The 72,089-nt window shown below is 43.2% G+C and overlaps 3 long non-coding RNA genes across 3 annotated transcripts; 1 reads left to right on the top strand and 2 right to left on the bottom strand.

The window, feature by feature from the left end:
- Positions 1-15,635: 15,635 nt before the first annotated feature.
- LOC139362161 (uncharacterized) lies at positions 15,636-37,910 on the bottom strand. Its single transcript, XR_011620512.1, has 2 exons — positions 37,514-37,910; positions 15,636-16,262 (listed from the first exon to the last, which is right to left on the bottom strand). It is a non-coding gene; the product is annotated as an uncharacterized lncRNA (long non-coding RNA).
- LOC105463479 (uncharacterized) lies at positions 22,539-61,922 on the top strand. Its single transcript, XR_011620511.1, has 5 exons — positions 22,539-22,594; positions 25,690-25,782; positions 33,502-33,639; positions 42,778-42,888; positions 61,647-61,922. It is a non-coding gene; the product is annotated as an uncharacterized lncRNA (long non-coding RNA).
- On the bottom strand, positions 24,857-30,505 carry LOC139362162 (uncharacterized). Its single transcript, XR_011620513.1, has 3 exons — positions 30,345-30,505; positions 25,956-26,045; positions 24,857-25,235 (listed from the first exon to the last, which is right to left on the bottom strand). It is a non-coding gene; the product is annotated as an uncharacterized lncRNA (long non-coding RNA).
- Positions 61,923-72,089: the final 10,167 nt, after the last annotated feature.

The raw sequence follows: 72,089 nt of genomic DNA, 5'->3' as shown, positions 1-72,089 counted from the left end.
GGGCTGGTTAAGTCCTGTGGACCCTGGATAAGCTTTCATTAAAGCAACGGTATTTAAAATAGTGAATTTAAATTCATCCATCGAACAGAATAGAGCACCAGGAATGGAGAAGAAAAGCTAAATGACGAGAGTGCTGTTAGGAAGCAACTCTTGAGAGCAGAAGTGCAATTCCTTAAGCCCCGCTTAGGGACAAGATGATAATAATATTAGAACAACCATAGTGGTATCAGCAGTCCTGGTTCCTTCCCTTTCCTCTGCCTTTCCCAGCTTCTCACAGCCAAATCCATGGGCTGTCTGCACCCCCAGGCTCAGATCTATTTTAGTTCCTGAGCAAGCAAGACCCAAGGAAGTAGCCGCTTCTCATTCTCAGGCCAATGGGCCAGAGGGCCAGTTAAGGGGCTCCTCCTGTCCTTACCCCATCCCTGGTTGCCCTCCCCACAGGTGACATGCTCTATCCTAGGTCCTGGGTGAACTTCTTTGGAGTCTCTTAATTTCTTCACTGTCTATATTCTTCTAGGGCTGTATGTCTAAGGCTTTGATACCATCCATCGTTCGGGCCAATTTCCTCCCCTAAGGGCTGAATTCTGCCCTTGAGCCCCAGGCTAGAGTCCTGTCCAATACGGACAGATTTTCTGGAAGTAAGCCCATAGCTTGCCTGAGTATTTGATTGGCATCTAACTTCCTTGCTGCTGTGCAAGGAATCCTTTTGGGATGCACAGGATAACTGGGAGTGCGATGCCACCTGAGATGCCTGCTGTCCTCTCTGGAGCTGATCTTTGTGGCCCCATCATTTCCCCACACTCTTTCTTGCCCACGCCTGTCTTCCTCTTGTGCCCTCTTGCCCTGTTGTTGAGAGTCTAGCCTACCTCTCACCTGGCCCATTCAACCAGCAACTTGGGACAGTCTGTGGAACCCTGTGCAAGATCTCAATGGAAGAACAATTACTTTGCAAGCACAATGGAGGCTACACAAAGTGTACAGATAAATCTAGACCTTAGATTTAGTGTTTAGGATGGATTAGATTCATTATTCAATAAAAAAGATTATTGAGGGCTTATGTACCAGGCACTGTTCTAAGTGCTAGGGTTATAGCAGTAAACACAAAAATACTTGTTCTTATGAATATTATGATCTGGTAGGGAGAAGATAGACAATAAAAAAGATGAAGTGAGAAAAAGATGTAAATGTTATGGAAATAAATAAAGCAGAGGAGAGGGCAGGCAATGTGAGGTAACTGTTGTGATTTTAAACAAAGTGAGGGAAACTTTTACAGAGAAGGTGACATTGAGGAAAGACCAGGGGGATGTTAAGGAGTGAGCCAGGTCGTATGAGTACCTGGAAGAGAGCATTCTAGGTAAAGGGGCAGTCAGTGCAAAGGCCCTGAAGTAGACATATGCCTGGTCAGTAGGCTAGAACAGAGAAAATGAGGGGGAGGTGAAGTAGGGAGAGAATTCAGAACCTGTAGGTGGGTTTAGGCCTCCAGAATGGCCGAATGAAATAGGGACTATTTTAGTCAGCTCAAGCTGCCGTGACAAAATGCCATAGTCTGGGTGGCTTAAACAACAGGCATTTTTTTTTCTAGTTCTGGAGGCCAGGAAGTCTGAGATCAGGGTGACCACATGGTCAGGTGCTGGTGAGGAGCCTCTTCCTGGCTTTGTAGTCAGCTGCCCTCTTGCTGTGTCCTCACATGGCAAAGAGAAGCAGCTCTGGTGTCTCCTCTTCTTCCAAGGGTGCTAACTCCATCACAAGGGCCTCACCGTCCTGACCTCATCTAAGTCTAATCACCTCCCAAAGTCCCCAGCTCCTAATACCATCCCCTTGGGGGTTAGGGTTTCAACATACAAATTTTGGGGACACAGACATTCCATTCACAACGGGGAGCTAGTGCAGGATTTTAAGCACTGAGAAAATCAATTCCGAAGTCTTTTACCCTCCATCGAATCATCAATTATCTGCCTCAGTTTTCCCAAATTCCATCCTGGGCTCTAACTCTAGAAGCTTTTTAGGAAATCAGAATGAGTCTTGCTTAGGAAAACTCGGGGTTTCTCTGCATGCTGCTTTGGTAGTTCATGAAAATCTTCATTTTCTCCATTCAGCAGAGACAGGTGATTTTCAGTTTATAAAGTTCAATGATATCAGCTTTAAAGTTTTCCTTTGGTCCTACTTGTGCGATTTTAAAAAACTAAGCAGTGATCCACATGAAAGATGTTTGGTTACCCCTATGACTATAGATTAGACCAAGACGTTATGGCTTCAGACAATGTTAATCTTAACCTAGGCCTGGATTTATTAGGCTGCCCGGCATCCGAGATCTCAGATAAGCACATTTTCTACTCTAGCCTTTGCTGTATTAAGCCTCACATGGAAAATTTTCTAAGGGTTCAGAAAAGAAATACTTCAAACTGTAAACCACATAAGCCTTTCTTTTCAGTCTTGTCTTTTTTCCCCCACCTTCTCTTTCTTTATGTATAATAGTGAAACTATCTTCAGTGCTTAACTGAATCATCTGGAAGCCTGATCAGTGAGTTGAATTATCCTCACTTTTTTAGAAGAAGATGAATTATTTGCCTAGAACAAGAAACTGTGCACTGAGATGACTTGGTATAATGCCCTGAGAGGCAATAACAGCACAGTGACCCAGCCACGCTGGGCAGGTGAATGTCGTGGGATTGAGGGGAATGGCCTTCACTCTTCACTCAGCGTCTCCACTCCATCCCAGGCCACCGGCTGCAGAGATGAAAAGTAATGAGGGCATTACCCAGCTCCACGGTTTCTGTAGGATTCTGGACATGCCTCTGGTGCATACACCCAAATGGGACCCATCAGATCTGAACTTGCTCCAGTTGATCCGCTTGTGATCAGGATCCAGGCCTAAGCCCCAAGTCAGCTGCAGAACTTCATTTCCCCACACTCCTTTTTGCCTAGGCCTGGCTTCCTCTTGTGCCCTCTTGCCCTGTTGTTGAGAGTCTAGCCTGCCTCTCACCTGGCCCATTCAACCAGCAACTTGGGACAGTCTGTGGAACCCCGTGCAAGATCTCAATGGAAGAGAACAATTATTTTGCAGGCACAATGGAGACTACACAAAGTGTACAGATAAATCTAGACTTTAGATTTGTCATTCATCTGACAAATATTTATGTGCTTTTGTGTGACAGCATTGTTCCAGGCACTGGGGCTACAGTAGGGAATTAAACAGACAAGATTCCCTGCTTTCATGGAGCTTACATTCTAGGAGGTAACAGACAAGATACAAGTTTTGATCCCAGAGTCTCCAGGGCTGCGGTGGATCAGGGAAGAGAGCAGAACATTTCTCCAGACCTACCTCCTCAGGGCGGAGCTGGACTGGGCCAGGATCCAGGGCCCAGGAACAGGGGTGGGTCAGCCAGGCCTGGCCTCTGCCGGAACTCCTTATGTGGTCTCCAAAGGGCCTTTGCCTCCGTGAAGGCCTCTGGCCAAGCATGCTTTGTAGAATCAGTCCCTCCTGGTACTACCTAGGCCTCCTAGGCAAGGCTGCAAATGTTGCTCACTTGTGGAACTCAGGATGAAAACAAGCCAAATTGCCATGGTAGTTGAAGAATGAAAGTCTGAGCTTAAGGGAATGATCTGCCCCTGGAGGAAGTTGGGGGAAGTAACAGCAAATAGGATGAAAGAGGAAGCCTGCAGATGCAGGAGTTTTGATGATGAGAAGACTCCTTGAGATTCTTCTATCTTTTCTCTTAGCTTCACCCAGCACTTACACATACACCCCAGTTCCCTCTCGAAGCTCCCAAAGCCCCTGTGCATTAAATAAAATTCAGAATGTAAGAAAAAATAAACTAGGCATTTTATCTGTGACATGGATTACAGCATCTCCTCGGGTATGACTTACTACCCCAAAGCTTTTTAAAAGGATAGAAGCAATGAGGCTCGAAGCCCAACAACTGTTTCAAACCCATTAACTGGACTTGAGCTTCGCCACGCAGCTTCCCTCTGGTTTGAGGTAGCTGGGATGTACGTTTATGGCTGATGCATCTGTAGTTATAAATACTGGTGAAAAAAATAATGGGGCTTGAAGGTCAGAACAGTCCATTAACCCTAAAACTGCACCATCAGGGAGGTGAGGGAGCATCTTTTGTGGGGAGCAGACGGGTGTGAAAAAGTCCACACGGAGTATAATAGGGCATGTTTGGGAGACAAGGGGAATTTTCTGGTCACTCCAGAGTTTCATCTAAAGCCTAAGACTAGGAATAAAAGGCTCTAAATTGATGCCAAACTAAGTTCAGGAAACCACCGGCGACTGTAACTGGTTGTAGTCACAGTCCTACCATCCAGCCCTCTGGTAATCTGTGAGAACTTGGGTTGAAGGCAGGTTCCTTGATGGGGAAGTGCAGTGCTGGTGAGAGGAGAGTGATTCCTGAATGGGCCCCTCATAAAGATCGGGCTACCCCAATTATCCCGCTTCATGAAGTTGTTTGCAAACCACCGACCTCCAGAAGGGCCGGGTACCTGGCACTGCAGGGAGACTTGGAGGAAGAGGCAGGCAAGAGAGGGCTGGAATTGCACGATGGCCAGGCAGACAGGGGGCGAGGGCACGCTCTGTGGTTTCTGGTGTCCGAGGAGGACTAAGGGTAGATCCCGCACATACCACACACACCAGTAGATTCTGGAGGTGGGGGTGGAAGAGGGTGGATGAACTTGATGGTTACAATTTTGCAAGAGGTATGGCCAGCAGAGTGCGTGAGGTCACGTGCTGGTGGTTCACTGGATAATGTGACTGAATCTTGCAAGGAACCATATGGCAAAGATGGTGTGTTATGTACTGAACAGCCACTCTCACCTTCTACTTTATGAAGAGAAGTCCAATTCTATTGGAGAAAACATTGCTGGCTAAAATGCCTGGCTAAAAATCACATTGCCTAGTTGCAGCTCAGGTTGTTCGAGTAAAATAGGTCAACGAGGGGAGGCCTGCTGGGGATATCTCAGAAGGTTTGTTTTCCTGTGATGGACAATATTCTTTCCTCCTTTAGCTCTTTTTGCTCTTCCTTATTTCCTTATTTCTTGTAACTTGGATGCGATAGCTGGAGTTCTGGCAGCTATTTTGTGAGAATGAGGATGAGAGGGCTACCCTAGGATGACAGAGCAATAAGCTAGAACGAGCTTAAGTCAATGACAACATTGTGAAGGCACGGTATAGCTCCAGACTTCTCATTACCTCTTTCTTACTTAAGCCATGATTGTTTAGATTTTCTGCTACTTATAACAGCATTTTATCCCTAATCATACATACCACCACTGCCTATAAGAGCTAGAGCCACCACCACCTATCTCCGTGAAGCCCACAGGCAGTGAGCCAGATGAGCAGCTAGTGACTGGCCCCAAAGGAGGGCCACAGCTTCTCCATAGCAACAACAGAAGGAGAAAGTCCCCCCTCCCTGTCCCCGTTCTTACCCCAACACTGAAGGGAAAGGCGGAGAGTGTGAGTACAGACACCCCACCCTTGCCACCCAATGACTGCTCCACGCCAAGCCTCAAGAGACTTAAATCCGGCCCATGGGACAGTGTGTGGAATAAGTGTTTAAACCACTTTTCAATAACTGAAAATGACCTTTTTAATAAACAGAAATAATTGTCAAGTTTTGGAGTCAGGTTGAAATGGTAAGGGAGCCACTACCCAGTGCAAAAAAGGGCTTGGATTCAGCAGAATTAGAGACAGTTTGGAAAACAACATTATTTCAATTCTGTACCCCTATAGAGTTAAAGTATCTCAATAAACTGCTTATAACATACATCTGCTTAATTTCAGTTCTCTTAGACCCACCCCCACATCTCCATGTACTGATACGGAAAGATTTCTAGATCCAAGTTAAAGATCCTAATTTAGATTCTTAGATCCTAAGTTAAAGGAAAAAGGAGGAAAGTACAACACAGCATGCACAACAGGCTACCTTTGGAAAATAAAAGGGGGCAAACAGGAACTGCCCTGGAAACACGTACCGGGTTATCTACAGGGTGGATGGCAATGGAGAAAGAGCAAGATTTCTTAGGAGATATTTCCTTATGTGGATTTGATTCTTGAATCGCGAATGTGTTCCCTACTAAAAATTTAAAATTCAAAATGTTAGTGTCACAGAGTATTCAACTTTCTTACAGAAAATACATTTAGTTCAACAGATGACAAAAAATAGCAGACTGCAAAATTCTCCCTTCCATCCACTTCCAATAATGAAATCAGTGTCTGTTTGCTGCTTTTTTTAGACAAATCTCCCAGTTTTGTAAAACAAGGGAGTATTTTTTGTTTTACGAAACTGAGAGATTTAGGTGAGCTGTGAGTTAGTAGAAACATCCGGAACCATGTAAGGGAGCTTTAGGTTTTGTGTGAAGGAAAGAAAACAGTTTGTGACTTTAGCTGAAACAAATTATAATTAATATATTACTGTATATAATTTATTACTATAGTGTATATTATATTAATATAAAATATATTAGCATATTTATATATTAATTTAATTTGTTAGTATAGCCATATATTAATTTAATACATGTAGTATAATATATTAATACATATATCACATGTTATATATTAATATAAAATAGTATATTATGATAACATATACTAATATGTTACATATACATATGACTGTATATAATTTTATGTTAGTTTATTTTTCAAACTTCTTGTGACCAGATTTTCTGTACCTAAGAGAAATTTTCTGTAACTAAGAGAACTTTAGCTGCAGAAATATAACACTAGTGAGAAATCTAACAAGTTTGTTTATTTGAGGCAAGGGTTGGCAAACTATAGCCCATGGGCCCAATCCAGCCAGCTGCCTACTTTTTTACAGCCAGTAAGCTAAGAATGGTTTTGACATTTTTGAGTGGTTATGTTTTAAATGGTTATATAAATATCTACATAATGTCCTTGCTATGGCCTCTTGGCCTCCAAGTCTGAAGATGGGAAAACATTGCTCTGGGTTGGGTGTTTCTATTGTGCTAATGCCTCATTTGGTACCCAAAGCCCTGAAGCAACAAGATTGAGTTGGGTCTCATTCCAGCTGCCAGACGCGGAGAAGGCCTAGCATGCATACATAGCTCAGTATGTCACCGGCCCATGAATGTGACTCTTAAATACAGAAAAAGTGACACGTCAGCTCATTGCAGTGGGGTTCTGCGGCTTGAAAAAGACCTCTGTATTGTATATGTATCTTAGTAATTGGAACTTGGACTCATTACGTCTTTTTTAGCAATGACATTGTAACAGCATGGACCCATCCATCATTGTGTCATCCTTATGAAAATGGTCTCCACTGGTCAGCTTGTCATAGTTAATTAGTCTTCCAATGTATGAATAGTCAGAAGCAAAGCGACTTTGAGGTTTTTTTTGACAATTTTAACAGTGAACTCCAGAGATATCTCATCTTTCCTGCCTTTTAATTAGAGCCTTTTCATTTGAGAAGGAGAGTGTCCTTGTGGTTAGAAGTACAGCCAGTCTAGTTCTGCTTCCCATTTTCAGTTCTGTAGGCGACTCATAGCAACCACAGGCAAGTCGGTGACTCTCTGAGTCCTCAAATATGTGCAGTCCAGGAAGTTCTAGAATAAAATGCGGTTAACTGATTGCTACTCAAATGTAGATATTGTTGAGATCTTAGTGAGACAGGGGTAGTGTGTTAGATACCACTATGAAATCTCTAAACTTAGTAGTTTTAAAAAGATGAACAACCATTTGTTTAGCTCAAGATTCTGTAAGTCATCAATTTAGTGTGGGCACAGCTTGCTCCGTCAGGCACCTGCAGTCAGTGGTGTTGGTGTGTTGGGTGGGTGGGTGGTTGTGTTCATCTTGGCTGGGCTCTCTTATGTCTCGGGCCTTGGTTGGGACAATAGGCTATGCCTCTCTGGTCCATATAGCTTCTTCTCCTCCAGCAGGCTAGCCCAAGCAGAGACAGGGGTCTCGAAAGAGAGTGAATGTGTGTAAGAACTCTTAAAGCCTAGGTTTGGAACTGGCAAAATATCACTCCACCATATTTTAGTGGTCAAAGCAGGTCACAAGGCCAGCCTGGAACCAAAGGGGAGGGAAACAGAGTCTACCTCTCAATGGAAGGGGCTTCAGAGTCATGTTTCAAGGGCATGATTGCAGGAAGAAGAAGGGTTGTGGTTATTTTGCCATCTACCTCTGGGAGCTAATATATGAAGGAACACATGCAAGGTGTGAACTGGCCCTGCTACCATACCAGGTGGGGGGAAGAGGCCATGACCGTGAAGTCTAGATGCTAAGCTGTGAGAGAGGGACTGATCAGGGGAATTCAGTGACCTCAACTACAGCAGAGATATCGATGATGCTGCTGTTTGTCCCTGGGTCTCCTCTGTGGCAGAAGAGAGTGAGGGAGCCTCCAGGAGAGAAGTTAGACCTGCAGAGGATGAGTAGGTCTGTGAGCAGCACCATGGGGGGTTTTGGCTAATGCAGTGAAGAAAGAGGGTATTTTTCCACATACGTTGGGAAACCAAGAGCGAACACAGGCTCTGAGTTCGACAGGCTAGTGGAGAGGAAAGAAAACTTCTGCACGCAGGAAGGAAATCCCCTGAACCAACAGGCTGAGGTTTGATGCTGTGAGCACAGCCTTCCAAGGCAGACACACTTGACTTCTAGTTGTGGTGTGACACCTTATTAACTGTGTGACTTTGGGCAAATCACTTAACCTCGCTAAGGCTCAATCTCCATATCTGTAAGATAAGGATAATAATATATGCCTCAGAGGACTGTAGGGGTGACTAAAGGAGATAATCCATGTAACTTGTCTAAAGAGATACCTGGCAGGGTAACAGCTATCCATGAGTGTCCATTGTTATTAACCTTCTTACCTTTTGTTGCTATTGATTTGTCATGCATGGCCCACAATTCTACTTTGCAGTACTGGTCACACTGATGAGCTCTCCTAGTATTTTAGATGAACAGTTTCATGTGGATGTACCACTATCAATTCAAAACTAACACACATGAAGATAAATGAATTGTCGCTTCATACCATGTTCCTTTCCCAAATGTTTGTATCTGTTCATTCAGCACCACCATTTATCCACCCAAAGAATCTGTGTTTCCTTCCTTCCTTCAGACCTCATATCCGGTCATCAAACTATGAAATATCTCTCACCCTGTACTTCCCATTCCATTCCCCCACTACCTGCAGAATCTGAGTTCTCACTTGACGCTCTGAGTACCACTTCAGAGTTCTTACAAGTTTCCCTGCCTCTGGGCTCTCTATGCGTTCATCCATTCTGCATCTTGTTGCAAAATTGATCTTCCAAAAAACAATCTCTTGCTCAAAGCCATCAATGGTGCCTCAGTGCTTACCAGCTGACATCCAAACATGAAGTCTGACATTCAAAGCTCTCTACAACCTGACCCAGGCCTTATTACTAACCAATCTTCCAAGACTCCAGGCAAAGTCATTTGGCTTTACAAATTTTTCATATCTCTATTTTGTGTTCCCAATAACAGTGTGAGCCTGTAGAGCAGAGGTTGGCAAACCATAGCCTGAGGACCAATTCTGTATGATCCACAAAGCCTAAAATGTTTGCTACCTGACACTTCATGGAAAAGTTTATTGACTCTTGCTCTTGGGGGTAGAAGCATGTCATAAATGACTTTGTTCTTCCTACAGAACCCTGTACCCTTCAATGAACATTTATCGACCTCTAACCATCCTATTACTCATTCCTGTACATTTGTTTCCTTCATAAAGGGCCTTCGTCTCTTCTGCCTACCTGGGTGAACCTTTTCAATCTTCTGGGGCCCACATCAAATCCTCTGGAAATTCTGACTCTTGCTCAATTCTGAATCCCAACAGCACTAAACCACACATCCTTTGCTCATCTTCTGCTTCCAGTTAGTTCTTTGCATCAGAGTAGGTCATGAACCTAATTGATACCTGTTGCTTAGCTACCAACTGGTTATCATCCACCCTTCAGTACTCGGTAGATATTGTCTGGCCTGGGAAGTGTTCTCTGATTCTGTCATTCTTCTCCCCTACAACTGAGTTAGGAACCCTTCTTTGTACTCCTCCAGCTGCCTGGACTTTCCGTCATGGCCCTTGTCTTTGTGTACTGTGATTGTTGATTTACTTCTAGGATTCTCCAATTGGATTGTGACCTCCTTGAGGACAGGCTGGTGTCTAATTCACCGATATATTCCCAGCACCTGGCATGGTGCTAAAGACACTCAGTTCACATTTTTGAAAAAAATAATAGATCGATGTAATCAAGAGTTGCTGATTAGCTACATGCCTGATTAAAATATTGGTACTATTCCTCATGGCACCCTATTTACATGCTTCAGTTCTCCAACTAGTCTATTATGTATAGTCTAGTTATACACAGTAACTAGACTTAGTTATAATAACAACCTTTCCTTAGTTATATATCTATGGCTAGTTTGTATCTCTCAGTATTAGTCAATGCCTATCAACTTTTATATGACTGAGGTTATTCGGCAAAACTGGGGGCAACCTGGGAGAAACCAAGCTAGGAGATCCAGGTCTCTGGCAAGAGAGACATGTGCCTTTTTTCAATCCCAATTTCTCTCCTGGACTGTGGGCTACTAAAACAAATAGCAGCTCTCCCTCTTTATGAATTAAGCATTTCAAGGACAGCCTGGCTGTGAAATAAAACGATCCAGACAAATTATTGCACACTCATAGCCAGATTTCTGAATCAAGCCTGAGCCTGCCTAGAGCTCCACGTTCACCTAGCATAAAATAATACCAAATGTTTGGACTTGGAAACCATTTGCCAAATGTTGGGATAATATAACAAAACACACACACACATTATCAGAGACAGAAAATGGCATCCTGGAAACAGCTTAACCCACTGCAAATGAGAAGTAAGAGCCTTATTCAGCAGAAAAGTTCTTTCCCACTCTCGGGTTTGCCCTGGAGCTGTTTGCTGCTTGAACCTCTCTCATCTACTCGCGGTTTTTCCTGGGAGCACATCATATGTTGCAATTGCATGTCACTTAGCTGTCCATGATCAGTTTCTCAAACGTGAATATATTAGAGAAAGGTTGTGAATTAGCCAGCCACGTTAGCCCCGATCTCCTCGCAGTAAAATGGATGAAGAATGACCACATTTTTCCCTTCTCTCTATGTACTGGTGGCTTCCACAGGAACCCTCTGGAAATGAAGCATAGAAAGAAGTTCACCTGACCAGACAGAGAATAGACATTTGGCATTTTAAAAAGCCTTTTAAATGTCTAGGTAGATGGTATACTACCCCGTAGCCTTTTCAAAATCTGTAAGACATGCTGTGAATGCCGTTGTCTAAAAGCACCAGCCCTGGAAAACCCTCTGGGTGTCCGGGTGAGGAAGGCAGCAACCTCACCACTTCTGGAAAGAAAAGGTTCCCACTTGCTTCAGGAAAAATCTCTTTCTACCAGATGACAGGACAAGGAAAAGCTAGCAGAATGTTTTGCTCATAATTTTTATCCGATCAATCATGTGTAATAAGCAATGCAGTTTGGCCACAAAAACAATATGCAAGATGGGAGATTGACTGCTTCAAGGGCTGGCAGGAAAGGGCACATTTCTTCAGGACGACATCAAAAGTCACTTGTTGCCTTGAGTGAGTGGTCAGAATTGCAAGTTCAGTGCCAATGGATACTTTCATGTAAAGCCCCATGGCCTGAAGACAGCTCTCAAGTTGATGCTCAATTGCCACGTGCACCTGAGACATCCCAAGGGGCCCAGCAAAGCAAGAGAGCAGTCCAGTATTCTCTGGGGCTATGGCGCCTAAGTCCAGAGGAGAAGGGTCGTGAGGAATGTGGTGGTTGGGCACATAGAGGTCTGAAAAGTTTGCTTTTGCTTTCCCTTCCCGAAGTTTATACCCAAGTTGCACTTATTACTACTCTCTTTGGAGGAAAGGCAATCCAGAGCCCGCAAGCCACGGAGAAGAGTCAGAGAAAAAGAATGTGCCCACCCAAGCTGGCAGGCACCTGGGCCTCTTCAGCAACTTGAGGTCTGACCTTCCCTCTCAGCTGGGGAAAGCAGGGGAGATAAGATAGGGCTGACCCTAAGGCCTCATCAGCATCCTTGACCTTGGTAGAGGGCAGACATGCAGACGTGGTCCTTGTCCGCATGGGGGTGAGGAGTGGGAGGAACAGGGGGAGTGGAGGAGAGCAGCCTTGCTTTGCTGCTAGAGACCAGCAAGGGCCATTCAGTAAACAAAGCAAAGTAAAGCAAATGACAACAGCAAAGCAAGATGTGAAAGGGAGAAGGGCGGATTTCTGTGGAGTCTCTGGCAGGTTGAGGTGCTGCCTTGCCCAGAGAAAGGCTGTAAGGTGCTGGCATTTCCATGATGCTAAACAGGTGGGGACTGTCACAGGAGAGGCCGCAGACTGCCCTGAGCCTTGGGCGATTGGCCCTTCTCATCACGGTCCTCTTCAGTCATTACCACTGCCTCGTTAGCTTCAGCAGACCTCTGGCTTCAAAAGTGGGAGTTAACTTGAATCACGGATGTTGGAGAGAACAGAAGATGGGCAGTGTGGAGAAACACCTAGGGAAATACACCTGAGAATCCCACTGCCATCCTCCCCAAGCCTGAATCTGTCTCCTTGCTCAATCATGTAAGGGAATGTTCCACCTACTTCATCGTTTGGCTTTGAGAACTTCCTGTCTTGCTTTCTTTGAGAACACTCCAGGCTTCCTCTTGTTCTTTTGTTCTTTGTATCTCCCCTAATTTCCCAGGCATTCCCATACCTCAATGCTTCTCAGAACATGGTTCCCCAGCCCTAAGCTGCCCTGAGAATCCTGACTGGAAGCTTCCTGCTCATCCGTTTGAGGACCCGTTACTTCAGTGGACTGTTCTGAAGAAAAAAGAGAAAGCAACAGGGTTTACTGCCCATCAGTGTAGAGTTACAGAGCAATTCCAATCAGCCTGTGGTGTGGCACAGTTCTTCCTATGGGTGGCTGTGCAGCAAAGCAAGACTCTCCATGGAGACAACTGCAAGGGATGAGGAGGAGGCCAAGGGAATCCAAGACCTTCCTGACTTCCTTTGCCTTTTTTTAGCTTCTCAGAGGCTTTTAGGGAGAAGTCCTGTCCCTGCTTTTCAGATAATTCAGTAGCTGTTCTTAGATGGCCACCTTAAAATAAAAAAGAAAGGTGATGGTTCTCCACATTTATGTAGTGTTTTACAGTTCTGAGAGCACTTTTTATCTCCCTACCTAAACTGTATCACTTTAGGCCTAGGATGGAAATTAACAGGAGGAATCACAAAACTTAGTTATTCCAATCACAAATTTCAGGTGAGAATGTTTGTCTTGTCCTGGTCGGAGCTAATGTTGACCTCTCTGTTAGCATATTTTGGATCAGATTCCAGTGCACCTTTTTGCCTGTAGAACTGAATGAATTCTGTGCTATTAGCCTGATGCAACCATTGGCTTGCTCCCCACACCAACCCTAACCCCTGTCAGTTCCCACTGAAGCTGGTGATTTCACAGAATTCTGCACCCAAATGTGACATGCACTTCTTTCTTCTCTCTCTTTCCTGTTGCCCCCTTAGCTCTCTTCTCTTTCTTTCCCTCCTTTTTCTTCTCTTCACTTTCCTTTCCATTTCCTTCCCTTTCTCTCTCTGTTTCTGTCTGTCTTCCTCTCTGCTAGATATTGTTTCCTGTCAATCAGCATTCATCAGCAATTGCACGTATACCCTTCTTCGTATCTCAGGGGCTGGAAACCTGTAGTTCATATTTCTCAGGCTTCCTTGATTCCAGGAAGGTAGAGAATAGGATCTTCTTCCTCTGGCAGGAAGAGGTATGGCAAAGATATGGGCTGTACTGGATATGAGTTTTTGTAGCAGACTCCATATTCTACTGCCAGTCACAACTTCAGGGCCAAGAGGCAGCTATGAAGCCAGCAGAGTTTTCCTGCAGTTTTCTGACCCTGAGATATTAGTATATCCCAACTTCATAATCTCTGGATCATGAGATTACAGGTTACAGGTTTCAGGTTACAGTGGTGTAACCTGAAAACTAGTGGCACCTCCTCTAAATTACCTTCCTGTAGCACAGCCAATAATTTTGCTGACATTTTATCCTCTTCCTGCATTGCTTAAAAGTCAGCCTTTATGCATAAAATACTTAGAGTAATGGTTCTCAAAGACTGGCCCTGGACCAGCATTATCATCATCATCATCATCATCATCATCATCCGGGAACCTGTTAGAAATGCACATTATTGGGCCCCATACCAGACCTACTGAATCAAAAGCCCTAGGGATGGTGCCAAGCAATCCAGGTTAACAAACCCTACAGGCGATTCTGATGTAAACTAGAGTTTGAGAACCACTGACCTATTGAGATGTTTATTTTCTTATCATAAACCGTGACTGATATACACACACCTTCTCAATGTGTGCTGCTTTTTGTGTGATTATAAAATACTATGTTTCATGTAGAAAATTTAGAAAACTACAAAAAGTGTGAACAAGAAACCAACCCCCACAAAATCTCACACTGAAAGTTAACTGGGCCAAGCATGATGGCTCACGCCTGTAATCCCAGCACTTTGGGAGGCCGAGGCAGGTGGATCACGAGGTCAGGAGTTCAAGACCAGCCTGGTCAAGATGGTGAAACCCCGTCTCTACTAAAACTACAAAAATGAGCCTGGTGCAGTGGCAGGTGTCTGTATTCCCAGCTACTTAGGAGGCTGAGGCAAGAGAATTGCTTGAACCTGGGCAACAGAGGTTGTAGTGAGCCAAGATTGCGCCACTGCACTCCAGCCTGGGCAACAGAGTAAGACTCTGTCTCAAAAAAAAGAAAGTTAACTATTATTACCCTTATTTTGCTTCTAGCCATTTCTCCATGTATACACATTTATACATATAGTTACATAACTGGTTCATCAGTTTTTATCTGATTTTTTCCCCCACATAACATTATATTAGGAGCATTTCTCTGTGCCATTATATACTCTTATTTAAAATTTACTTAATGTTCCATGTTATGTAAGTACCATAATTAATTACCTACTTTTCCAATGATAAATATTCATGTTATTTCTGGGGTTTGCTGGTATAAGTGAATGCTACACTAGATATCCTTATATAAAATATTTCTCCAATCCTGATTGCTCCATTAGCATCAAAGGATAAATGAGGATATGGAAGAGAAGAGAGATTTAGGCAGGACAGTGCTGGACCCTTTCAGAGCAGTGGCTCCTTGTGTGTAGGGGTAAGCAGAGAACTCATGAAACTTACCAGTTAGGAATCAAGGTGGGAAAAAAGAGAGGAACTTAAGAAAGGTGCTTTCTATTTCTGAGCTTAAATAACAGTTGTGAGAGTAGAGGCATCTCAGAAGGAAGGACAAACAAAATGAAGCAAAGCAAGTGATTCTTCTTTTGACACCCTAGATATTCACCCAAAAGGTAGTAGCATTTGAGGCTAGTGCACACTTGTTGTTTACGAAGACACAAAGACTTCAGTTTTTTCCCCCCGATTCAAGACATCAGCCTGGGGAGGCTGAGTCCATTCTCATGTTATGGTGGCATTTCCATCTATGATAGACGGGCTGAGGTCACCCCAAAAAGTCCAAGCCTTGTTGTGCTAAATCCCTATCAACCTCAATGGGGACGGCACCAGGATTAAGAAGCCAAAGAAGGGACCCAGAGCCAGCAAATGAGACATGCCGTTTTATTGGGAGCTTACATACAGGGGAGAGAGTGCAGCGGTGGAGATCTGTGCAGAAGAACCACATCCACTTGCAAAAAGCATGCAGTTTATACAGTATTTTCACTTTGGACCCTCCCCCTAAAAACCTCCACCTGGCAATTTTCATTTAACCCCAAACTCAGGGCCTGAATCCCCTGTAAGGCCAGTGTTTCACAGGCTGGGCTGGGGGCTCAGATGTTTTTCATAGATAAGGAATTAATTTCTTAACACACATTCAGGTGCATCTGCCATACAGGGTCACTCTCAGGGTATGCTGAAGTGGCTGCTGTCAGGTGAATTTATTGTACGCTCCACCCCAAAATGCCCTTGAATGGCCCTCATGTTCTTATCATCTATTTTTCTGCAATTTCCCTGGGGCCAGGCACGCAGAGGAACATTGCGGCCAGATGCCACACTGCAATACAAACTATAGAAACAAAAAGTCCTTCCGTGTGCTGAGAGTTGATCCTGGATGCCCATAGCAGTCCCACTGTGGAGGAGAGGGGCTGGCTCTCCACAGACCCAACAATCTGTTTTGTTCTGGAGAGAGGCCACCATCTGTGCCCAGTTGGTGAAGAGGTTTGCTGCACATCATCTATGGGCAGAAGATGAGATGTTTAGTGGGTACAAAAAAGGGCAAGTCATAACCATTTAACAAGACACAGGAAGTCGTGTCATTGAAAGAGCACTGCCCTTGGCAAGGACCTGGTACCTGGTTTACAATATCAATGGATTGGCTCCCCTCTGCGACATGTGGTGGGAGGCCGGAGCAAGACACCAGGGACCCAATGTTTCACAGTAAGAGGGTAATCGTCCCCTTGCCCAAGGAAGGACCAGGACTCACCATTCTAGAAGTACAAGAGGGAATAGGGTGCAAAATAGGTGTGACCTGTGTATCCTGTTCCAGTCCCTTCCCCCATGGAGTGGGAAAAGTGAACCATCATGGGCTAATTTGTCATTTCTAGAGCCACATAATGATGTGCTCCCTAGACGGTAGGTCCTGAGGCAAGGGCAATAGCAGGTTGTCTCCAATTCCAGGCTAGTGCAAAGTCATGTTAGGAATGGGGTCCTGTCCCTCCTGTATGTGGGAATCTGTGGAGGTCCAGCAGCCTCTGTCAAAGACTGCTTCAGCTCAGGTGGCAGGGCCAAGCACTGAATGGAGCTCAGTGCTCAAGGGGCTACCAGTCAATGTGCTCCCCTGTTGGAGGCATGCATGCCATGTGGCCACAGTCTGCATCCAGGGATTCCCAGACCTCAGTCTCTGGAAGGTATCCTGTAGCCAACCTGCCACGGGATACTGGGCAAGCACCAGCACTGGGACCCCCTCTGCAATGTCCTCCACCTGTTGCAAGGCACAATATGCAGTGCAGAGCCACTGCTCCATGACGCTATCATCCACCTTCAGCCTCCTGCCATAATTGGGACCGGAATCCTAAAGGCACATATTCATTTCCTTGCCCTTGCCACAGGCCCTACATAAACCCCTCAGGGTAACCAGCTATATCCAATTCACAAGGCTGTACCTGCACAAGAGTCCCCGCATCCTGTGTTTCACTGCAACTTTAGTTTATTCAAAGGCCTCATCCTTCCTTGTGGACCCATCCCAGTGGGCCCCCTTTTTGACTAAGTGGTATGGGGGCCTAAGACATTGGGCCAAACGGGGAATAAAAGACCATAGAAGGCCTAGGAAGATTTGCAGCTGCTTTGATGTGCTACGACATGGGTAGACCTGCACCCTATTCATAACGGCAGATGGAATGACTTTAGTCTTACCCAACAAGATGACATCCAAGTATTTGACTGCCAAGCCTAGACCCTGGACTTTGTCTGTACCAACCCGATTGAGACAGCAGAGTGTGGGCTGTAGTTTGTAAACTGGAAAAAGACTCAGAAGTTAACTATCTCTGGGGCAGATGGTAAAGGTCCATTATTCTCTTTCCCAGGTGAATGCAAATTGGCCTTGACGCTCTGGGGCAATGGGAATGCTTAAGAAGGCACTGGCTAAATCGATAACAAAATGGTACAGGCCAAGTACCTCTCCTACCCTCATCTGTAGGGAGATGATACTCAGAGGAGGAACAGCTGCATACGCTCTGGGAAGACCACCTTATTTAGTTTCCAGTAATCCACTGCCATTCTCCGTGTCCATCAGGCTTCCACACAAGCCATACAGTGATACTGTATGGGCTGTGCACTGGCCTTATAATGCCTACCCAGGCCAACTCCTCAACAGTCCTGTGATTATATCACATCCCTCTGCCCCAAGGCAGGTGGTATTGCTTCAGGACTACTTTTTGCTGCAGGGCTGGCAACTGTGCTGGTGCCCATTTCACGTTCCCCTGATCACATGCTTCACTGCCCCAACTCTCAGTCAGAATTCCCTGGCAGTTGTTTGGGGGCTCATAAGATATCCATTCCCAAGATGTATTCTGGGATTGGAGCTATGTATATTAGTAGGGTTTTGGTGGCAGTCTCTCAACTGGTAATACTAATTTAACCTGTTTGACTTTCATGGCCCCCTGGCCCCATAACCATCTATTGTTATCACAGGCCCTTGGAACACATGAATGTTACCATATGTATTAGTCCATTCTCACATTGCTATAAAGAAATACCTGAGACTGGGTAATTTATGAGGAAAAGAGGTTTAACTGGCTCATGGTTCTGCAAGCAGTATAGGAAGCATAGAAGCTTCTGCTTCTGAGGAGGCCTCAGGAAACTTCCAATCATGGCAGAAGGCAAACGGGGAGTGAGATATCTCACATGGCAGGAGCAGGAGCAAGAGGAGAGGGGCAGGTGCCATACACTTTTAAACAACAAGATCCCATGAGAACTCAACGATGGCAAGGACAGTACCAAGAGGATGGTGCTAAACCATTCATGAGAAATCCACTTCCATGATCCAATAACCTCCCCCCAGGCCCCACCTACAACATTGAGGATTACATTTCAACATGAGATTTGGTGGGGACATAGATCCAAACTATATCACCATATATGAGAGTGCATTGGCACCAGTATCCATGAGGCATGCACAGTTTGTTATTTTTAGGTGACCAAAATATAGCTCTACATGTGGCCTCTGGTCCCTGGACAGCCTGGTCATTATTGCTCTTATTGGGATCCTGGGGTTTTGGCCTGCATCCTAGTTAAAGAGGTTGGTGCTTGCCATCTCTCTGTAGGAGGGGCAGTGGGATGCACCTGAGGCTCCTTAGTGGAGCTGTTCCAACTTGAGCTTCTGCCCCAGTCTGACCAGAACAGCATTAGACTTTTTATCTGTTTTCACAGCAGATGTCCCTGCCCCTAAGAGGTTGTGCCACATTTGATGGTGGGTCACTGTGATGGGCCCCATTGCTGTTTCCTTTCCTTTCATTCCAGCAGTGTGTACCCTTCACCCATGTAGCACCCCACCCCTGCCACCATTTCCTCCAACTCAGTGTCTTGGGCCACAAGAGACACTGGCTGTGCTACCAAGGGGCTCAGGATAGACACTAGTGTGCCATACCATTGACTGGTGCCAACTATAAGATGGTATCTTTCATGCCAGCACTGAAAAGCTCATCATTGGGACCTCTGTAATGCCCAGCATAGACAACATGCTTCATCCCTAATTCCTAGAGGATGTCCTGCAATTCTTCCACAGTTTGTCATTGCAAAGGAGATGTGGGAACATCTCCCATACTTGGCAAAGCTGCCTTGCAGCCTACAATCACCCAGCCAACAGCACAGCCTGATCCACATTACCAGCACCACAGAGGTGCTGCCTTGAGACCCAGTGGTCTATAATGGATGCCATTTCACTCACGGAGTATACAACACCCTCTGCCCCCATGTCCCAGAGGCAAAGAAGCCACTCCACAGTCACCTCTCTCCCTTTCTGCCTGAATCTATTTTCCATTTCCACCAGTTCCACAGCTGTGTGGTCCCACATGGTGGTGCACTGTGGTCTTCCAGGCAGAGGCAAGTCCTGCAGGGCTACCTGCTATGGGCACACTTGGTTTGCTTTTATCTTGGTGGTGACCATCAGATGCACAGAGGGGATGGGAACCTCTAAAAGTTCATCCCAGTCTTCACTCTCCTCCCCACTAGAGCTCTCCACAGGGTCTCAGGCCTTAGGGTCTCAGGAGGATTTAGTCATGATAGCTCAGACTCATTGATGTGGCAGCTGGTGACTGTTCAAGTGGGCTACCTGACAATCCAGGGTCTCCATCTTGTCATCCTGTGCCTGCAGGACAGTAAGATCCCCAATGTTTCAGCCTGAGCTAACCTGGCATCTCTTTCCAATTGCGGTTCATCCTGTAACTGACAAACACTTGCCTGCAATGTGAACTGAGCTTCAGTGGCTACTCTGCAGAGCAACCAGCCAATTGCAGCTGCCACCACTTGGGCATCTAACCCTTGTTTAGTCAGATCCATCTCCTGTAACAACTCTTCCAGATCCTTCAGAATTTTGGGGCATCCCTGTGCTCACATGTTGGACCCCATCCATCATGGATAGTGGCTTTCAGGTCCCACATAGATGTGGACAGCCAGCTCAGAATTTCTGCTGTGGATTCCCCTTCCCTGATCCCATCATGTTGGTGCTCACAGGATTTTCTCCAGCCTTCTGGATAGCTCACCAATTGTGCTGAATCCCTATCAACTCCAATGAGGATGGCACCAGGTTCAAGAGGACAAATTAGACACCCAGAGACAGCAACTGAGATATGGGGTTATTGGGGGTTCACATGCAGGGGAGAGAGTCCAGTGGTGGCAGGCTGGCAGGAGAACTGCTGGTCCAGTGGTGGTGGGCTGGACTGAAGAACCACACAGCCCAGTGGCAGCAGCCTGGAGAACTGCATGGCCCAGTGAGAGAAAGCTGGGCAGAAGAACCACAACCACTTGCAAAAAGCATGCAGTTTATATAGCATTTTCACTTAGCACCCTTCCCCTAACAGTCTCCACCTGGCAATCTTCATCCAACCCTAAACTCAAAGCCTTGATTCTCTGTACAGTCCATGTTCCACAGGATGGGCTGGGGGCTCAGCTGTTCCTCATAGATATGGAATGAATCCCCTCCAAACACACATTCAGGTGTGTTAGCCATACGGGATCATTCTCAGGGTATGCGCAAGTCATTGCTATCAGAGGTGTTTACCATACATGTCTGGGCACATTATAAGTGTTTTGGCAATACTTGCTGACTGAATGAAAATGAATTTAAAAAAATAGATGGATAGAATATTTCTGAAAACCCAGGCATATATAATATTATCTCAAATGCCCCAGATTTAGTGATTCCCTATAAAATCCCTGCCTAGAAATGAATCCACTTCCCAGCCTGCATGGCACAAATAGGCATTCTTCCCTCTTCTGCTCTTGCCAATCAATCAACAAATATTTATCATCTGCCACATGTCTAGCACTATTCTTGTGCAGGAAATAACAAAGTTCTCACTGCCTTCAAGGAGCTTATAGTTTATTTTTTACTTTTTATTTTTAATTGACAAAAAAATTGTGCATATTTAAGGGATAAAATGTGATGATGTGATGTTTTGATCAATGTATACACTGTATTAGAAAGACTCAGTCAAGCCAATTAATATATCCATTTTCTCACCAACTTATTTTTTTGTGGTGAAAATGTTAAAAATCTATTCTTTTAGTAGTTTTGAAACATGTAATACATTATTATTAATTGTGGTCACCATGCAGTGCAATAGATCACTAAAGCTTGTTACTCCAGCCTGAGACTTTGTACCCTTTGATCAACATCTTTTTCCATCTCTATCACTCTCCCCTAGCCTCTGGTTACCACCTTTCTACTCTATTTCTTCATGGAATATCTTTTTCTATCCTTTCACTTTCAGTCTATTCGTATCCCTAGAGGTGAGATGAGTTTTTCTGGGCAGCATAGAGTTGGGCCTTATATTTTTATCCATTCAGCCACTCAATATCTTTTGATTGGATAATTTAATCCACTTACATTCAAAGTAGTTATTGACATGTAAGAGCTTATGATTGCCATTTTGTTAAATTTTTTTCTGGTTGATTTGTAGATCTTTTGTTTTCTCTTTCCTTGTGGTTTGACGATTTTCTGTAGTGGTATGCCTTAAATTCTTTTTAACTTTTGTGTATTTACTAAAGGTTTTGCTTTGTGGTTACCATGAGACTAACATAAAACATCTTATACTAATAACAGGTTATTTTAAGCTGATAATAATTTTGATCATTTGCACAAATTTTACACTTTTACTCCCTCCTAATTTGTTTTTGGTCACATATTTTGTGTCTTTTATAATTTGTGTCCCTGAACAAATTACTGTAGCTATAGTTGTTTTTAATAGTTGTCTTTTAACCTTCATCCTAGAGACATAATTGATTTTCAGATGACTATTATAGTATGAGTGTTCTGAGTTTGACCATATATTTACTTTTACCAATGAGTTTTATATTTTTATATATTTTTATGTTACTACTTAGCAACTCTCCCCCTTTTTAAGTCTGAGAAAGTGATTATCTCCTTTTCATTTTTGAAGAGTGGGATTTCCAAGTATAGTATTCTTGGTTGGCAGGCTTATTTGTTTTCTAATCTTTCAGCTTTTTGAATATATCATCCCATTCCTTTCTGGCCTGCAGGATTTCTGCTGAAAACCCTCAGAGAGTCTTGTTAGAGTCTCCTTATATGTAACTGTCGTGTGTGTCTGTGTGAAGAGACCACCAAACAGGCTTTGTGTGAGCAACAAGGCTTCGTATTTCACCTGGGTGCAGGTGGGCTGAGTCCGAAAAAGGAGTCAGGGAAGGGAGATAGGGGTGGGGCCATTTTATAGGATTTGAGTAGGTAGTGGAAAATTACAGTCAAAGGGGGTTGTTCTCTGGCGGTTAGGGCAGGGGCAGGTCACAAGGTGCTCAGTGGGGGAGCTTCTGAGCCAGGAGGAATTTCACAAGGTAATGTCATCAGTTAAGGCAGGAATTGGCCATTTTCACTTTCTTTTGTGATTCTTCAGTTACTTCAGGCCATCTGGATGTATACATGCAGGCTTGGGCTCAGAAGCCTGACAGTAACTGTCACTTTTCTCTTGCAGCTTTCAATATTCTCTCTTTGTCTTTATGTGTCTTGATGTGAGTCTCTTTGGACTCATTCTATTAGGTGTATGTTGAGTTTATTGGATTTAGGTTTTTATTTCCTTCCCCAGAAGTAGGAAGTTTTTGCCATTATTTGTTTGAATATGTGCTCTGTCCCTTTCTCTTTCTCCTCATCTTTTGATACTCTGATAATGCACATGTCATTCCACCTGATGATGTCCCATAGTCCCTTAGGTCGTCTTCACTTGTTTTCATTCTTTTTTCTCCTCATATTATATGATTTTCTATAACCCATCTTTATGTTCACTACTTCTTTCTTCTGCTTGATCTAGTCATTGTTAAAGCCTTCTATTGAATTTTTGAATTCAGTTATTCTTCAGCTCGATGATTTCGGTTTGTTTGCTGCTGCTGCTGCTTCTGCTTCTTCTTCTTCTTCTTCTTCTTCTTCTTCTTCTTCTTCTTCTTCTTCTTCTTCTTCTTCCTTAACATTTTTCTAACTCTCTGTTGAAGTTGTCAGTTTTTTCACACATTGTTCTTACCCTAGTGAACATCTTTATGACTGTCCTTTTGAATTCCCTGTCAGGTAAATCACATATCTCCATTCCATTGAGTCAGTTTCTGGAGATTTATCTTGTTGTTTTATTCATAACATGTTTTCTTCATTTTCCTGTTTTTTCATTTTCCTTCACTCTCTGCATTGGTCTCTGCACATTAGATTTAAAAAACTACCTTCTCTAATCTTGTTATATTGCTCTCTTGTGGGAGCTGCTCCTGCCCCATTTGCCTGGCCAGACATTCCAGGTGCCTCTAAACTGTTCGTGCATGTCCCCAACCCGATGTTTTTGTTCTTAGTGGCTTCCAAGAAATTAAAGTGTCAGGTTGGCGTGGTGGCACACACCTGTAGTCCTAGCTACTTGCAGGGCTGAGGCGGGGGGATCACCTGAGCCCGGGAGGTTGAGGTTGCAGTGGGCGATGACCATGATCATGCCACTGCATTCCAGCTTGGGTGACAGCATGAGACCCTGTTTTTTTTTTTTTTTAAAAAAATAGGGAATTAATGTGTCAAGTTGTGCTATTGTCTTAAGAGAGGTGGGATAGAAGCCAGTCCTTTGAGATGCAGATGGAGACATTTGGGTGTTAGATGTGTGTTCTAGTTCCTTCTTCCTTTGCAGAGAAACTGAGAGCTAGAGTTTATCTCCACTCATTCTACTCTACATCAGGGAAAGAGTCTGAAGCAGATGCTTGTACTCTTGATCAGACTACTCACTTTGAGATGACTGCTGAACATTTACAAGTTTAAAAGTCACCTTTTTGTTCTCAGTGGTCTAGGAGACTCGGGAGTGCAGAGTCTGTCAACTCCCATAGTGAGGTGATTTAGGAGCTAGTCCTTCAGGTGAAAGCTGTAAAAGTTGGGGCATGCAGAAATTGCTTCCAGGGAGAGTCTGCAGATTTGAATTCATTTCTGGAGCAAGCCAGGGAAGAAGGTGTGGGGAGTTTCCACTCTCCTGTTTGAGCAAGCAGAAGTTTCACACCTTCCTAGCAAGGGGAGACTTCTGGTCTTATCACTGAAACAAGCCAGAGAGGAAGGTGCAGGGAGTACTCACACCCTCTTTCAGGCATGGAGAGGTTCCCCAACATCCTCCCAATGACAGATTCCAAGACTTCAACTTTAGAGTAAGCCAGGGAAGATGGCACAGGGAGGGCTGTCATTCTTGCCAGTACAGTTCTCCAACCTCTTTCTACAGAGAGATAGCAGGGCTGGGATTTTCACTGGAGCAAGCTGGGGAAGCAAGTGCAGAAGGTGCTCACTCTCCTGTTCAAGAAAGAAGAAGTCTCAGACCCTCCTTGCAGAGGGAGCATCCTGGCCTGGAGTTATATGCAGCAAGCCAGGGAAGAAGCCACCGGGGAATGCTCACTTTCCCTTTCGGGCATGGAGAGGTCCACCAGCCTCCCTTTAACAGAGATTGTAGAGATTTGCAGCTTATTTTTTTGAAGACAGACAATAGATATCTATAGTTCTATGAGAAAATTAAAAGAGTTTAGCTTGACACGCAATGACCAGGTTTAACCAAACTCAGACCTGGCTGCTTGCTGCTTGGAAGCCAAAACACGAGAAGCAAGATGGAATGGAGGAAAGCAGTTTTATTCAAATGCTAGCCATTGAAAAGAATGGCTGGACTTAGGTCTCAAAGAACCATCTCAAATTTTTAGACTGAGTGAAGGGGGTTGAGAAGGGAAACTTGGTATGCAAAGCATGTGGGAGTGTGCAGGATGGAGGCTGGCATATCTTGCTCCAATGGCTATCTTGAGTTGTTGTCCACCTGAAGTGTGGACTGGAACCATTTTGACAATGGTTGGGTTGTAGATTAACCACCTTGGGGCAATTTCTAGTTGAGGGAGACTTCCGCAACTGGATCTCTATGCCTGCTTTATTTCAAGATTAGCCCCTGGAACTTCTAAGCAAGTGCATTATTAGACAAGCAAATATGGTGCAAGGGAGTGTCTGGAATAGAAAGAGGAAGAAGGGTTTTCTTGAGATTAAGAAGAGAGAAAATGAAACTTCAAAATACATTTTGAGGTTAAGATATTGAGTTACATATAATGTGAAGAGTGTATGCTACTTTCGTCATTTTATAGTTCCAGCTATAGCAGTGGAGGCTTACCGGGGGATGGTAGATGGCCTGTCTTAGATTCATTTGCAAACCAATAGTCCAGGCTCAGCATAGATTTCTAATCACACCCAGCAGAGGGTGTGGCAGGTCTGGATAGGGTTTATTTTTTAATTAAAAAAAAAATTTTTTTTTGAGACAGGGCTTTGCTCTGGAGTGCAGTGGTGCAGTCATGGTTCACTGCAGCCTTGACCTCCTGGGCTCAAGTGATCCTCAGCCTCCCAAGTAGTTAGGACTACACACATGAACCACCACATCTGGTTAATTTTTTATTTTTATTTTTTGTAGAGACGAGATCTTGCTATGTTGCTAAGGCTAGTCTCAAACTCCTGGCCTCAAGCAATCCTCCCACCTTGGCCTCCCAAAGTGCTGGAATAACAGGTATGAACCACCGAGCTCGGCCAGTTTTATGCCCTGAGAGGCTTCACGTGTTAGTGTCCTGATTCTAGTGATGAGGACTAGTGGTTAGCACTTGTCATGACTTGATTAGGAATGAAATAATATAGTGACTATATAGTAACCAATGTAATCAAAAACAGTTTCCTCAAAAATACCTGGCTGGGGTGGAAGCTAGGTTCTTCTCTCATGCTGATTCTGGTGTAGGAAAGTTTAAATTTCTCCCCTGAAGTTTCGATAATTTGAATCTATAAAACAAATTGATAATAGATGAAAGAAAAAAGGCATACACATTTATTGACATGCATATGGGCATGAGAATCATACACAAAATATGAGGCTTAAAGGTGGGGGGTTGATGATTGAAGTTTTTATGCCATCCTGAGATTACAAAAAAAATAGAGGCTTGGAGCATGGCAAGACAGGTTACAAGAGGGAGAGAAGAGAAAAAGGCTAGCATAAGACCACTAGCCTGGCTAGTGAGGATGGTCTTGTCATGCAGATAAACCTCACAGGTAGCAACCCTTAAAGAATAGATAGATAGTAACCTGTAATAACAGCTTCTCTGTCAGACCTTCAAAGGTGTCAGACTCTGAGTCTGACTCTCTCTCTTTCTCTCTCTCCCCATCAGTTAATCTTTCCTAGATCTGGACAAGGGGTTACCTCAGAAAAGGCCTATTTACATGTCCTAGTTACTTCACTTTATTTCCTCCACAGATGCAAATCTCCTTTTCCCCCAAAAGGGAGGAAATTGCAAGGCTATTCTTGTGCTTGCAGCCTCTCTGAATAGCCATATCAAATTATGCCAAAGAAGTATATTTGGCTGGGCTCAGTGGCTCATGCCTGTAATTCCAGAACTTTGGGAGGTCAAGGTGGGTAGATCACTTGAGGTCAGGAGTTCGAGACCAGCCTGACCAATATGGTGAAACCCCTTGTCTACTAAAAATACAAAAATTAGGAGGGCGTGGTGGCGGGCACCTGTAATCCCAGCTACTCGGGAGGCTGAGGCAGAAGAATCACTTGAACCCAGGAGGTGGAGGTTGCAGTGAGTCAAGATCACACCATTGCATTCCAGCCTGGGAGATAGAGCAAGAGTGAGACTCTGTCTTAAAAAAATAAAAAATAAAAGAAATATAAATATTTTTTGTTTCCTTCACTGGTCAATTAGTAGAGGCTGTTTAAATCACTGTCTTGAGAAGAATTCTTCAATGGGAATTCCAATTTCAGAAGGAGTTAGAAGCAAGCTAAAGAAAAACGAGTGATTCTTCTTTTTTTTTTTTTTTTTTTTTTTAGATGGAGTTTCACTCTTGTTGCCCAGGCTGGAGTGCAATGGTGCAATCTCAGCTCACTGCAACCTCTGCCTTCCAGGTTCAAGCGATTCTCCTGCCTCAGCCTCCCAAGTAGCTGGGATTACAGGCACATGCCACCACGCCTGGCTAATTTTTGTATTTTTAGTAGAGACGGGGTGTCATCATATTGGTCAGGCTGGTCTTGAACTCCTGACCTCAGGTGATCCACCCGCCTCAGCCTCCCAAAGTGCTGGGATTACAGGCGTGAGCCACCGCGCCCAGCCGCAAGTGATTATTCTTTTGGCACCCTTGGAATCAAAGAACAGTATGTTCTGAAGCAAATCATGCTTGTGTTTTCTGAGGACACAAGGACTTCACCTAACTTCTTTTTTGATCTGATCTGAGCCATTTGCCAATGAGAAAGGCAACTGAATGGTGATGTCTTCCATGAGTCCAGTAATAAGTATGCTTGCGTCCATCTGTGATGGTGCTTAGTCCTATCCAGGCCCAAATCCACAATGGGGCATAACTTTTCAGTAACTGCCTGAGGCTTAGGAAATTAAGTATTATACTAAAATGTCCAAAACACAGGAGCATGAACCTGTAGTGGATGGTAAGACTTAGTGGCTTCCAAATGCAGCGTAGATTAGAAAGACTGCTGGACTACTGGATAGCATAATCCTCAGAGTCTAGGTTTGTTTGTTTGTTTGTTTGTTTGTTTTTTGGAACACTCACAAACTGCACGAACTTGAGAAGGTCAGTTTCTTTCCTAAGCATCAGTTTCTCCATTTATTTAAAAAAAAAAAAAAAAGCCCAATAATTTCTGTTCTTCCTACTTCACAGGGATTTTATGACAATCAAATGAGCTCATACTTGGGAGAGCACTCCACTCGGTGCTAGACAAGAACAAGCTATCATCGTTAGTTCGCTGGTGACAGGGAAAGCTGCTACTTCCTTTCCCTACCTTCTTTTTTCTTTTTCTTTCTTTCTTTTTTTTTTTAACAGAGGTAGTCATTTATGCACCAGAAAGAACAGTTAAATTCCTGTGCTGTGTGCTTCTCTTAGTGAAATGATTTAGAGCCATGTGTAAATAGCACATAAATTTATTATGACTCAGGTCCAAACTGGGGAATGTGTCTGTATATACACACACATGCAATGACCTCTCAACATCTAACCATGAAAAATATTGCAGCCTTGTAAAAAACAAAGCCACCTTCTTGCTGACTCCTGACAGCTAAAATGTCCTTAAAATACATGGGAAAGAAAGTTTACTCCACACACCTGTGCAATGGAGTTTTTATGAATCAGACAAATTTTGAGTCTCGCAGGTAACGTCAGACCCGAGAGTGATGTTTACACTCCTGGTATTTCAAGCCTAACTACTTGCTGCTGATTCGCCCAGATGGCTCTCCAGGCACAAGGATGTGGAACCTCTATTTATTTACTCCGAAGAAACAAACAAACAAAAGGTTGACCGTTGGACCAAGATAATCAAAAAGTTTTTAATAGAGTCAATGAAGGAGCAAGGCAAATGCTTGGAGCCATAAACAGGTGGCACAAATCATTTTTAGTCTTGTTAGAGAATGCGGAGCGGGCTGCTGCAGGGAGATGATTTCCTGCCTAATTAATCTGCATGTTGCCACCCTGGAACTTATTCATTTGGGGGCATGAATCCCATCTGTAAGGCCAGTTGTTAGAATTGGTGAGAAAAGACTTTCTTTTTTCCTTATTTATTAGAGGAGAGAGGAAGAGAGAGAGAGAGCTCATGTAGTTATATTTCAGCTTGAAGCAAATCAAATACTCTGAGTCTTCAGTATTTGAAAGCAGCCAAACGGCTGATGCAGGATGGCCTGTTCCTTTCGTATTTATGAAGGAATTTATATGTATGTGTGTATATATATCATGTTTCCTTCATAAATGTATATATTACAAAAACCATGTATATACTACAAAAACCATGTATATACTACATTATATATGTGTGTGTGTGTATATACACACATATATAGACACATTTTTATATATACATATGTATACATTTATATATACATATATATAAAAAACTTTTTTGTTTTTAGTGGCAACATCTTAATCGGACAGAGCTGCCAGTCACTAAGGGTGAAGTGAGATGTTTTGATTAGCCACTCAGGCAATGCTGCACTAGTCTCAATAATGTCTTTGTGAAAGTTAGAAAAGGCACCCTTGCTCAAGACATTTTACTTCTATTTTCTGGGAAATTGTCATACTACATTGAATATGTTAGAGTAAGACACTTTACTCCCACCTGCCAGAAAGCTGTCATTATACAAACTGAAACCTACAGTGTCTTCAATGCGAAGACTATCTTTTTAGATGCATTGCTCTTGCGTACCACATGGCCTAAACAATTGTGCACCCGGCATCACCACTGATGCAGCATTTAGCAAGCTGCTGGGGAAGGCTGGCTGGCTTATAAGGTCCCTGCCCTCAGGCAGCTCAGTCTAGCTGGGAAGACAGACATTAGTCAAAATAATCATCCAAATACATGTACGATGACAAAATGGGGAAGTGCTTTGAAGCAAACCTTCGGGATGCTAGAAGTGTTCTTAAATGCGACGATAAATGTGTATCTAGTGTTTAAAATAGTTCTTGGCGACACGGTGAGTGCTCAACTGATGTTTATAGGAGGAAAATTTCACAGATTACAACCATCCACAAAATGGAGGTGTGTGGAAATAGAGCTTTCTTTGTACAACTGATTTTAATATTTGATTCCAAGATCCACCAAGCGGACAGTATCAAACAGTGATGTTCGGGTAAATCAGTTTAATCTAGTGACTTCTGGTCAAATTCAATCCCCATGCTCTTGCAAGCTCTGTCTGTAGCCAGTTTAAGTCTTCAGAGAGAGACAGATGATTCCCTCACTCTTTGTAGGTGGGTCACAGGCGGCCCGTGGCTGCTCCTTCCCTCACCCCTCCAGGCAGCCTATTCAAACTGGGATGCCAATGTGCCTGCTTATATGTGGGCCTCTTTCTGAATGCTGAAACCCTTGTTGGTCCCCTCCAAGCCATTTTTAAGGTAGGGCCCATCACGACCAAGGGCAGCCAGCTGCTGTTCCTCCAGCTTGTCCTGTGCCCATGTGTAGGGTGGGTCTTTGGTGCTTCCCCTCCCAAGCTGCAGCCAGGGGACAGATTGGTTTAATGCTCTACTGTCACCATCTTGAAATTCATAATCATTTTATCTTTGAATTTGTCTTTTGTGAAGTAGTGCACACACCTGAGCAGAGGAGAGGTGTGCATAATGCATGTTGCCATTTCTTCCTGTCCCATTTGCACATAGCATTTGTATTAATGCCTTGTATAGACCAACCACTTAAGTGAAAATGGTGACATAGAAGGAAAGAGAAAGAGAGAGACTTTTGTCTTCAGTCCTTCCTTAACTCATCAGTTAGTCAAAGGTAGAGAATGTCAGTAGAATGTGTATATGTCACAAAGGGAAATAAAGACAGCATCTCCCCTGTTCTGGAAAGGACAAAATACATATGCACACTCAAGCTATGAAATACAAATTGTGCAATGTCAGGGCTTCTGCATATGAGTTAAATGCTCTTAAATTTGCATTGAAAGCTGGCATTGCACAATATAAATAGAATGGTAAAATTCAGGCTAATAATTTTAAATTCTAATTTTTCTTTACTTAGAACAACATTAAATAGCAAATAAAAAGCTCCATGGCAAGTTGAGCGAGAGAGAAAGACTGCAGAAGAAAGTGAAAAGCTTTCAATTTTATGCTTTGTCCTGCTTTTTGAACAAGGAGCCTTACGTTTTCGTTGCACTATGTCCTGCAAATGATGTAGCTGGCCTTGCTCAAGCTCCACACGTTGGGTAGAGCTCCTTCCCTGCTTTTCCCACACCCAGCAAAATGCAAGGAGGTGGGGAGGGAGGGCAAAAGTTACACAGCTTTGTGCACTTTATTTTACTTTTTTCCTAAAACTACAACCCTTTGTGTCTTCCCAGCATGTGTTTCTAGCTCCTCCAAAGGCAAAGCATTGACAGCCAGGTTTAGTTGTCTCTTTACACTTCTGGGAAAACGGCTGTGGCCTCTAGCTGGGAGCCGTGTCTTCTGAACGTAGTAAGAGTCTGGTCTTAGCTTTCGGGCTGGCCTGCTTCCACAGCTATTTATTACAGTTCACACTTAGTTGGGGCTTTTGGGAAAGAGGGAGAAGCTGGAGCCAACAAGAATGCAGAAGGGAGAATGCAGGAAGACAGGGCACAGTGCTTCTGCATCTCTCCTGATGTGGACAGTAGAAACTTCCGGCCGGGCGCGGTGGCACAAGCCTGTAATCCCAGCACTTTGGGAGGCCGAGACGGGCGGATCACGAGGTCAGGAGATCGAGACCATCCTGGCTAACACGGTGAAACCCCGTCTCTACTAAAAAATACAAAAAACTAGCCGGCCGAGGTGGCGGCGCCTGTAGTCCCAGCTACTCGGGAGGCTGAGGCAGGAGAATGGCGTGAACCCGGGAGGCGGAGCTTGCAGTGAGCTGAGATCCGGCCACTGCACTCCAGCCTGGGCGACAGAGCGAGACTCCGTCTCAAAAAAAAAAAAAAAAAAAGAAGAAGAAACTTCCTGAGCACCTTCTGCGTAGGGCATGGCTCTGTTGGGGCTCAGAAAACAGTACCCCAAAAGGAAGGCCTCAGCAGCAGCCTCAGAAGCAAACGTTTCTCTCTGTCCTTCTCCTGCCCTCCTCTCAGTCCCGTTTTCTCCTAAGGTCAGCCACTGAAACTAGAATCCCTCTTTCTCGAGGCAGGTTATAGAAACCAGAACCCTTTTTCCCCAAAGCCAGCCATAAAATCTGAAAATATTGTCTGTGAAAACTGACCATGAAGAACGTATCTGACCTACCTGGTTTGACTGTGGGTCACAAGACCCCCATTCCAGAGAGGCCCTGCCCCACACCCAGAAGGCAGGAATGCTTTAGAGAGGCCGAGAAGAATCTAGACAGGTCTTGCTGGGTTTTCTGACTCAGTCTATTAACATTAGACCATCCCCACTTTTGTCAAATCAGACTTCTACCTGGTTGTCCACACTCTGTTAAGCCTAAACATAAAAACAGACAATCTCCCCCGTGTCTTGGGGTCTTCATTCTGAAGCCTCCGTGGACACACATTGAATGAATTAGTATGCTTTCTCTCCTATTACTTGGTTGGCCTCATGTCAGTGAGTTTTCAGTGAACGCAGTCCCCTCGTTAGTGGGCTGCCGTGTCAGGCAGGCAAGCGCAGTGGACTCTAGGAAGGAAGAGGCAAGGACCTTTGGGGAAGGAGCATCACTCAGCGGCAGAGACAGGAAGCCGCAGAGCGGGGTTTTTCAGTCCTCTGCTCCACAGTGCACAGGTTTCAGAATCCTTCCTGAGAATTCTCCATTACCACCACACTTTTTAATTTTAGGAAATCAGCATGTTTTATTCATTAAAAAGATAAAATATCTTTGTGCAAGGGAGGCCCCAGAGGAGAGCAGTGCTCAGAGTGGCTAATGGATTTCTTTATAATGCGGTTTAATGCAACAAGGCAACTCATGTCTTTATGGTTGGGAGAGTTTTCTCCTTGGATGGGGAACGAGGGGCTGAGAGCCTGAGACCGGGCGTACTCCAGAATCCACACCCAGTCCCTGGCTGGAGGCAGCCGCTCTTTGCCTGAGCTACAGTCCTGAGGCTGAGCCATTACCCTGAGTGACCCATCCCTGAGAGACCAAGAGGCAGTGGGGCTGAGCCATGCTTTAGATGTCACCCCTCAGTCCCAGAAGGGATACCCTGCAGGTCACCAAACAAGAGTCGAATTGTTCTCTGTGAAAAAGTCAACCTCTTGAGCATGAAAAAGCCCTAGCACTGGTGGTAGAAACCAGCTGAAGCAGGGGTGGCTAAGCCTTCTGTGAGGAGGAAATTCTTTTTATTTTCTAGAATCTGCGATTCCCGAGGAGACTGTGGAGGGAAGGCCTCCTCTTCTGAGAGTGGGGTGGTGAAATAAGGAGCCTGTGAAGCCGAGGCTCTTCTCACTGGGAGCCCTGACTAATCAAGAACAGCCAGGGCAGCAGCTCCGTCTGTGGCCAGCAGAAATCTTTCTGATGCCCCCTGGCTTAGAGGAAAGAGAAACTGTGGGATTATAGCTATCCCATAAAAAAAGCAAAATTCATCTTTTTCACTTTCATCTGTGGGTCAGAAAATAGACAGTGAGGGCTGAACGTCCTTCCACAATGGGTTGGCCAGGATAGCGTCTGGTGTCTAAGGGCCAGAGGCAGGTGAGGGGAGTGGAGGCTGAGAGCGGCTCTGAGGGAGGAGGGCCCCACTGCTGGCGGCTGCTTCCCCTCCTCGTATTTTCTCCCTCTTCTCTCTGTTTCGATCTACTAATACTTCCGCGTTTCTGTTTCTCCTCCTAGCCTGGCTTTTCTACTCTTGGAGAGGCACTCAAAGAAGGCTCACAGCAGGTGAGCAGAAGGCAAGAGATACGAAAGGAAGCCAGGCGGTGGGGTAATCAGGAGGTCATGTTGTGGAGCCAGAGGTCAGAGCACGTTGAGGTCAGTGTTTCTGGTATGGGGGATCCTATCTCTGCTAGAGCATAAAGACACAGAAGATGTTTCTGAAATCGTTCTTTCCTCCAGAGCTTTCTAGTCTGGTTGAAAACAAAGCGATGAACAAGCTCCTAGAGGAGAAAATAATTTCACCTTCCACTTTACAAAGTAATTTCAGCTTTTATTTTAGATTCAGGGGGTACATGTGCACATTTGTGACATGGGTATACTGCGTGATGCCGAGGTTTGGGATATGATTGATCTGTGATATCATCACCCAGGTAGTGAACATAGTACCCAATAGTTTGTTTTCAAACACTTTCTCCCCTCCCTCCCTCCCACCTGTACTAGTTCCCAGTATCTATCATTGCCATCTTTATGTCCATGAGTACACAATGTTTAGCTCCTACTTATAAGTAAGAACACGCAGTATTTGGATTTCTGTTCCTGAGTTAATTCGCTGAGGTTGATGGCCTTCAGCTGCATCCGTTGGATTTCCTAGGTTTTCTTCTAGGATTCATATAGGACATGATTTTGTTCTTTTTATGGCTGCATAGTTTCCATGGTGTATATGTACCAGTTCTTTATCCAGTTCACCATTAATGGACACCTAGGTTAATTCCATGCCCTTGCTATTGTGAATAGCGCTGCAATGAACTTGCAAAGTGCGTGTGCATTTTTGGAAGAACGATTTATTTTCTTTTGGATATATACCTAGTAATGGGATTTCTGGGTCAAATGGTAGTTCTGTTTTATGTTTTCTGAGAAATCTTCAAACTGTTTTCCACAGTGGCTGAACTAATTTACCTTCCCACCAGCAGTGTATGTGGTTCCTTTTCTCTGCAGCCTCACCAGCATCTGTTGTCTTTTTGACTTTTTAATAACAGCCATTCTGACTGGTGTGAAATGATATGTCATTGTGGTTTTGATTCACACTTCTCTGATTGTTAGTGATACTGAACATTTTTTTCATATATTTGTTGGCTGCTTGTATGTCTTCTTTTGAGAAGTGTCTGCTCATGTCTTTTGCCCTTTAATGGGGTTGTTTGGTTTTTGTTTGTTCAATTGTTTAAGTTTCTTATAGATTCTGAATATCAGATCTTTGTGGGATGCATAGTTTGCAAATATTTTCTACCATTCTGTGGGTTGTCTGTTTACTCCGTTGATGGTATTGTTTTGTTTTGTTTGTTTGTTTTGCTGTGCAGAAGCTCTTTAGTTTAATTAGGTCTCACTTGTTAATTTTGTCTTTGTTGCAATGGCTTTTGAGGACTTAGTCATAAATTTTTTCCCAAGGCCAATGTCCAAAATGGTGTTTCCCAGGTTTTCTTCTAGGATTCTTATAGTTTGAGGTCTTACCTTTAAATCTTGAGTCCATCTTGAGTTAATACAGTGCAAGGTAGAGGTCCAGTTTCATTCTTTTGCATGTGGCTAATCAGCTATACCAGCACCATTTATTGAATAGGGAGTCCTTTCCACATTCCTTATTTCTATCAACTTTGTCAAAGGTCACATGGCTATAGGTGTGCAGCTTTATTTCTGGGTTCTCTGTTCTGTTTCACTGGGTTTTGTAGCAGTGCAATGCTGTTTTGGTTACCGTAGCCTTATAATATAGTTGGAAGTTGGGTAATGTGAAGCCTCCAGCTTTTTTCTTTTTTCTTAGAATGCTTTGGCTATTGAGGCTCTTTTTTGTTCCATATGAAGGGATAGTTTTTTCTAGTTCTGTGAAAAATGATATTGATAGTTTGATAGGAATAACATTGAATCTGTGGTTGCTTTGGGCAGTATGGCCATTTTAACAATATGAATTCTTCCAACCCATGAGCATGGAACATTTTTCCATTTGTTTGTGTCATCTCTGATTTCTTTCAGCAGTGTTTTGTAGCTCTTCTCATAGAGATCTTTAATCTCCTTGGTTAGATGTATCCCTGGGCAGTTTTTTATGTGTATGGTTATGGAAATGGAATTGCATTCTTGATCTGGTTCTCAGCTTAAACATTATAGGTGTATAGAAATGCTACTGATTTTTTTACATTGATTTTGTATCCTGAACTTTACTGAATTTGTTCATCAGTTCCAGGAGGCTTTTGACGGGGTCTTTAAAGTTTTCTAGTTATAGAGTCATATCATCAAACTTATTTCTTTCTCTTGAGTGATTGCTCTAGCTAGGACTTCCTGTCTTTGCTTTACCCTTTGCACAGTTTTTTGCTTTCTGTTCTCTACCTTGTCTTCTTTTTTAAGTGTAGATAGTTGTTGGGGCTGGAAAACTAGACTTGGGAGCCAAGGCAGTGGCTAAGTTGCATAAAGAAAAGACACAGATATCTAATGAAGTAAATCTATAAAGACAATAGGAAAAAAACTGAGGATGATAATAATGGTTGTTATAGATTCAGAATCCAATATATTCAAAGAACTTTCTATATATCACCTCATTTAATCATCTCAATAATTTTTGACCCCATTAGGGGCCAAGAAGAAATCATGTGCCCAAGTAGAGAAAGAATAAAAGGAGAAACCAAAGAGAATAAGAGAAATCAAGATGTGGGGTATAAGAAGGTGAATGCCTAGAATATGTGCCACTTCTCTCTTTTTCAGGCCTGTGACAGGCATGTTAATCAGTCACAGCGTCCTAGATGTAACTCGAATTTTCTTCTCCACACAACACTCCAAGCAACCATTACTAACTGGTAGAAGCAAGCACTCAATTTTAAATGTATTTGCTATGCTTAGTGTTCTAAGAAAATCAGACAAAGTTCTAAAAGGGGAAAGGTTGGGAGATGCCAGCTGCTTCAGAGGGCCATGCTGAATAGCCCTGATTGTCCGGGTAGTACCTGGTAGTACCTGCAGTGAGGGTGTTTTCTGTCAAGGGGCGGGAGGGTGGTGGGATCCGTGCTGCGAGAGGTTAAGAAGGTAATGGAAAGAGAAGTAGAGGCTGCGGGTGCTGGCCACCTGTTCCTTGAATTTGCAAGCAAAATAGGTTCAAAAGTTGCTCTGACAGGTAGTAGGGTCCAGCAAGAGAGAGGAACTGGGTATTCATGACAGAGGCCATAAGGAGAGAGAAGCTGAGAAGCCTAGAGACCACAAATGTGAAAATGCTTCAAAGACTATGAAGTGCTTTACAAACATGCAGAAAAGAACATAAAATAGTAAAACATTTGACTCTTACCTTTTCCTAATTAAAAATAATAGGTAGATACACCATTTTCTCCCAATGTCATACACATCAGGTACTTAGTCTCCATTGAACTGATAGGATCAATGGCATTAAGCAGCCAGGATGTGGGATGTGTGTTCCAAAGGCCTGTTTCTTATTGTCTCAGTTGTCATTTTTATATTTTAAGGACAGATCTTGCTGTGAGTAATTGGAAAGCGTGGGCTCTCTCATAACCACGGTTCCATCACTGCCTCTCAACTTGACCACGAAGTCCATACAGACCCCGCTCCACCTTGGCTCCTTCAGAGCTCAGCTTCGATGTACTCCCCAAATTGCTGCAACCACCTCCTCCCTGTCCTGCTGGTAAATAACACCCGCCCCCCACCCACCCGAGGCATTTTTTCACAAACACTATCACTACAAAATATTTCTACTAAATGCTCACAAAACAAACAAAAGCCATCTGCTATTACTTTCAGAAAATCGTGCCACAAACAGGCTTCCCACATCACACTCTACAGCTGTGTTATCTTGTAGTTAAGGTGAGTTTCAGCATCATTCAGCCACAGACAGGAGGGGAGAAATTGTTTTAAGGTCCCACTAACATGGATGATATTTTCCTCAAGACACATCCTCCAGGAGTTACCACGACATTTTTCCTACCCATGCTCTGTGTTGAATAACAAAAGCTACAATTTATTGTGCAGCTAATTTGTGCCAAATACTTACAAAAGTTATTTCGAATCCTTCTAAGTTGAGCAGGGGAGGATCCTGTGGTAGACATAGAGAGATGTCACTCAGGATTTGTTCACCAGCAGGGGGGTGCAGCCAGCAAATGACCTCAAGCTGTCAGCAACTTTTGGGTCTTCCTCAGTTGCAGAGGACTGCCTGTCTTTCTCAGGGCAGCCTGCATCCTTGTAACTGCCCAGCCATTGTAGCCCGAAGTGGAACATTCCATCAGACAATTCTCATGCCCCAAAGCTCTGGGGTCAAGGCTTTGTTTGGTCTTCATCAAAGTTCAGCTTCTTCCTCTGCCCAATCTTGTGTCTTCCTGCTTTATTTCAAAAGTTCCGATCCCTAGTAAACATCTTTTACTGCAAACTCAGTGTTTGCTTTGAATTCTGTTCCCAGTCTATAAAAGGAGATAGCACCTCCTATGGTTATTATAAAGACAAAACAAGATCATGCATAGTAGAGTGCTTTTCACCATGTCTGGGATATAGAACACACTCAGTAAATAATTGGCCATATCCAAAGTCACACAGCTAGAAATTGTCAGATCCAGGACTCCAACCTCTCTGCCTAACCCCTTGGCCCCAAGGTTGGTTTGGAACTCTCTCGTAATACTTCTCTTCTGCTGCTTTGTTTCATGGTTATTTGCCTGTTATTATATCCCTGCCATCTAGCTGCTAAGTTCTTGGAACAGAGATTATGCTGTATCCACCTGTGACCCCAAGGCCTAGCAGGGGCCTTACACAGTGGGTGATGCTCCATTGTTGTTTAATGAGTGAATGACTGTATGCCTGACTAAATTGCCAGCTCTTTTAAACTTCCTGTGGGGCCTGGAAAAAAAAATTAGATCATTTAAGATGCCCAGGTTTTACTTGGTGTTTCTGGGTTTCCCAGTCTTCCCTACGCCTATTTTATGGGAACCTCTAAACTAATAAACCTAAACACCAACCTGAACAGGACAAGGGAGTGACTGTGTTGGACCAGGTTGCAGGGTTTTGAGTGAGAGGCTAGAGCTGGAATCACACTGGGGAACTGCCATGTGCACAGCCCAGACCCCTCTGGGGCTGTTGGCCGGGCAGGGGACACTGAGCTGGCCCTGCTGCTGCTCTCAGCATGGGCCCCTGTTCTGGGGTAAGGGATAGGCAGAGAAACCTCCCTACCCTAGCAACTTCTGTCTATCAAAACAGGCTTCCTGATGGGTTTTCTCACTCACTTTCATGAGCCAAGTACTTGGATGTAAGACTAAAAGGATTTGTCCAAATTCTGAAAACTTGGATGTAATAGTTTCTACAGAACACTCTGGCAGAATAATCTGAAAAAGTCTTTCTTAGTAGAAAGTAACACCAGCATATCATGAAACAAGTCCGCTTGGGTGAGCCAATCTCCTTTCTGATCTTCCCAGGATTCTTCCTTGCCACGAGAAGAGCTGGGAATTCACTGCAAGGTGGGCCTAGTCCCAGAGTACGTAAAACTGTTTTTCCTTTGTCTACTTCCTCCACTCCTTTTCACTGTGAGGGAGATTTTAAACAGAATTCTTTGCTGTTTAATTACCTTCCAGCAGAATTAAATCTTTAAAGAGGAACCCAGAGAGGAAAATGCTTAACCTAAAGGTTTTAATGGTGGAATTGGAGACCATATGACACTGTCCCATCCCAGCAACTGCCTCCACTGTGTGTTAAAGGCAGGTCTTGCTCACAATGTCTCTGCCATGCTCTCTGCCAAGGACCGTGGCAGTGTGGGATGCCACATGTTTAAGTAAAGGTGATAATCTAGGTTCTATTGGGCCAAAACACCACATGATTGGATGAGATAGGTAGAAGAAACAGAGCAGGAGAAATTAAGACATACACTACGAAGAAATGGAGGAAAAATTTTTTTTCCGATGAGAATTGAAGTAAGATGGAACTAATGGGGCAGAAAGCAGTTTGGATTGGCAAGAACTCTCAGGCTAGTTAGAATGCCTCCTCAAGGAGGTGGGAGGTAAGGTAGAGATGCTGGATGGGTCTGGGTTTCTTTTTGTTTGTTTGTTTAAAACATTTCTCCCCTCAATTATAAGTAGTACATGCCTATTGTAGAAATTTTGTAAAACAGATAATTATCGAGATGAAAGTTAAAAGCCATATATGAAGATTCTACTGCCTAGAGTCAGCCATTCTTGACATTTTGGAATGTTCCCGAATGGTCTTTAGAAATTATACACACGTGTATTAATTTTTTTCCCAGAAATGTTTTGGTTTAATAGACTGTCCATGTTAGTATGTAAATCATAGTAAATTTCATATCTACTATCTTTTGATTTCCAGGCCTGCTCTAACAATGTGACATGATGTGTCCTTCTAGACATGGGCAATATTAATGATGACATGTGAGTTTGCATTTGTATGGTGGCTGTATTTAACATAGTTGCTGAAATCTTTCCTAATTCTGATAGTCCATATGGAAATTTTCAAGGATTTTCCACATCAAGAAATCACAGTACTTGTGAATAATGCCAGTGCTGTCTTTTCTTTTTTAGTCCATTTACCTCTGAATTTTTTTTCTTGATGTACTCTGTTGGGTAAGATCTCCTGTAGAACAATGTTGAATAGAACTTGGGACAAAGGACCAGGTACCCTGTAAAGCTTCTAATGTTTTAAAAGTGTAAAATTAAAGACTTGTTCATAATAAAAACTGTTCACCAACTATAAATGAAACATATTTTTCAAAACTTGATGACAAACATCTACCAAAAATCTAATGAGAATATTCTACTTTTGACACATATTGCCCATGTCTAGGAGGATAAATGCATATTAATAATTGAATATGTATGTGAATGCATATTAGTTAGGAAACCTAGAAATCAAAAGGTAATGAATATGATATCAATATTATGCACATATTAAAATGGGCATCCTTCTAAATCAAAGCCTTTCTGGAAAAAATGTAACATGTTTATGTAATTTCTTTAAGGCCAGTAGGGAACATTCTAACATGTTAAAAATGGTTGACTCAAGATACTGAAATTTATATTTATAAAAGACAAACAAGTTTTAAGACAAAAATAATTTATAGGGAAAAAGATAAAGCATGAAATAATGATAAAATGAAAAATTCACTAGGAAGATAAGGCATATATATATATATATATATATATATATATTTTTTTTTTTTTTTTTTTTTTTTTTTTTTTTTGAGACAGAGTCTTGCTCTGTCACCCAGGCTGGAGTGCAGTGGAGCAATCTTGGCTCACTGCAAGCTCCACCTCCCGAGTTCATACCATTCTCCTGCCTCAGCCTCCCGAGTAGCTGGGACTACAGGCACCCGCCACCACGCCCAGCTAATTTTTTTGTATTTTTAGTAGAGATGGGGTTTCACCATGTTAGCCAGGTTGGTCTCGATCTTCTGACCTTGTGATCCGCCCGCCTCGGTCTCTCAAAGTGCTGGGATTACAGGCATGAGCCACCGGCCAATAAGGCATATTTTTAAGAAACAATTTTATAAGCTCTGTCTTTTAGTGGGTAAACTTAATATAATTATATTTATTTTGAATATTTATATTTTTAGAAGTACATATTCAATTTTTATTCTTTTAGCGGTTACCCTTGAATTTTTAACCTACATACTTGATTTAAGAAATCTAACATTAAATCAACACATCCACCCTCCATGGAGCAATACCAGAGCCTTAGAATGTTTTAATTCTGGTGACTCTCACTTATGATCCACGTCATTATCTAAAATTTTGGTTCTGTTTTGTTTTTAAATGCCCTGAAATTAGTCATTGTATTATGTATAGAGTTTTTGTTTTGTGTTTCTTTCGTTTCTACAGTTGGTACTTATTTGGACTTCCCTTTGTATGTACCAACTTATTTGCTCCACAATGTTTTATGTGTTCCTCTTCTACTTTATGGGTTCAATTTATTTCTAAATAAATAACTATCTTCAGTAGTTCTTTCGGCAATGACCTGTGAGTGATAAACTCTCTTTGCTTTGTTTTGCCCTCACTCTTGAGTGATGGTTTCTCTAGGTATACAATTCCTTGTTGATGATTATATTCCTGAGTACCTTGAGGATAGCATTCCACTGTATCTGGGCTCTATTTTTTCTGATGAAACATCAGTCCATTTATTGTTTCTTTTTTTTTTTTTAGATATCTGTCTTCCCTATCCTCCAAATTCTTAAAATTTTTGTATCATTTTTCATCTCTTTATTTTTCACTGCTGTAAACACAACTCTTAATGGCAATGTGTTTAATTTTATAAACATGCATAATTTACTCAATTGTCTCCTTAACTGAATATTTATATTTGTTTGCTTTTTAAAATTAACTGTTCATGCTGGGACTGACATTGAGTATACATATATTTTTCCATACATTGCATATTAAAAGTTACATACAATACAAAGTAATGAATTGAGTTAGGAGGAAGGGAAATTATTCATAAAAAAACAATAAAACAAAGTACAGGGTAAGCACAGAAAAATTAATTCTACTTTTTCCTTGAGGTAAGCAATGAACCTAAGGTGCTTAAGGGGAGATGGGAACATGGTTTAAATATGTTTTACATTGTCCATAAAATAAAATTGAATGAATCACTCAGGAGAAGCAAACTATTTTCCTAACACTGTTATAGGTGAAGAAGAGACCCATGGCATGATACTGACATGCAATTCAGTCATGGTGATTCTAAGAGGGGTTGAAACAATGTGTTTCATATATACAACTTCCTGAGAGTCTGGCTTCCTCTATGGGTAATGTTCTAAATATTTCCTGCAGGGTCTTTTTTTTTTTTTTTTTTTTGAGACAGAGTCTCGCTCTCACCCAGGCTGGAGTGCAGTGGTGCCATCTCAGCTCACTGCAAGCTCCGCCTCCTGGGTTCACGCTATTCTCCCGCCTCAGCCTCCCAAGTAGCTGAGACCACAGGCGCCCGCCACCCACGCCCGGCTAATTTTTTGTATTTTTAGTAGAGATGGGGTTTCACCGTGTTAGCCAGGATGGTCTCGATCTTCTGACCTCGTGATCCGCCTGCTCGGGCTTCCAAAGTGCTGGGATTACAGGCGTGAGCCACCGCGCCCGGCTTCCTACAGGGTCTTAATCAGCAGACTGTGAAACTTCTGGAATTGTCTGCCAAGTTTGCATGTTGCATTTTGGGGTACAGGGATTTGGGGCTGTTGCTGTTAGTCCTGTCTGATTTTGTATAGGGATCTACTTCAGCATGAGACCTGAGTTGGCTCAATTATCATATGGTGAAGCTTATATATGCTCTGTCTCTTTCTAGATCTGCACAGGAAGCACAAAGCTCTGGTTACCACTGGAAGCCATCTCACCCCCAAAAACCAGCCTTAGGATGCCACTGATGCTGGATGGCAGAATGGAGTAACAGAGAGAAGTAAGTTGTTGATGACACCATTCACTGCTGATTGTACCATGTCTGGAATCTGGTCTACATCTTGATTTCAGCTATTTCCAGATATTTTAATCGAATGTAAGCCAATGTGAATCATGTTTTTATGACTTGCATCAGTAAGCATTGTAACTGAGATGCATAAGTTGCCATTGAAGAAACTATGACTAAACGGATGTAAGAATCAGTTAGCTATAAAAATGGATGACAGACTGGGTGTGGTGGGTCATGCCTGTAATCTTAATGCTTTTGGAGGCTGAGGTAGGAGGATCACTTGAGGCCCAGAATTCAAGGTTACAGTGAATTTCGATCGTGCCACTGTACTGCCGCCTGGGCCACAGAGCAAGACTCTGTCTCAAAAAGGAAAAAGAAAAGAAAGAAATAAAAAGGAAAAGAGAAAGAAATGGATGACAGGTCATAAGAGTTGTCACATAATGTTTTCTAAGCACTAGGCAGTGGTCTTCGTATTCTATGTACGTTAATTTATCATCATAAGAACTCAGTAAGATTGGTATTATCATCCCCGTCATTATCTCATTATCGTTTCCATTTACAGAAGTAGAAAGTGAGTCACAAAGGTTAAATAACTTGGCTAAGTTCACTCAGCTGCTGAGCTCAAGCAGCCTGGCCCCAGACCCTGGGTGCTTAACCACAATACTATACTGCCTCTCAGTGAAGTGCATGGACCACCTACAGAGGTCACATTTCTTCCAACCTGGGATTTTGTGTAAACATTGGACAACACAGAGGTCATGATTTTAATCCTTGGCAAGAACCTGGAGGACAGCTATTCTGAGTTGCCAAGGAATTGGCAGATATACAACTTTAGTAGTCAGTGGGGAAGGGAGGACAGCATACGGGTTAAGAGCAGGAATTGGTACTCAGCCTGAGTTGAATCTAGCTCTGCTGCTTACCAGCATTGTGATCTAATCTGTGGGAGTTTTATTTTCTGCAGCTAAAAGGTGGGGGATAGTAATCTCCAGCTTGCAAGGTTTTATAAGGTTTAAATAAGGTGATGTGTACAGAGGATGGACTTCCTGCGGAGAGACCACAACTTAGAATGGACGGTCTCTGGCCTCTGTATGAGTGTGGGGAGGCCTGGTGGTCAGTCTCTATATAGCAGGGTATCAAGGCACAGTGCCTGATTTGGAGAGTAGAATAAAAAGCAGATGCTGCTGGGCGCGGTGACTCACGCCTGTCATCCCTGCACTTTGGGAGGCCGAGGCGGGTGGGTCACGACGTCAGGAGATCAAGACCATCCTGGCCAACATGGTAAAACCCCATCTCTACTAAAAATACAAAAAATTAGCTGGGCGTGGTGACGTGTGCCTGTAGTCCCAGCTATCTGGGATGCTGAGGTAGAAGTATTGTTTGAACCTGGGAGGCGGAGGTTGCAGTGAGCCAAGATCACACCACTGCACTCCAGTCTGGCGACAGAACGAGACTCTGTCAAAAAAAAAAAAAAAAGGATGCTTTATTGGTATGAGACACCTGGAATAGCAAATTCACACAGACACAAAGTAGAATAGGGGTTACCAGGGACTGGGGTAAGTGGGAAAAGGGAGTTTGTGTTTAATGGGCACAGTGTTTCTGTTTGGGGGGAGATGGATGGGGTGATGGTTGCACAACAATGTGAAGTATTTAATGCCACTGAAGTGTATACTTAAAAAATAAACTGACAAATTTTATGCTGTGTATATTTTACTACAATAAAAGAATGAGGAAAAAAAAAGCAAGAGCTCATGATAGTTATTGGTTGAGGGACAGTTGAGATGATGATCACTGGCTATGAACACCATGAACAGAAACTGTGGTATGAAAATTTAAAACCCATAAAAATAATGAGATTATATTTTTAGAGCACTTTTTATACATAATATCTATTTGATCACAGTCATTAGTTTGCATAATAAAAAAAGTAAAAAAAATCATGAGGTAGCGAGGATAGCAAAAGGTCATTTTCCATTGCCTTGCTGTTTGGAAACATTATATTTCAACCCCCGCCATGGACTTGCTCTGTGGTGAAAGGGCTCTGACCCACACATATTACCAGGAGGCAAGAAGCTCATAACATGTGTCCCTCCAGCTCTACAGACGGAGGTGAGGCTTTCCTCGGAGGCCCCATTCAGTTCCCATAGTTCTCACTGAGCATACTGTGAAGCCTCAGCCTTAAAAATAAGAAGTGTCTAATAAAGAAAAGTGCATGACCTCCTGTGACTAACAGAAGGAAAAAAAATCCAGCTCTAAACTTTTAAAAGAAAGTGCATTTTTATAATAACAATAAAATCCTCCCAATCAAGCCTTTAAGAGGCAGACTGCATCCCCATCTTTGCCTGGGGCCCATAACTATCCTTAGCTAATCTTTCTCTGACAGATAAAGAGCTGCTATATCCGTTCTTATAGCTCAATTTTAAACTTTATTCAGAGAAGTGGGGAGAAGCAGCCCTGGATGAGAATAAAGAATGAGTGTTTGAGAGTGGGCAAGGGGAAGAGAAAGATGGGATTACTTATTTGCAGAATAGATGCTTGTAGACAAAGCAAATCTAAGATCCAAAGCCCTGTGGTTTGTTCAGGGATACTTTAGACAAATCTTTGAGGCTGCAGGGTCATATCTAGGACAGTTATCTACAGAATTCCATATTTACTCCAATCCAGCCTTGCTGGAGGTGTACCATCAGGGAGGGTTATTCTGACAGATAGAATGGGTGCCCAAATGACTGCCTTCTGAATGAGGAGAGAACAAGAGGAGCTTTTCACAGGCTGTGACAAGTGCAAAGGTGAGAAACAAGCAGAAAGCATTTGTGAGAATTCTAAGTCCCCACCAATGGTCCCCAAGGAAAGCTATGAAATCTTCTGTGCAAGATATCTCAAAAAATAAGAAACATATTTATCAGCCCAAGATGGCTTCCATTTAACTCTGTACTAGAGGTAGATCATTCTAAAGGGCCATTCGAGTCCTACGGTGCTGTATCTCCATGAAAGTGATATTCTTAGTCAATATGGACCTTGTTAGAAGGCTCTGGGAGGGTGTCCCCCCAGCTCACATAGACCCCTTTCTCTATGACCTGCCCTTTTCTCATGGATGGGCAGAGGCAGCCATGTTTGTACTCTTTGGTTTCATCTTCCTGGCTATAGCTGATTGGACCCTGACCCAGGAAAAGCTAGTTAAATTCTTACTCCCAGGGGGTTAAGGGTATCTAGATTGGTATTGTTTGTTTGCTAGAAGTAAAATGAACTCAGAATCCTTGAAGATACCGTCATTTGTCATATCTATGGAAAAGTGAAAAAAGTGATCTGTTCAGAGAAAAAGAGCTAAGACTATTGGTGGTTCCTGTAATCTTTCTAGTCCTCAGTTCTAGTCCTTTTAAAAGATCTGCCTATACTTGGGTTCTATGAGCTGTGTCAATCCTTCCAGTAAATTATTATGTCTTAAACTAGTCAGAGTTGGTTTCTGTTACATGCAACTAAAATAATCTTAAGTATTTTCAGCTCAAATGTGGGGCATGAAATCTGTGTCTATACAGAAGACTATTAGACTGACATTTGTGGTATGCATCATCTCTGAGTTTGCTATCTCATGGGTAGTTTCTTATGTCAGGGATGTCCCAATCTCCTTCCATGGGGCCCACCTCCTGTTTCTTCAGATCCCATCTAGATATCTGGAGAAATCACCGAAGGACCCCAAACTAGGCGTTACCTTAATATTCTTTTCTCAACCTCTCTCCCAATCATCCAATCCCTCCTCAAATCTTTTTGGTTCTACTTCCAAAATCGATCCCAAATCTATTCACTTCTTTTTATTTGTAGAGTGGCTACCCTAAGCCATCAATGCCTTTAGTTTGGATTACTGCAATGGCTTCTGAGCTGGCCTCTGGCCTCCCTGTTCGTTCTCTCTCCTCTCCCAATACATTATCTACATGGCGGCTAGATTGATCTATTTGAAATGTAAATTAGATCATGTCACCTTCCTACCTGAAACGTCCTGTATTAGTTAGGATGCAGGCTGAGTTGATATAACAAAGAAACCAAAAATGCAATTGCTCAAGCAAAGGAAGGCAGATGATTCAGGGCAGGCAGGTGACCAAGTTGTGTACAGCCATGAAGGAAACCAGAGTCCTTCCATCTTGGTGCTCACCATGTCATAAGGTGCTACCCTGCACTCTCCAAAGTCAAAGCTGGCTCTCTAGCTAGATGCATGCACCAACCACTGAGATGAGGAAAAGAGAAAGTGGAGGGCACATGCTCAAACATTTCAAGAACTAGGTCTGGAAGCAGCATACATTACTTCTGCACACGTCTTGTTGACAGGAGCGTAATCCTATGGCCACACATATATGCAAAAAAGACTGGAAAATGGACTTTCTAATCGTGTGGGCATTTGCTGGCTAAAACTCAAGCATTCTAGGACTAAAAAAAAAGGAGAGACTGGATGGGTGGGGGCAGAGGGAGACAACTAATAGTCTTTTCCACACTCCCTAATGGCTGTCCATGCTTGCACAGTGAAGTCTAAACATTTCATGATGGCCGCCAAAGGCATCTGGCCTTTCCCTATGTCCTCTTGCCGCTCTTTCCTTTGCTCGTGGGGTGACACAAGGACCTCTCTTCTTTCTGCTCCTGGAACATGCCAAGCCTGCTCTTGCCCTGGAGTATTTGCACTTGCTATTCCTTCTGCCTAGAAAGTTCTGAAATCATGTCACCCCACGCCTAGCTCCTTCTCATCCTTTGGATCTCAGCTCAAATGCACCTTCCTTGGAGAAGCCTTCCCTGCTCTTTCTGTCTGCATTGTCCAGGCTCCCATGGCTTACCCTTCTCCATCACTTTCCATCATTGTTCTTTGTTCTGTTGACTTTGTATCATTTTAAAATTTATCTGAATTTATCTTGAGTGTTTGTTCATATGGTCACTTATTTGCTTATTTATCTGTTTCCCCCACTCCTCACCTTAGAATTTGAGCTTCCAGAGAGCAAGGACTTTGTCTGAACTCTTTACCACCCTAGATCAGTACGGGGGACAGTACCTGGCTCACGGTACAGACTCAAATATTGGCTAAGTGAATCAGTGGTTAGCTTGGATCTGGTGCCAGCATTCCTAAATAGAAGCTTTTCTCTTAAATTTTGGGAATAATCTCCCATCCCTATCTTCTGTCTCCAAAAAGTGTCTTACCTTGCTGGAGACATGGCCCCTCTTTGATGGGTCCTGGTTCCTTGCTGTGGGGCCAAGTCAGTGTCATTTGTTCTATAACCTCATCACCCACTGGGCCAATTCAATCTGCTTTCCATTCCTGAGATGTCTATGAAACCTGCCTGCCACCTACATCCCTGGAAACTTGGGGAATGAATCAGTTACCTGAAATAAGGGAATAATTTTTTATAACTGATTTAATCATGTGCAGGATGACTTTCAAACTGACTTTGATTAATGGATCTTCCAAACAACACCATCTCCTAACCCCCACACAGCCCTCCACCACCTTGTCCCCTGTGCACTGGGAGGAAGTTGAAGGGTGTAGTATTTATAACAAGCAGGTTGAGTGCTAGAATTCCTGGAGAGTTACACAGGATGAGAACCTGGCCCAATAATAATAATCCTAAACCTTCTTTATATGTTATTTCTCTGCCAAAGTCATCTAGGTAGCTCCCAAAAGGACCATGCAGGAAAATTCCACTGTCAGCATGTGCCAAAAATCTTAATGAGGAAGGTTCAGGGGTTTTAATTAAAAGGGGTTCATTCAGTGGCCTTTCTGCAGTCAGAATAAAGTCTTTTCCTAATGTGTGTGCCGTGGCAGTAGATCCTGGGAAGATGATCTTGCCATCTTTAGGCCCATTTATCTAAGGAAAGCAGACTCCCAAGCCTATCCTGAGGCAGTGCTCTGCCCAAAATGAAATTCCATCCTCAAGAGCCAGCTTTGCTGAAGTATTGTCAGCTCCTGTGGAGGGAGGGTGGCAAAGGTCCTGAACACCTGGAGAAAGCCATCTGTGGGGTGTTCTTTCTCAATAGTGCTTAATACAGTATTAAGCAAAGATTTCTCTGGATCACGAATAAGTGTGGCTGTCAGTATAACTGCCACTGTTGAGTTAAATAAAAATTGAAACATCAGAAAGAGCATTTAAAAAAACCCCAGTAATCATTTTACCCATTACTTTACAAATAGGTTTCTACTTACTGATTCCTATGAGAATAAAAATGCCATAAGGGGGAGAAAAAAGCTCTTCTTTTTCAGTCAAGCTGGAGAATGAGTGTGTCAGAACACCCAGGAGAGATATTCAAGCTTCTAGCTCCATCTTAGATTTGTGGTCTGATGTCTGATGGGACCTGGGTCTCACTAGCAAGACATGGCAGGTACTTTTCAGCTGTTTTCTGATGGGAAGCTGAGCTGCGGAGTCGGGAGAGGAAGCTATGTGTACCTGCAAGTTCTGGTGGATGAGACCACAGGCGTTTGCAGATCCTGCATGTTAAGCTGTTGACCTAGAGACCTGCAAAGTTCCAAGGAGCTCGTTTCTGCTCAGAGAAAACAGCTCTGATTGGCAATAGCAGCTAATGAATTCCTACTTGGAGGCAAACATTGACTTCACCTTTGAACCACAAAGAGCCTTTGGGAAGCTCAGAGCATTTTAAGGAATTCTACTTTCAAGCTGAGGATTTAGGCCAGATAACGTCAGTGGGATGATGAAAGGTCAGCATCCTAGCATCCTACAGACAGAGGACTTGAGGAGTATTGGGTCAGCAACCTGCCCCTCAAATGGGTCAGTGCTCAAGCCAGCTGCTAATCCCATTTAAAGACATTGCTAGCACTGAAGGTTCATGTGACCTCATAGATGCCATCGATGTTAGAATCAGAGGGACTTGTGACCATTTCCTCTTTTTTTTTTTTTACTGAAGAAGAGGATGAGGATCAGGGAGGTGCCCATGGTCATGATCTTGTTTACAACACAGCTCAAATATTTCCTGGTCAGAAATATCCAGGACCAGCTTTGGTGATGTGACAGATAAATAGAGATAAATATTTTGTAGTGAAAATGACCAGAAGCTCTGAAAACCAGAGGCAGATGCAAGTCCACAAGAAGCATAATTGGAATGCCCCTGGCACACCTGCTGTGGAACACAAGGTGGGAGAGACTCAGGTGGACGCATTCCCCACCTCCCACTAGGAGCATCCGTCCAAGGACTGATGCCTGCCTGGCCAGAATGTCTTGATATGAACTTCCAGGCATTGAAGGGAAGGCTGATGGCCATGCAAGAAACGGAAAGGAATGCCAGTTGTAGATTGCAGGCTCATCAGTGAGCGCAGGACTGTCGCCACTCAAGCACCACTACCACCATGGCCAGATGTTGAGAAGCAAGAAGACAGAAATAAAGAGGCAGAAAGAAGGACATGAAAACCTACCTGTTGCAGCAACAGTGAAAAGTCCAGAGAGGCTTGCTCAGAACTCTAGCCTTTGTCACTTTGTAGGTTTATAGTTATTCCTTTAGGAGGGTTTTTATTGTGCGTGTGTATATTACCAATGAATATTGAGCAAGCATTTCCTGGGTATCAATTTTGTCTAAGGCACTATGCTGGAGCAGTGAATAGGACACAATCCCAGACTGGAGAATCTCTAGACAATGCCATGTGAAAAGTGCCATAGAAGGAGTCTGAGGTGCCATAGAATGAGAGTGGGAAGGGAGTACCAATGTCTAATTGCAAGAATCGAGCACTGCTTTACAGAGAGTGACATAGGTACTCAGTCTTCTACTTCACAGGGTGAAAGAATGGGGCTTTGTGTTCTAAGCCAGGAGTCAAAAGGCAGACTTTTTCTCTAAAGAGCCAGATGGTAAATATTTTAGGCTTTGCAGGTCATAAGATCTCTGTTTCAACTACTAGTGTAGTTGCAAAAGCCACTACAGGCAATACATTAATGAACTGGTATGTCTGGGTTCCAATAAAACTTTATTTACAAAAACAGGCATCAGGTCAGAATAACCGAAAGTCATGTTTGTCAACTGGTATTCTAACCCTTTGATGAGCCAAATCCCGTTTAATGCTCACAACAACCCACTCGGGTAGGTACAGATGAAAGAGAACTTAGGCAACTTGCCCAGAGCAATACAGCTAGTAAAGAGCTGAGGCAGGATTTGAACTCAAACCATCTGCTTTCAGAGTCAAATCCCCAGCCCCTCATGCTTCCCTTATTTTTAAGATAAACTTACAAATCATCATCACAATTCCCTTATTTTTAAGATAAACTTACAAATCATCATCACAATTCCCTTATTTTTAAGATAAACTTACAAATCACATCCCCCAACCCCATTTCTTCCCTCCCTGTCCCTTCTGTCATTTCCTTGCTTCTGTGTCTTTTGTCTTTTATTTTTCAAAAACAAACAAACATATTTTTTGAACTCCTATAATTTGCCCAGCAGAGAGCCAGGCACTTTGGAGAAAACATCAACAGAAGATAACACAGAATCCCTGCATTCTGTTGGTTTATCATCCCATCAAGGACACAAGACACATAGAAAAGAATAAGAAAGTACTGGGGGAGGCAGGAAGCCTCCTTGCCGCTCTGCGGGGCTTGTCCCAGGTGGAGGGAGTTCACCTGTGCGACTCAGCTGGTCACTCTCCATCCAGTCGTCCCCAGAAAGGAGGAGGGTCATGTTTTAACTGGAGAGCCATGAAGAGGAACAGGGCTCACAGAGCCATGCTCCCTTCCTTCCCCTTCCTGTTAGGAGCCAGGCTGCCCACAAGAAGTGCTTGCTTTGCTCTCTCCTCTGTGATCATTGGCAAGGGCGGGATTTTGTGCCCCAGGGAAGAGCTGTCCCCAGGGATGCCTGTGACTGTGAATTCTGCTAGTCTAACAGCACATTTATCAACAATGAAGATGTTATTTTGGTCTCCACATGCCCTATTCTTTTGTCTTATTTCTCAATTAGTTTGTGACTTGCTGGGGATGCCTGGCATTATTAACCAGGCCTATTGAATCCCCCAACAGCTGATGCCAGAGAGCATATGAGAAGTGCCCTCTACTTCCCCTTTCTCTGCAAAAAGGACACAGGTTGCTGGTCAGAGTTTGGAGGAGGGAGAAGAGGTCTCTGTGGCCTTGGAGGGAGGTTAGGAGGCTTGGATAGCTTCACCGAGGAAACAGACAAGTCTTCAGGGAGAAATATGGTTCAGAATGGCTAATCTTAGAGCACATGTTTGTTGCTGTTTGGAATCAGGACCTTGAGGTCCCCACGCTTTGAAGAATTTTCCTCAGGGCCTCTTCTCGGGGAAGAAGAAAGTCTGGCTCAGAAGCTTTATATGGACACAAAGGATGATTTCAAATGTCCGGTATGTGCATTGAATGATAGAAACTTAGAATTAGAAGGAACTGTAGAGATAATTCTATGTAATTCTACAGCAGTGAATCTCAAACATGGGCTGCCTCAGAATTACCTGGGGAGTTGAAAAAACATGGATATTCAGTTGCCACCCCTGGAGATTCTGATTCAGTTCTGGGGCAGCCGTGGTGATGGTGGTGGTGGTGATGGTGGAGTGGTATTTTAATAATAAGCTTCCCAGGTGATCAGGCAATGAGGTTTGGCACACCTGGCAGGTGATCATCCAACATTCATTTCAACACTCCCAATGATTGGACTCACTGAAGTGGCATTGTCGTCTGGAAGAAATACCCAAGGTTCATTGTCTCTCACCAAGGAAATCAAGTACATGACACACAGGAAGTGGGTTTAGGAGTGGAGGTTTAATAGGCAAAAGAAAGAGAAAGGAGAATAGTTCTCTCTCCTGCGAGAGAGGGGCACCTGAGTGGGACTTCTGGCCCACTGCCAAGTGCACAGGATTTTATAGACAGGCTTGAGGAGGTGGTGTCTGATTTACAGAGGGCCCAAAGATTGGTTGGACCAGGTGGTTACATAGCATGCAAGGAAGCTGGCTGCCCCACCCTAATCTTCTGTTATGCAAATGAAGTCTTTGCCTGGCCTGTGCCATGTTGCCTGCTCCTTACTGTACACATGGTTGACAAAGAAAAGGGAAGATGTAGCTGCCGTTTTTAACATACCTAGTCCCCTTACTATTGGCACAGCTGCTGGTATTCACTTGTGCAAGCTTCTAGCTTGCCTTTCTCTATCTGCAGCTTGATTTTACAGGCTGATCTTTGTTAGAAAAGAAAATGATTTGGGGGCTGCTTTGTATTAAAAGGAAAACCTTACCTTACCTTTTTGTTTTGTTTTGTTTTGCTTTCTTTCTTTCTTTCTTTCTTTCTTTCTTTCTTTTTTTTTTTTTTTTTTTTGAGACAGAGCCTCACTCTGTCGCCCAGGCTGGAGTGCAATGGTGCGATCTCAGCTCACTGCAACCTCTGCCTTCTGGGTTCAAGTGATTCTCCTGCCTCAGCCTGCCAAGTAGCTGGGATTGCAGACATGCACCACCACGCCCAGCTAATTTTTGTATTTTTAGTAGAGATGGGGTTTTGCCATGTTGGCCAGCTGGCCTTGAACTCCTGACCTCAAGTGATCCGCCTGCCTCAGCCTCTCGACGTGCTGGGATTACAGGTGTGAGCTACCCACTGCATCCAGCCAATAATACATTTTTAAAAAGGCTGTTATTAGGAGATTCCACAAAGAGTCTCATAAACTGTTATATATGATACACAAAGCGGGCTTCGTGTCATGTTAGTTACACCAGTGATGCCAGTGCCCAGTCTGTGTGTGCATGTGGTCTCTCTCTCCTTAGACTCTTTCTTTTTTCATTCTTTCACTTTCTGTCTTCCTCTCTGCCCTTCTTCCTCTCTCCTTCCCTCCTTTCCTTTATTGTATCTCCTCTCTCTGTTGTCTCTTTTTCATTTCCTTTTTCTCTTTCCTTCTTTCTTCCTCCCTCCTTTTCTTTTTTCTTTATTCTTATTTATTCTCTCTCTCTCTCCTGCCCTCCCTGCTGTTTCATGTGTTTGTGTGTGTGTGTGTGTGTGTGTGTGTGTGTGTGTGTTGTGTGTAGAAAGAAGAACCTAGGAGACAGAGTTTTTTTTTTTTTTTTTTTTTTTTTTTTTTTTTTTTTTTGAGACGGAGTCTTGCTCTGTTGCCCAGGCTGGACTGCAGTGGCCGGATCTCAGCTCACTGCAAGCTCCGCCTCCCGGGTTTACGCCATTCTCCTGCCTCAGCCTCCCGAGTAGCTGGGACTACAGGCGCCCGCCACCTCGCCCAGCTAGATTTTTGTATTTTTTAGTAGAGACGGGGTTTCACCGTGTTAGCCAGGATGGTCTCGATCTCCTGACCTCGTGATCCGCCCGTCTCGGCCTCCCAAAGTGCTGGGATTACAGGCTTGAGCCACCGCGCCCGGCCTGAGTTTTGTTTTAAAGAGTATTACTCCTAGCATGTACATGTACTATGTTTTGGAGAGTCTTGCCTCTATCATGTATAATAGGTTGTCCAATGTAGCTTTTATTTTGTTCTTTTTGAGTTTTGAGTTTTGGCCAAGGACTCAAAGTCTGAGAACAGGAGATGTCCAATCACCCATAGAAGAAATGTCAAGGGATTGTGAAGCAGATTTTGCAGCCCTGAGCTTATGGCCCACCTTGGGGTGTATAAGAAATCCTTAAAGATACAAAAGTCAGAGGGAGACGATTTCTTTTGAGCGAGTTGTCAGGGTGCTGGGAACCTCCCTCAACTAAAGTCAAGGGAAGATGACCTCAGGTACCTCTCAGGGGTCTGACATGAGTCCCTGGACATTTGGAGTCTCCAGGCAGATTCTGGCTCCTCATGCGTGTCTGAAAATCAAAAGCTAGAGGCCGGCTGGGCAGTTGGCCAGCGGCAGAGTGGAAAGAAGGCTGCTTGGCGAAGAGCTCACCACTCAGAGTTGTGCTTCCTGAGCAGCAGTGTTGACCACACTAAGGATATCTGACTGCCAGTCATCTTGAGGGACTCTAGTCAAGGTGACCCCTGGATGGCAGCGTGCCCCAGCAGAAGTGTGGGGGACAGAGTCGGGGACTGCCTGGTGCTGAGGATGTCGTAACAGGCAACAGTGCTCAAGTTAAGGGAAATAGAATCTCCTTGCTGTTGGCTCCAGAATCCATGTTCTGCCAGTTTCTTTTATTGCTTTTTTGTTTTGTTTTGTGTGAGATAGGGTCTCACTCTGCCATCCAGTCTGGAGTGCAGTGGCACCATCTAGGCTCGCTGCAACCTCCGCCTCCCAGGTTCAAGTGATTCTCGTGCCTCCGCCTCCAGAGTAGCGGATTTGCTGTCTTGCCCGGCTAATTTTTGAATTTTTAGTAGAGATGAGGTTTTGCCATGTTGGCCAGGCTGGTCTTGAACTCCTGGCCTTAAGTGACCCATCCGCCTCGGCCTCCCACAGTGCTGGGATTACAAGCATGAGCCACTGCGCCCAGCCATGCTCTGCCACTTTCTAACTGGGCAAGTTACATACCACCTTGTGCTTTAAAACCCCCACCTGCACTATACAAGTCTGTATCCAGGGAGCATCAGCACTAGATTACACCCATACGGGTCTTTCCAATTTTTCCCTCTAATCCTTTCTGCCCTGGGCTTAAGCCTGAGGGCCTTGAACTAGACCCTGTGAGTTGGAGGAGAAGTTAGCGAGAAAGGGGGCTTCCTCCTCACTGTGATGCTCCAGGCTCCTCCTTCTTCCCCCAGCCCTGCCCCAACAAGTTTCCCAAACTACAGCAGGCCCAAGCTGGGGGCAAGGGGGAAACATTAAATTAATACAATAGAAATCAAAAGTTGAAATACAGGCAAGAGATCGCATTGGTCTGGCCTGGAGTTGGTATCTGGGTGTGACTGGAGGAGTTGTAAGATCTGCCTGGGTGTTACCAGAGTGGAGAGGACCAGGGCCGCAGGGAGCTCAGGTCAGCAGATTTCTTCCTGCTTGCAACCAGTATATCCAATAAGCTCCTTCAATAAATGCAAGCGTAGAGACTGTTTTGAAACTGGCTTTTCTGGCAATTACTTTTAATTCTGCCCATAGGCCTTTGGAACAGAGAAATATCTTTTAACTCTTTCACTTCATGGATTGGGTAAGCAGTGATATTATTTCTGGGAGTAGTCACTTCCCCTCCATGACATGCGAATATTACTAGAAATACTGGAGTTTCTGATTTCTCTAGGAGAAACTGGGCATTTTCTGGAATGGGGAAAGATGAGACATGCTGGCCTCAATGCAAATTATCTATGAGGCAGATGTTAGAACCGTTTTGGTAGCTCTGATTTTTGACAAAATCCATTCCCAGGTTATTCTGCAAGTTGTGGGAATCTTTCTGTTTTTTTTTTTTTTTCTTTAAGTGTTTGGGCAACTCCTTATTCTTGGGCAATTTTCTAATTTTATTTATTATTATTTTGTTGTTGTCATTCCTATTTTTTTTAGGAGATCCTCCTGTGGCTTGAAACTTCTAGCTAATGTTTAAAGTTGCCCCTGAATCCCATGCCTTCCTTTTCTAACTGTTCAGGTATCTTTCATTTTGGCAAGTGACAGTTACCAGCTGTGATTAAAATATGGAGCCAATGCTTTAGGACTGACACAGAGGATGGTCTTCCTGCAGGACAGATGGCACCTCCGGCATTACTCAGACCGACCATCTAAGCCCATGTTGCTTTGGACGTGTGCCTGAGGTCAAGGGTCCAACCAACTCGTGAGTAGGCCCCAGGCCAGTTTACCAGATGGATGAGGATGAAAACAGCTGACAGATCACGCAGGGCCTGGAGAGAGTCTGTGCAGAGGGAGCAGTTGCAGCATTTTACTATCTCCCTAAAGAGGCCCTCATACCTAATGCAAAAATTATGGTTTACCGCGAGACTTAGGCATTTAGAGAGAAATCTCTGCCCGTTCTGTCAAATGTCCTCAGACGCAGAATCAAATGAGAGAACTGAATCTTAGCCTTTATCTGAGTTGACCATAAAAGGCTCTTTGGAGACAGAAAACTGGAAGTTTGAATAGTCTGCTAACTATCCCTGTCATGGAAAATCCTGAGGGTAGAATGAGCATGCAGACTGCGTGGACCTGGCCACTGGGACACTGGAGTGATGGCCCCAGATGGCTCTGTGGACAGATTGGGGACTATAGGGAGGGCATCCCAGGGCAGAAGAAATGGGTCTTCAAGACTGTGTTTCTTCCTGTTTTAGGACATTTTTCGCCTCTGTCTTCTGCAAAGTGTTTACGCCAAAAAAACCGTCTTTTGCACAGCTGACATTGGAGTTGTCTCTCTATGTGGCAATTGGCTGGCCCTGGATCCTGCCAGCGAAGTATCATGGAGACTCTTGCAGGGAGGCAGGGCTGGGATAATAAGAACATCACGTGCTGATCTGTGGATCTAAATTGATTTTTGTTGAACAGGCAACATGCTTACCTGGCCAGGAAAGTTGGAAACGCAAGGCTGATGATATGTGCATCCCAAACACCTAAATGAATTTCTGGGAAAAATTGCAGGCAGCCTTCAGGGTTTTATAGATGGAGAAGGGAAAGGGACCCTGTGCAGACAAGAGAGCTAGGGCAGGACCCTACTGACGGCAAAGGAAATGTAGCATGAAAGGCATGTATTCTTCCCCATTCCAGGTGACAGAAAAGAAGACAAGAAGGAGAGCTGAGGAAACTGGTAACTATGCTTTTCGGAACTAGTTCTGCCTTAGGCTGCATATCTGAGTTTGAAAGACGTGATTTCCTCCACCCAGAGAAGGTGTCTTACAACAATGTGAACCATGCAATAGGATAATCAAAGAACCATTTGATAGAAAAGTCAGGAAGCTGGTAAGCCCCAGCATCACAAGTGTTCCCTAGCTGGGCATCACCTTTATAGAAGTACGGATGCGTGGCAAGGTACTTACGCCACATTCAATGCTGCACTCCTAGCCCTGATTCTTTGGATCCTATGCAGAACTTATCAAACAAACCTCACTATTTGCTAGACATTATCCTCAGCACTTTACAATTGTCAACTCATTTGAACGTTCTCATAGCAACCCTATGACATAGGTACAATGATCATTCGTGTTTTACAAATGAGAGATTAAGTAACTTCCACAAGGTCCTGTTTTCCCAGAGCACATAGCTAGTGCGATGCAGACTGGGATTTGAACCTGGCTCCGTAGTCCAAATTCTCAATAATTAGGCTTTGTTTTATACCCACTGACTATAGCTAATTAGCAACGCACATGTCTTTAGGCCTTTCTCCCCTATGAGATGAAGAGCTGCTATGGACAAGAATCATGTCTGGTTTAACCTTTGTTCCTCCCAGTGAGTAATACCTGGTACCTATTTGGCAGTCAATGAATGCGTTTGCAAACCACAACCCTAGGCACCACTGGCCATGCCATTATCTCCTCCAGGGCACAGGTTGTAGAATGAACAGCTTCTGCTCTTATTTTGCACCCCAGCTACTGCTCAGATGGTTTGCCGCAGTGCTTGGGCTGTATACCCTTGACTTCTCCTGACTGTTTATTATTGCAGGAAGCAGCTTCGGGCAAACAGTTGGCTGCCAACTAGGTGACCCACCTCTCGGGTCTGTCTGTTCTGGCCACAGATAGCTGCCCATGGCAATCCACAGCGCTTCCAAAAGCACCTCCTCCCTCAGGATTTCTCTCTCCTGCCCCTGGGAAGTTGCCTAGCAACCTTCTTCTTCCCCACTCCCCATGTGCAGCTCCACTCTCCTTTTCCTCACCCCATCACCACTCCCCAAGCTCTCTTCAGTGTCATTAACTCCTGCATCTCTCTGCTTCATCATCCCATTATCAAACTTTGCAGGGACTCCATTTTCACAACAAGCTCAGCCTGACCCAGAAAGCATCCTGTCATTTTCTTGTCTTTTACAGTTTTGTAGGATTCTTCATAGCATCCTTTTAATATTAACCTCAATATCAAACTGCCAAAGAAAGAGGCAAAGGTAACATGTAAACAAAAACAAAGAGAAAAAAAAATCATGATTGGAATTTCCTAAGGGGTTTATTCAAGTTTCAGATAAATTTTCCCCCTTAAAAGAGTATTGTATCGTCCTGTCACATGTACCATATGATATGACATAAAGGTGACATGGCATATGATATGATTAATTAACATAATATAAAACAGTATGACATAATATAGAATAGTATAGTACAAAAAAGTAACATGGAACATTTTTACTTATGCTGGCACCATAATATATGCTTCCCCTGTTGCCCTGCTTCAGAACCTGGAAGAAAGAAGAGCTCCTGATTTTCTTTCCCTCTTGAAGGCCATCCACCTACAAGTAGCATGGTGTTGCTGGCACATTTGCCACGGTTTTGCCTGCTGTTGGCCAAGGGCATAGTCATTCCAGGCAGGCAACAGGTGATGCGTTGCCAACCCCACCTCCTCTATAGAGAAACACAAGTTATCTGAAAAATAGAGAGTCTCCCTTTTCTATATTAGGCCAGGACATCAACTTGACATCAGCCCTGAGATTTCAGTAGCAAGTGTGCATCTCTCATTTCTGGCTTTAGGCTGTATTCCATCTACTAAACAGAGAAAAATGCAGGGTACCACCACAGCCATGCTGTCAGGAGGAGTGAGCATGCAGGGCCCAGGGATTTGTTTCACCAAGAACACAACCCTCTGCCTTCTATGGCTTGTAACTGGCAGCCTCCAGAGTGCGAAGTTGCTGTAGAATAGGACTCAAAGGAGCAACAATACTATAATGGTCCCCAGTGCTGCCTGCTATCTAGAATGATCCTCAAACTTAGGAGTCCCTTTGAGTTTTCCAACCCCATGGGGCTTCAGGCTGGACCTTGTAACCTAAACAGAGCAGACTGGGAGGGAGGCATGGATACCTTTGAGATAGCACAACTAGGTGTGCCTTTGACATTTGTGGAAGTAAGCGTATGAACGGGATTTTAGACCCATTCAGGATCATCATGTACAGTTGTTTAGGTTGCACACTGCACAGCCTCTACAATCAAACTGGGGTAGCTCTGGACCTTTAGAAGCTCACTGCTGTTCAGTTATAGGGAGTGTCTTTTACTCCTCCATTTCATCCTACCATTTTTTCTTTCAGATCTGTTCTACCTGAACAAATAGCCATTTGTATAACTACATTTGCATCACATTCGAATGTAAAATCAACTCAGAAACTTTTCAATCTGTATCTCTTATTTTTACTGAGGACTAGTAGAGAAGAGGTAATGCAGAATGCACTCAGACCTGAGTCCAGCCTCACCTTTCCCTGGCTAAATCTAGACTCCCAGTTCTCTTTCTCTCTGGGTGCATAGTCCCATGTCTAAATCCAGATCAGACCGCAGAAGTATAGGAGCGGGCAGCTGGGAGAACCTGACTCTCAGGTCCAAAGAGACCGCCACAATTTACTAGTAAGAGTCTATCCAAATTCCCCCTCCTCATGGTAGTTCGTTTCAATGGACTGTTATTCTTTATCTCTCAGGCTCAGAAGACTGTACTCTGTTAAAATTGCTACCTTAATCCATGCCAGGAGAGTTGGAGGGCATGGATGTGGCAAGTAGCGATTTTTGCATACAAATTTTGTATCACATGTTATAGAATTAATTATTCACTTGGCTGGGCGCAGTGGCTCACGCCTGTAATCCCAGCACTTTGGGAGGCTGAGGCAGGCGGATCACAAGGTCAGGAGATCGAGACCATCCTGGCTAACATGATGAAACTCCATCTCTACTAAAAATACAAAAAAAATTAGCCAGGTGTGGTGGCGGGCGCCGGTAGTCCCAGCTACTGGGGAGGCTGAGGCAGGAGAATGGCGTGAGCCCAGGAGGCAGAGCTTGCAATGATCTGAGATGACACCACTGCACTCCAGCCTGGGCAACGGAGCAAGACTCTGTCTCAAAAAAAAACACAAACAAACAAAAACAAAAAAAAACAAGAATTAATATTAATTATTCACTATAGTTGTTCATTCCTTCAGAATTTCTTTCAAGGTGTAAGTGTCAAGTTTTGGGAGAAACTTTGCTAAATGCCATAAGATAATGGGAAGAAATGTCTTGTCACCCTCGGGGAAGGTGGGTTTAATATGTTTTATGTTGTTATTATTATTATTATTAGGTTAATAGTAATAACTAGTACTTACTGGTGCCTGCTAAATGAAGGAGGCTTAGATAAATGGTTTATATTAATTTTCTTACTTAGTTTTCACAACAACCCTATGAAGTAGGTACTCCTTTTCCCATTACACAGATGAGAAAACCAGGGTTCACAAAGGCTAAGTAACCTCTGGTGGCTGCTAGTCATCCAGATGTCAGAGCCTAAATGCCTCTTTCCAGATGACTTAGTGTTAACTTTAATAATTCATTCTGCTCTGAAGCAATTATGTTCCTAAAGCAGAAAAATCCACATCCAATTTTATTTTCTAGATTAAGAAACTAGAAACACTGCTGATTATGAATATGGGCAGCAGCCGCTGGGAATTCTACTTCCCTCAACCTTTCAAGTTCTTTAGTTACTATATTGGAGTTTTTTTCTCTATAACATGATTTTTATTTTACTTTTGAAGTTGACAAATAATAATTGTACATATTCATGGGGTACATAGTGATATTTTAATACATATAATATATTGATCAAGGTAATTGGCATATCTATCATCTCAAACATTTATCATTTCTTTGTGTTGGGAACATTCAACATCCATCTTGCTATTTGAAACAATGTATTATTGTTAACTAATAGTTTTTAACACTATCTCATCTCCTTTGTTCTCAGGCTCCACTTAATACACTGCCTTGGTGAACAAATACATGTTTGATTCATTTAAAGATACACCAATGAACTCATTTTCCCTCATTTCTCTTTGCAGTTTGCAGAATAAAGAAGGGACAATGCAGTCGCCAGGTCAGCATTAAGGGAAGGTTTGGCTGCATCGTCTGCCACTCTGCTGCTGCTGACTCTGCCAGTGAGGACAGCGCATGCTTCCTTCTACGCTTGCCTGAAGTTAGTAACTTCAGAGCCCCACAGCATTTCTGGAAGGAGTAAAATGAGCTACATGGTCCAGGTAGCTACTCCTAGGTAGAGTTCGCAATCAAAGGAATAGAAGCTGGGGAAGACAATAAAGCAGTCTTCTTCTTGAGTCATCTGTGACAGGTTTTTTTATTATTTTTATTTTTATTAGAATAGGGAGACAGAACCACCAAACTCCTATAGAAAATGAGTCTTCTGAGCACCAGTAGCTTCACTATAGACCAGTTGTGTTAAAACCTGCCTCAGAACCTACATGACCATTTGCTGTTCCCCCCGCCCCCGCCCCAGGACAACTCCACACAGTTGTAGGGGTTGAACACTGAACAACTTAAGGAGCACTACCATGTACATTATAGATAAAGATATAGATAAAGATACAGATATAGATTATTGATATAGAAAAGTTGTGTGTTTGTTCCAACAAATTTCTGGTAGATATCATCAAAGTGTCTTGATGTAGGGGGTCCTTGTTCTAATTCATACAAAGGTGCCATATGGGCTTGCAGTGACTGTGTTACTCCTGGTGAAGAAGGCAGATGGCTCAGTGGCAGTGAAACCTTGAAGTGTGGGACAGCAGTAGATGGGAAGTCTGTACAGAGAGATGAAAGAGCACCTGGGTCTGAGGCCTGCTTTACCACCTCCTGACACTGCATAATTCCTCAACTTCGGATCCTTGGTTCTTATGATAGTAATACCAATATGATAATATGATGATAGTCATACCAGTATCACAGGTTTTTTGTTGTTTGGATGAAAAATGTGTGTGTGTGTGTGTGTGTGTGTGTGTGTGTGTGTGTGTGTGTGTGTATGGTGTAGTCTGGCTGGCCTATTTTATGCATTTGATAAATGATAGGTATTATTATAAACCAGAAGGGTCCAAGTTGAAACTAGGGTGCTTGGCAACCTGCCCTAGCAGTTCTTAGCCCCCAGATAGGAAAATGACTTACAGGTGATGAAATTGGTCAAGAAATCTAATGTAATATCAAGGTGATCTATGATCAATACCCGGAACATTCAATGCTGACATTAAAGGTTTTAATGGAGCATTTATTGTTTGCTATAATGAAATTCCATTGAGTTGCTAGAAGAAAGTGAATAGAATACAATAGGATGCTCAGACAGACAAATATCTACTGATTCATTCTTTGACTAGTTGCTTACTTTGTGATGAGCACTGGGCTAGGAAGTAGGGAAGTACAATTGAACATGTTAGTGCAGGTTAGGCTGAGGCCACAAATAGACCACATGGGCAATGCCTCAACACCATAGAAGACTGTATTTCTCATGTAGCTATTCTGAGAGGGAGCACAGGTTGAAGGATCAACTTTTCTCCCAGGTTCCCTCTGTCTGTGGCTTCTTCATCCCCAAAGACCTCACCAAGATCTGCAGCTAGCCAAAGCAAGGGGAAAGAACATGAAAAAGCAAGTGTGGAGAGTTTTTATGGGCCAGAGCAGGAAGTGACCCATATTACCTCATCTCCATTGCAGAGAACCTAGCCATGTGGCCAAACCTCACTGCAAGAGAGGTTGGGGAATATACTTTAGCTTTGTGCCCAAGGAAGGAGAGAACAAATATTGTTGAGTGGCTAGTGATGACTTCAATGGAAGGATAATTCTAGGCGATGGGACCATGTCATAAGATGACTGACATAAGATTGCTGGACATGGAGAAAGATTCTCTGAACTGTGATTGGAAATTGAGAAAGAGGGGAAGGTGGTGCTATATTCTCAATAAAGTCACTGGGAAGACTATTGATATGGTTTGGCTGTGTCCCCACCCAAATCTCATCTTGAATTTTAGCTCCCGTAATTCCCATGTGTCATGAGAGGGACCTGGTGGGAGATAATTGAATCATGGGGAAGAGTCTTTCCCATACTGTTCTCGTGATAGTAAGTCTCATGAGATCTGATGGTTTTACAAAGGAAAGTTCCCTTACACACGCTCTCTGGCCTGCCACCATGTAAGATGTGACTTTGCTCCTCATTTGCCTTCCATCATGAATGTAAGGCCTCCCCAGCCATGTAGAACTGTGAGTCAATTAAACCTCTTTTCTTTATAAATTATCTGGCCTCAGGTATGTCTTTATTAGCAGCATGAGAACAAACTAATACAACTATGAAGTGAAGAAGCAAAGGATGGCAGCTCCTCAAAGGGAATCGGCAGCCACACGCAGACTGGCCTGTCTATCTGTGTACTGGGTGAAAAAATGCTGTTGGCAACCCAGGGAGCGTGGCACCATCAGTGGCGCTGTTTTCTGGCACTCAGGATATCTTCCTGAGCCACCTCAGACTCGTCCAAACTAAGGTCAAGTCATGTGATCCAGGTCCTGCTGAATATGCTTCAACTGTGTTTTCTACTGGGGGAACTGGGGACTCACTGATGTTGACAAGGAGCTCTACAGGGGAAATAGATGTGATAAAGCATGGGTATATAGGTGCTCAAGGCCTCTTGATGACACATCTCTTAAACACCCATGGAAAACTGTTGGATCATCTAGACCTGCACTCTGATCCTTACAGTTTATTATCTGCAGATCTGTGAAGGGCAGGATTCTAAGATGGATCCCAAGATTCCTGCTCCCTGGTGCATACACTCTGTATAGTCTCCTCCCCTTGAGAGTGTGTGGGGCTCATTAATATGGTGGGATAGTGGCTCCCTTGATTAGTTTCTGTTAAATGGCAAAGGTGCTGGGTTAGTCACTCCCATTGCTTTACATTAAGTAAGACTCCATCATAGCTGACTGGAGCGTCTCCTGCTGGGTTTGAAGAAATAATCTACTGTGTTGTGAGATGGTCGTGTGACTAGGACTCAAGGACAGCCTCTAGGAGCTGAGATGATCCTAGCGGATAGCCAGCAAGAAAACTTGCAACTCAAGTTCTAAGACAAAACAGCAACTGCAAGGAACTGAATTCCTCCAGCAAGCACGTGAGCTTGGAAGAGAAATCAAAGCCTTACATGAAGTTGCAGCCCCTGCCTTGATTTTAGAGCAGAGGACCCAGTTAATTCATGCCTGAATTCCTGACTCATGGACACTATGGTATAATAAATTAGTGTTCTTTTAAGTTGCTAAGTGTCTTAGTCTGTTTCCTGTTGCTGTAACTAAATACCCAAGACTAGATAATTTAGTTTTGAAAAGAGGTTTATTTAGCAGTATTGGAGGCTAGGAAGTTCAAGATCAGGCAGCTGAATCTGGCAAGGGCCACATGCTGTATCATAACATGGTAAATGGCATCACATGGGGTGGAGGCAGCACACTGAGAGCCGACCTGGCTTTTGTAACAGAACCATTCTCGTGGTAACCCGTTAATCCATTAACTCATTAATCCACCCACGAAGGCAAAGTGGCATGACCCACATACTTCTTAAAGGCCCTACCTTTTACATTAGGGATTCCATTTCAGTGGAGGTTTTGGTGAGAACAGACATTCAAACCATAGAGCTAACTCTGAGGTCATTTTTTACACAGCCATGGCAAACGAATAGGGGCTGCTTGGATACGCTACTTAACTTTTCTAAGACTCCCATTTTTTTGTTTTTTATTAATCTTTAAAAATGGGCATTCTTTCTACATTTTTTGTTAATTTCTAAAAATGGGCATTCCTTATAGATGTAGTGCGATAATGCCGCTAAAAGTATTTTATAAATTATCAAGTTGTTAACACTGATAAAAAGGGTTTATTAATCACAGGCAGTAACATGATAAATTAACATTGACGGGAAAACAAGGAACTAAGCATTGTTTTTAAAAAGTGTATCTAATTAGTGTTTATTTTTAGAAATTGTTCTGGTCTTCCCTGCTATTTAACGTTCTATATATTTTTTCCTCCTTAGCAGAGTTAGCCAGGCCCTCTGTCTTGTACGAGATTGAGTGTGATTCTGGGGATGCAAATCAGGATGTCTCTGGGAAGAATTGCATTGTGTAGGTTATTTCTATTTAAGAAGTAGCTGCAAGAACATTCCAAACGTATTTTGCCTCCAGTCACCCCAAGTCTCTAATCTTCCTGCTGGAGCTGCCTTTGCAGTGAATGTAAGAACTGGCCTAATGATGTGAAGACAAAACCAACAGAAATTACCGATGTTGTCGGGACATATTAGCGGAATGGCCTTTTAATTTGTAAAATCCTCCAAAGCTATGTTTATTTGACTGGATGTAAATATGGACATGAAGTAGTTTGGAGAATTTGTTGGGGGAAGGATAGGAAGAAAATATTCTCACTGGGCAGTCTACAGTGCTTTTAAAAAATATCAAAAAAATTAAAATCCCCATCATTGCTGTTGAAGAATGTGCCATCTTTATTAAGAATTAAAAATGTCTCAAAAACCTTGGAAAATATTTACAAAACTACTAATCAATGATTGGGAAGTGTATGCAAGCTAAATCCACATGGCCTGAGATTTTTTTGGCATTCAAGTCACTTTTTTTTTTTTTTTTTTGAGACCGAGTTTTGCTCTTTTTGCCCAGGCTGGAGAGCAGTGGTACAATCTTGGCTCACTGCAACCTCTGCCTCCTGGGTTCAAGCAATTCTTCTGCTTCAGCGTCCTTAGTAGCTGGGATTACAGGCGCGCACCACTACACCCAGCTAATTTTGTATTTTTAGTAGAAAAGAGGTTTCAGCAAGTTGGCCAGGCTGGTCTCAAACTTCTGACTTCAGGTGATCCACACACCTCGGCCTCCCAGAGTGCTGGGATTACAGGCAAGAGTCACTGTGCCTGGCCTCAAATCACTTTAGCACATACTACACACCTAATAGAATGACTGAACTTTAAAAGACTGACCATACCAACTGGTGGGGAGGGTGTGCAGAAACCGCAATACTCACATGCTGCCAGTAGAAATGTAAAATAAGACAACCATTTTGGAAAAACAGTTTGGCAGTTTCTTAAAAAGCTAAACACATGCCTCTTACATGATCTAGCCATTCCACTCCTAAGTATTTACCCAAGTGAAATGAATAGATATGTTCACACAAAAATTTGTATGCCAATGTTGAAAGCAGCTTTATTTGTAATAACCAAAAGCTAAAAGCAACATTCCCTCAACAGGTGAATAGATATGTCCCTCAACAGGTGAATAGATAAACAAACTATAGTATACCCATACACTGGAATACTATTCAGGGATAAAATGGAATGAGCAACTGGTACACATGACAGCATGCATGAATCTCAAAATAATTATGTTGAGTGGAAAAAGCCAGTCAAAAAAAGAGTATCTACAATGTAATTTTATTTATATAAAATTCTAGAAAATGCAAAGTAATCTATTGTAACAGAAAGTAACTTGATCGTTGCCTAGGGATCAGGGAGTGAACATAGGGGTAGGAGGAACAGGTTACAAAGGGACAAAAGGAAATGTCGGGCATGATGGATATGTTCATTGTGTTGACTGTGGTGATGATTACACAGGAGTATCTACGTGTCAAAACATCAAGACATGCTTTAAATATGTGCCGTTTATTTTATGTCAATTATACCCAATAAATACGTTAAGAAAAAATTATTTTCACACACATAATTGAAGTTTTATTCTCATAATAAAATTCTGAAGTGGTTAGGGAAGATATGATTTTCATCTTTCAGATAGGAGAACTGTGGTTCCAGTGGAAAAAAACATAAATTGCAAAGGATTTAAGTTAGGACTAGAACCTTGTCTATTCCAGGAATATGTTTGCTATCTGGAGCTGCTTCTGTGGTCTCTACCAGTTAAAAAGGATCTGGATCACCTCTACTTGAGTCCGTGTCTCTTGGGGTATTGGTTTCTCCATGGCAGCAGCTCTCAAAGTGTGATCTGTAAACCTCCTGGGGATTCCCAAGACCTTTCAGAGAGTCTGTTGAGGTCAAAACTATTTTCATAATAATACTAAGATGATATTTGCCTTTATTCATGTGTTGACACTTGCCCCAGTGGTGCAAAGGCAATAGTAGGTAAGCCTACTGGCTCCTTAGCACCCATCAGGGTAGTGGCACCAAACCATATGAAATGGTATGGCTGTATTCCCACCCAAATCTCTTGTGGAGTTGTAGTTCCCATAATCTCTACTTGTTGTGGGAGGGACCTAGTGGGAGGTAATTGAATCACAGAGGCAGTTACCCCTATCCTGTTCTTGTGATAGTGAGTGAGTTCTCATGAGATCTGATGGTTTTATGTGGGGCTCTTCCCCATTTGCGCAGCATATCTCGCTCCTGCTGCCATATGAATAAGGACATGTTTGCTTCCCCTTCCACCATGAGTGTAAGTTTCCTGAGGCCTCCCCAGCCATGCAGAGCTGTGTGTCAATTAAACCTCTTTCCTCTGTAAATGACCCAGTCTTGGGTATTTCTTTACAGCAGTGTGAACATGAACTAATGCAATAAATTTGTTTATTGGAGAGTGGGGCACTGCTGTAAAGATACCTGAAAATGTGGAAGCAACTTGGGAAGTGGGTAACGTGCAGAAGCTTGAACAGTTTGGAGGGCTCAGAAGAAGAGAGGAAGATGTGGGAAAGTTTGGAACTTCCTAGAGACTTGTTGAATGGCTTTGACCAAAATGCTGATAGTGATGGACAATAAAGTTCAGGCTGAGGTGGTCTCAGATGGAGATGTCAAAGTTTCTGAAAACTAGAGTAAAGGTCTCTCTTGCTATGCAAAGGGACTGGCAGCATTTTGCCCCTGCCCTAGAGATTTGTGGAACTTTGAACTTGAGAGAGATGAATTAGGTTATCTGGAAGAAGAAATTTCTAAATGGCAAAGCATTCAAGAGGAAGCAGAGCATAAAAGTTTAGAAACTTTGCAGCCTGATGATGTGATAGAAAAGAAAATCCCATTTTCTGGGGAGAAATTCAAGCCAGCTGCAGAAATTTGCGTGAGTAATGAACTGAATGTTAATCACCAAGAGAGTGGTGAAAATGTCTCCAGGACATGCCAGAGACCTTCATGGCAGCCTCTCCTGTCACAGGCCTGGAGGCCTAGGGAAAAATGGTTTTGTGGATCGGGCCCAGGGAGCCCCTAATGTGTATAGCCTAGGGACTTGGTGCCCTGCATCCCAGGCACTCCAGCCATGGCTAAAAGGGGCTAAGATACAGTGTGGGCAGTGGCTTCAGAGGGTGCAAGCCCCAAGCCTTGGCAGCTTCCACATGGTGCTGAGCCTGTAGGTGCATGGAAGTCAAGAAATGAGACTTCAGAACCCCCACCTAGATTTCAGAGGATATATGGAAATGCCTGTATGTCCAGGTAGAAGTTTGCTGCAGGGGTGGGGCCCTCATGGAGACCCTCTGGTAGGGCAGTGCAGAAGGGAAATGTGGAGCTGGAACTCCCACACAGAGTCCCCACTGGGGCATTGCTTAGTGGAGCTGTGAGAAGAGGGCCACCATCCTCCAGACTCCAGAGTGGTAGATTCACCGACAGCTTGCATAGTGCACCTGGAAAAACCGCAGACACTCAACACCAGCTTATGAAAGCAGCTAGAGCGGGGGAGTGGGGGACGGCTGTACCCTGCAAAGCCACAGGGGCAGAGCTACCCAAGGCTGTGGGAGCCTACCTCTTGCATCAGTGGATATAAGACATGGAGTCAAAGGAAATTATTTCAGAGCTTTAAGGTTTAATTACTGCCTCGTTGGATTTTGGAATTGCATGGGGCCTGTAGCCCCTTTGTTTTGGCCAATTTCTTCCATTTGGAATGGGTGTATTTACCCAATGCCTGTACCCCCATTGTACCTAGGAAGTAACTAACTTGCTTTTGATTTTATAGGCTCATAGGTGGAAGGGACTTGCCTTGTCTCAGAGGAGACTTTGAATTTGAACTTTTGGGTTAGTGCTGGAATTAGTTAAGACTTTGGGGAACTGTTGGGAAGGCATGATTGGCTTTGAAATGTACAGACATGAGATTTGGGATGGACCAGGGATGGAATGATATGATTTGGCTGTGTCCCCACCCAAATCTTATCTTGAATTGTAATTCCCATAAGCCCCACTTTTTTGTGGGAGGGACCTGGTGGGAGGTAATTGAATCATGGGGGCTTTTACCCCCATGCTGTTCTGGTGATAGTGAGTGTGTTCTCATGAGATCTGACAGATTTATGTGGGGCTTTTTCCCCTTTCCTTGGAACTTCTCTCTCTAGCCACCATGTGAAGAAGGACATATTTGCTTTCCCTTCCAACATGATTATAAGTTTCCTGAGGCATTCTCAGCCATGCAGAACTGTGAGTCAATTAAACCTCTCTCATTTGTAAATTATCCAGTTTCAGGTATTTCTTCATATCAGTGTGAAAACAAACTAATACATCATACTAGTCGCCATTATATTCCTCACTGCCAGGAACTCACAGCAAAACAAATGATTATAAAAAACACCATGTTACCAAAGATATTTCCATTTAAGAACAATCTTGAAGAAACAATAAGAATTATTAATTTTATTAATTCTCAACTCTTGAGAATTTCTGTTTTATATTCTGGTGACAAAATGAAAAATGTGTTATGTTGAGTACCAAATTATGATGACTGTCTCAAGAAAAATCACTTGTGTGATTGTTTGAGTTAGAAGCTGAACTAGCCACTTTTTCCCCATGAATCACCACTTTTATTTGAAAGAATTGCTGACTAATTATGACTATTTAGACTTCGGTATTTGGCAGACACCTTCTCAAAAATGAACTAGGTGAGCCTGTTACTTCAAGGGGAGCAACTAACAGTGTTGCCAATGATAACGCACAAGTTTTCAAGCAAAAGTTAGAATTTTGGGAAATATGTTGACAGTTTCCCAATACTTAAAGACTTTTCTAGTAAAATATCTGGTGATATTAGTGAGTATAATTTTAAAATTTTATATAATTAAATGTGTCAATACATGGAAGACCTGCATAACCTAGTGAGCCAATATTTTCCAAATGACCAGTATTGTAACATGATATTATAAATTCATGCACAAATTAAAGAGCCTTTCAAAGTAGACCAATGGATTTTACTGTGACAGAATATGAAAAGCTCATGAATATGCTTTTAGATTCCACACTGCAACTAATCTTTAAGATATTGTCACTTACTGAGTTTTGGTGTAGTATCAGAGAAGAATATACACAACTGTACTGAAAAGGTTACTAAAATATGATCTTCCTTTTCCAATTATGTGTCTGTGTGTGAGGCTGAATTTTCTTTATACATTTCAACCAAAAATATATATACACCCACAATATATATGAGAATCCAGATGTCTTCTGTTAACCTGGACATTAAAGAGATTTGCAAAAATGTGATGTAATGCCACTCTTACTACTTTTTGTTGTTGTTTTGGAAAATATAATGATTTTTCATTAAAATACTTATTTAACCTATAATAAATTTATTATTGCTATTTTAAAGTGAATTAATAAACACATAATGATTAAATCTCTCAGTTTTAATTTTGAACATGGTAGACATTGATAAATATAAGCCACATAAACAAAACCTCTTTGAGGTCTGTGATAGGCTGAGTAATGGTCTCCTAAAATCGTCTATATCCTGATCTCCAGGACCTGCAAATGTGACTTGATATGGCAAAGGGACTTTACAGATGGGATTAAGTTAAGGATCTCAGGATGGGGAGAGTATCTCGGATGATCTGGATGGGGTTGATGTGCCCAGGGCTCTTGTGCCTCTAAGAGGGGCCAGGAGATGAGAGTAAGTGGTAGGAGAAGTGATGCCAGAAGCAGAGGTTAGGATGAGCCAAGGACTGCAGCTGGCCTCCAGGAGCTGAAAAGGACAAGGGACAGACTCCCTTCAGAGCTTCTAGAAGGAACCAGGCCTGTTGACACATTTGCTTCAGCCCAGTGAGACTGATTTTTGATGTCCTACCTCAAGAATTGTAAGGCACTAAATTTGCATTGCTTCATACCACTGAGTTTTTGGTAATTTGTTACAGCAGTAGCAAGAACACTAATACAGGGTCCTTGAACATTTTTAAGTGTAAAGGGGTTCTGAGACCAAAAAATCTGCAAGCCATTACTCCATGGTAACCAGAGTTGACAATGGAAGCAGACTCTAGACAGACTGGATTGGCCCCAGTACGTGCCCATGTTCCAGAGGGATTCAGTCTCCTCCAGAGTCCCATGGTGATCCTAGAGAACCTCAGAGCTCCTTCAGGACCTGGTATGTAGGAAGTGCTCCATAAATACGTATTAAATAAAGGATTAATAAATACATGGCCCTCCTACATTTCATTACTTAAACAGGCCACTTAAGACAATAATATAATTTATGGAGCTCCTACACAGTGCTACAACTGCTAGGTGAGGGTTTTATTCCATACAATACTGTCTGTTAAGT

This window comes from Macaca nemestrina, chromosome 3 (assembly GCF_043159975.1).
Source record: "Macaca nemestrina isolate mMacNem1 chromosome 3, mMacNem.hap1, whole genome shotgun sequence".
Classification (NCBI taxonomy): Eukaryota; Metazoa; Chordata; class Mammalia; order Primates; family Cercopithecidae; genus Macaca; species Macaca nemestrina.
Note: the sequence above shows the minus strand (reverse complement) of the source record. Positions and strands in the feature narration are given on the sequence as shown.